We start from the raw sequence: 72089 nt of genomic DNA, 5'->3' as shown, positions 1-72089 counted from the left end.
GTTAGGGACGGAATTACTTTTACATTAGTTGTGATCAGCAAAGGAAAGGAATGTTTAAACCTATTTATTTTTTTATTTCCAGTTGATGGTTTTAATTTAAAAAAATATTTTTAAGACAATTTTGTATTTAAAAAATAAGAAATAAATTGAGTTTTATTTCGTTTTGGTGTATGGACAATGTAGGCGACAAGTCATTCAACCTAAAACTATGAACAACGGTAAAGTTGTGAACTTTATTTGCGATCCATTGCCCGACTAATGGGGACTGGGTTCGTATCCCAATAACGGCTCTTATCAAGAATGGGTTTAACGCGTTATGGGGTGGTCTATATAATTAGCCTTTCCACTTTCTTAACACCAGTGCAGAAACTGTTAATGTCTATGACATTGTTTTAGGGGTCAAGGAATTCATTTTGAACTACCCCCAGCTAATTAAGACATTACAACATTACATCATTTAAATCCAAGATGGCCGCCACTATAAACGTCAGAACAAGGACGTTGTAATTTGTAACATTTTACAACAGCTAGCGGCAAGATTATGATGTTAGTGATTGAGTTTTATGGGTCAAGAAATCCATTCATAACAGTCTCTTACCTAATGATATATTGCATCATCATTTAAATCCAAGATGGCCGTAGTAATGGTTGCCAATAGTGTTAGGTATTCGCTCTGAAAATCGTATTCGAATATTCGATGGAAATGACGAGCGAATATTCGAATACTAACTACGCAACAATTGACTAATCAAACTAACGGGGGTTTTTGTTGTTTGAATTCTGTAATGATGAACTTCTAGTAACCTCCATAAAGCAAGTTATGACAGAAAACAAATGAAAATCATAATGTAGTAGTGATTGGTAGCCAACCTAGCAGTATATTTTGACTTCCCGTCCGGTATTACTGAATTATTAATATCATATTGTGAAAACAACTAAAACAGTATGACCGAAAACAAATATGCGGTGAGAACTCATACAGGAAACCAACAGATCAGTTCACATGTTGTTGTTTTGTGAGGGGTTTTATTATTAATATTATTATTATTATTACTAATTTGTTTGTTTGGGGGGTGGGGGGGGGGGGTTGCCATAACATGTAGTATTTTGAGAGTTCAGTTTTCTTACACACCCGTTGTTGAGAACACCATGCATTATTTTTGATAACACACGGGTTGTTTACACACGTACGTATGTGTGTTAACAGTTTCATGACATACGACTGGCTGCTCCTATGTGATGACCAGGTAACCGGTGCCATGCAGCCAATGAAAAACAACACGGTGGAGATAGATTACACTGTGGTGTGTAGGTAACTTGACATTCATGGATTTGTAAACGATTTCGCCATAAAATGTAGCATTTTGTGAGTGTCTGGAGCTTTCTTGCACACCCGTTGGTGAGAACACCGTGCATTATTTTTGATAACACATGGGTTGTTAACACGTGTGTTAACAATTTAAACTATTTAAACGATTTCGAGACGCGCATCGAACTACGTATTCAACAACACCCAAACATCTTACAATATGTAACAAGAGGAAAATAAGATAAATGACAAGAACACCCACCAACATAAAATATCTATAGTTATCAATGTCAGTGTTATAAAACGTATATCCTGTTTTCTTTTGAAGTGTTAAACCATCCGCCTGTCTAGACCGGTAATCATAAATTTGACCTACATAATTTAGTTATCTAGTACCTATTCTGGTACGACAATCTAGTCAAATAGGTTTCGAGGTAAAATTTCGTTTTGAATTATGTATAAAATTGACCCCTAGAAAGGTTTGTAACATCAGGGGAAAAAACCTGTTGTATAAATTGATCGTTTTTGTTTTCGTTCTTGTTTATAGGATTTGAAATTGACATACTGAATAGTGTAGACGAACTCCATTTTCTTGTTATCGAAAATATATTTTTATGAGTTTCAGCCACCCGCATGATGCCACTACTAATACTATATTATGAAACTCAAGACATGCGGAGGGGATGGGGAGGGGTGTGTGGACGTAGCCCAGAGGTAAAGCGTTCGCTTAATGCGCGGTCGGTCTGGGATCAATCCCTGTCGATGGGCTATTTGTCGTTCCAGCCAGTGCTTCACAATTGCTGTAACAAAGGCCGTGGTATGTACTATCCTGCCTGTGGGATGGTGCATATAAAAGATCCCTTGCTGCTAATCGTAAAGAGTAGCCCATGAAGTTGCAACAGCGGGTTTCCTCTCTCAATAGCTGTGTGGTCCTTAACCTGGTCTGATGCCATATAACCGTAAATAAAATGTGTTGAGTGCGTCGTTAAATAAAACAATTCTTTCTTTCAGACCATTAAAAAAAATAATAATAAAAATAAAAAAATCGCCAGGGAGCTTGTCACGTCCATTCTATCTTCAAAGCTAGTATAAGACTCTCTTTTCATTGTCAACCATTTTGGGTATGGGACAGACGTGCATTATGTCCCCGACTCGATATATGTGAAAAGAAGAATGCAGGACCGGTCGTATAATTAACAGAAACCGCATTATCTATCTCATTGAGAGTTATTTTGCTCGTACGACCTAAAAAAAACTAACCCAGATATTCGAATACTTGAAAATAATCGAATATTTCGAATAGCGAATTAACGAGCCAATATTCGAATATGCGGACTGAACACTAGTTGTCAAGAGTATGAAGTGGCCTTATCTTACAATCTAGTTTCCTCCCAAAAATAATACTTCAAATATAGAGATTTTTAGGGGTAAGGAATGTATTTCAAGCATTTACTTTCTAATGCACAGCAATATTTTATATATTTTTTAAATATTTTAATATCATTTAGTAGGGCTCTCAAGAGTCGAAAATATTGGACTCGAGTACTTGTGCGTCAAACCCGATCCGGACCATAGTACCCGACACTTACACTAGATGATAATAAGACTAAGGAATAAATTAAAATAGCATTATACATCTTAATCCCAGCGCTGAACATGGATGCCAAATCATGTCATTGTATTGCATTCCACACATTCGACTTTAAATGTATTTTCCCTCCATGTTCCATAACCCTATGCAAACATATGGAAAAAATGGCGTAAAAAAAAAAAAAAAAAAAAAATGAGAGTGCTCTTTTTCTTCCACGGGTACTCGAGTCTTGCTAGACTCGGCCCGTGCTCGAGTACTCGTGGAGACCTTATCTACGAGTAAAGTTCTGTAAAACATCATCTAAAATAATCATTCTTAAGGGTGCAGCAGTCTACTTTTAGAATGATCTAGATGTAGGAAGTACTAGAAACCTTGTTGTGAGAAGTGGTCAAGATGCAACCAATTATTTGATGTTTTGACAAAGACTACTGAATCAGTTTTCATCATTGCCGATAAAAAAGTATTTTTTAAAAAGCAGAAGCTTCAGTAGTAAACATTAATAACATTTTTAGAAAAAAGAAGAAAATGTCATTACTTTTAAACCACCCGGATATTGTTAAAATGACAGCCTAAAGTTGCTATCTTAACAATATATATAACGAGCTACCTTAATAATCTTAATAATTATATATATATATATATATATATATATATATATATATATATATATATATATATATATATATATATATATATATATAACGAGCTACGAGGAATTACCAATTATCTGTCCTGAGTGAATGACAAATTTTATGAGGTTTTTAACGATTCACGTACTTCTGCTTTATGTGGCAAAACCTGTTATTATATTTTTAAAAGACGTAAATGTTTTAATATGGTTAATTCATGTGATATATATGTATACATTTCAACACTTTTATGTCTACTGTGTATTTTATTATAATATGTATTTATTTCAATAGTTTTTCCGTTTTAGTCTCTCGTAACTCTATAAGGAGTGGCCTCTTTATTATTTTATTAAGAATGTTTATGTCTTTATGTAATATTGTGAGTGAGACTCAAATAAAATATATGTCTGTCTGTCTGTCTGTCTGTCTGTAAACCCGAGCCTTTGCCAAATTATGTGAATCGATCTAGTTGCAATTGTACAAAATGAACTTAGACGTCAAGTAATACAAACTTTACGTTGGTTTCTTTATAATTATATAATTAAACATTATTAGGCCCATTAAGAATTATGTTATTAATGCTTCCTACATTATGAATAAAACGTTTTTAATCAATTTTGTATTTAATTATTGTTTTGTTTCTTTCCTTTGTTGTTGTTTCGTGGATTTTGTATTATTACTACTACTTTTTTCCTTTTTTTTAATTATTATTATATTATTAATAAACATTCATTACTGATAACAAATTATGATGGTAATAATAGTATTATTAAAATTTTACCATTTTATTAATTGCATTGTTTGTTGTTGGTTGTTTTTTGTTTTTTTATTAGTAATAATATTAAGTTTATAACAGATAAATATGTCTAGAACGTGTTTTAGGAATTACACCAAAGCTACATATCGGCCATCCGTGTCTTTGAAAAAGGTCGTCTTTTGAGACTGTTACTATGTTAACGTTACAGGTGATCAGTGACCGTAAACGAACGACACGGACAATTGGTCAGAGAAAACAGTCAAAAGTTAAACTTTGTTTTGTTCCGCAAGGAATGGCTTACGTACTTTTATGTTTACTTTGTTTTGTATATGTGTGATGTATATATTAATGGGACATTGCTGAGTTTGCTGCAATTTTTAAGATGTTATCGACTAACAGAGACTTTTTAACGATTGTAATTACATATCAAATATAGTTTTCTGCTTAAAATATTAGTGGCTGTATATTAAACGTGTTTCTGATCGTTCTAATATTTGTACTAGGTTAAATTTAATTTTATTTTCTAAAATATGTTTTTTTCGTACATAGGAAATTATTTGAATGTGATGTTAATAAATTATCTGTCGACACCACTAGAGCACACTGATTTATTACCCGCTATTTTTCCATTTAATAACAAGGGATCTTGTATGTGCATCATCCCACAGTCAGGATAGCACATACCACGGTCTTTGATATACCAGTCGTGGTTCACTGGCTGGAAGGAGAAATAAAAACGTTAAAGTTTGTTTTGTTTAACCACACCACTAGAGAACATTGAGTTAATAAATATCGGCTATTGGACGTCATACTTTTGGTAATTTTGATATACAGCCTTAGAGAGGAAACCCGTTACATTGTTCCTTTAGTAGCAAAGGATCTTTTATGTGCATCATCCCACGGACAGGAGAGCTTATACCACGGCCTTTGATATGCCAGTTGTGGGGTACTAGCTGGAACCTAAATTGCCCAATCGGCCCACAAACGTGGATCGATCGTAGACCGACCGCGCACCAGGCGAGCATTTTACCACTGGGCTACGTCCCGCCCCTTTCAGGGGAAATTATTATTATTGATTCGTAGCGTTACGTACGGTAACCCCACATTCGTAGCGTTACGTACGGTAACCCCACATTCGTAGCGTTACGTACGGTAACGCCACAGAACGCTTAATTTGAATTTGAACGAAGTGCATGGTTTTCGTGAAGTTATTGAAAAAAGGAAACATGAAGTTATTTTTTAAAATTCTCATTGGCTTAGCTAGGATTTTACATTGGGAGGCCAGTGGTGTACCCAGGATATATTTTAGGGAGGGGTGATTAATCGGACACGGGCGGATGGGCCAATTCGTCAAAAGGGCTTTCCTATGAAGACAAAAATTAAAAGAGGAAAAACATTGGAGGCCACCCATATTAGGGAGGGTTGGGGCGACACTTTTGTATACACTTGTTATGAGGCGACAGACAAATATAGGAAAAGGTAGTGTGTGTTGGGGAGGGTGGGGAGAGGCTTGACTGGAGCGGGTGCATGTTTCTTCCCCTCTGCCTACGCCAGTGTATTTGTTTGTTATTCTTTTCTTCTTTCTTTTTTTTTGTTGTGCATCGGCATTCTCCGGTACGCTCCGGCACGCTTCGGTACCCACAGGACAGGAATTCATCTCGGTTCGTAAAAGGTTCATCAAAGGTTCGTCAAGGTCTTTGTATTTTCCCATTCTTGTGAAACACAATGCCGCGACCCATGACGTCTACGTTCGCTCTGTCTCGCGCCAATGCATCACGCCCTCCGGTTGGCTGGAACACCCGGGACGGGTACATCTATTTTAGGAGGGTATATAAGGCCGGTGAAGCCTTTTCAAAGTGGTTATTTTGTTTTTCATCTACCTGGCCTCACGATGACTCCAGTCATGTTCAAGTTTTAAAATAGATCGAAAATATTTACCTAATGTAATCAACAATACATAGTACAGAACTAGGTGGGGTGAGGGATTTCCTGGGGTGTGGTTAACGGTTTCAGTGACTGAACATATTCAAAGAAGCGAAATCATCAAACGTATTATTTTAACATCTTCAGTTTCGTAACTTTTGCGTCAGCATTTCTTTTGTAAAGTTAAAATAACTGAATACATCGGAATGACTATAGTATTTATAAGATGTGGATACATGTCGGTCACGTTCGTGTGCTACAAACACATGAAAATAACTTGTTGTCATATATCTTACCTTGGACAGTAATTCATTCGATAATGGATGAGGAAAAATATAGGCCGATTATTAATACGTTTTGTGATATACCTGTATCCATGTCATTGTCAGTCCTGATCAAGGATATCTTTAAATGCGTCCGTTTGTGTGTGCGCGCGCGCACGAACGTGCGTATGAATGTATGTGTGTGTCTCTCTTTGTCTCTGTTCGTCTCTCTTTCTCCGTCTCTCTCTCCCCCTCTCTCCCTCCCCGTCTCTGTCTGTCTTTCTCTCTGTGTGTGTCTCTCTCTGTCTTTCTCTGTGTGTGTGTCTCTCTCTGTCTTTCTGTGTGTGTTTCTCTCTTTCTTTCTCTGTCTCTCTGTGTGTGTGTGTCTCTCTCGCGCTCTCTCTCTCTGTCTGTCTGTCTATCTCTCTCTCTCTCTCTCTCTCTCTCTCTCTCTCTCTCTCTCTCTCTCTCTCTCTCTCTCTCTCTCTCTCTCTCTCTCTCTCTCTCTCTCTCTCTCTCTCTCTCTCTCTCTCTCTCTCTCTCTGTATGTGTGTGTGTGTGTGTGTGTGTGTGTGTGTCTCTCTCGATATTTGTGTGTATGTGTTTTTATATGTATGTGTGTCTGCGTGCACGTGCGTGTCTGTCCATGTGTTGTAACCCAGGAGGTGTGTTTTAATTGTATTGTTTAATGCGACCATACGGCTAGAGTGGTGCCAATAGTCGATGATTAATATATCAATGTGCTATAGAGAGTGTTGTCGTTAAGGAAAAACAAACGTCTTAGTTATATAGAAAGAAATTGAAAAGTGGTACCAGGACCAAGGTAAACACATACAATTTGATAAACAGACCGTATTGTTTGGAATTTTCAACAGCAACAAAAGTATGATGGTATTTGCTAATTGGCTCATTATTAATGTTAAATATTATACATACAGAAGCAAAATGCAAAAAAAAGAAAGAAACCTTGGTTAATATTCCTGGAAACAAGACATAGCAATGTATTATTCTAGAGGTATTTATAACAATACAAAATTTAATATTTTCTATTTCAAAATCTTATCAAAACATTCATTCTTTCTTTCATTCTTTCCTTTCTTCTTTTTCCCCCCCTCTAAACCTTTCTTCTTTCTTTACTTCATTGTTAATCCCATACATTACATAATTATTGTATGTCTCCATGTTTCATTATACTGTTGTAATGTACCATATGTATTTTTGTTTTGTTTATATTAGCACGACTGTAAGGTAGTGATATCATGGCCCCCAACCCGAACACTACCATATATGTTTCTGGAGTTAAGAAACTATTAAAAAAAAAGAAACAAAAAAAGAAACAAACGTTATCCAGATAAATAACTACCCTACACTTCATGGGCTACTCTTTTCGATTAGCAGCAAGGGATCTTTTATATGCACCATCCCACAGACAGGGTAGCACATACCACGGCCTTTGATATACCAGTCGTGGTGCTCTAGCTGGAACGAGAAATAGCCCAATGGGTCAGACTATGGAGTCTGCATAGAATATAATACAAACATAATTATAAACATCTAACTACGCACAAACAGTGACACGTATATTTAGACATACTTTATAGACTTCTCATTTTCCCCTTATTTTAAAGGAATAGACCCTAGTTTAAACGCGTGAAAATTAACACTAGATTAGTTAATCTACAAACCTGTAACCCATTTGGATAAAGTTACAACTGAGTGAAACATGAGTCTGTGACTTTGAAATGGTGAAATACCCTCTAAAATAGACTAAAACTCGACTCCATAACTTCTCAGACGCACGTGCGTTTTAAAAAACATGAGAAATGCATTTTGTGATATTAAAAACACCAGGATGACCAAAAACACAATAAAGTATGATTTTAATCAAAAACAGCTATAATAGTCAATAATATGCGTTAGTGTTTAAAAACTAGGATATGTCCCTTTAAAGCAATTATATACAAATTGCATATCCAACTGAAAAATAGTAAATTAACTGATTATATACACTTGTTAAACGCTGAAGTTTTGAGACACTTCAGAATTCGAGGTGGGGGGGGGGGGGGGGGGGGGGGCGGTGCGCACCCACTCACTATACCCGCACCTGTCATAATACTTGTAATAGCGCGCATGGCTACCCGACATCCTGGTACATTAACATTAATTTTCTAGAAGCAATCTAAATGTGTGATTTAGCATATTTTGTAAATAGATCGCTTTAAGTGCATTATCAATACATTTACAGGTTCCAGCACGTCGAGCTCATGTGACGTCACAAACATAACTCCCTGATAATTGTCTAATGGGGCATCTTACTTATAATATCTATATTTATATTACTTGCATAATAGCCATTTCTGGGTCTCGTATATTGTCATCCGAGGAAACTCGCTAAACATTTTTTAATACAACAAGTGATCTTTCACATGCACTTTCGCACAGAAAGGAAAACACATACCACGACCTTTGACATCAGATAGCTGATGAGTAAGGGGGCGGGACGAAGCCCAGTTGTAAAGCGCTCGCCTGATGCGCGGTCGGTCTGGGGTCGATCCCCGTTGGTGGGCCCTTTGGGCTATGTCTCGCTCCAGCCAGTGCACCACGACTGGTTTATCAAATGCCGTGGTATGTGCCATCCTGTCCATGGGATGGCGTATATAAAAGATCCCTTGCTACTAATAGAAAAATGTCCTGGACGCAAGAACCGGTTGAGGCCGGTACTTGTGCCCAGGACAGGCGTGCGCTACAACACCTTGCTCTGAATGTGCACGTTAAACAATTTTCCATTCCATTCCAATGGAAAAATGTAGCGGGTTTCCTCTCTATGTCTGTGTCAAAATGACCATATATTTGACATCCAGTAGCCGATGATTAATAAATCAATGTGCTCCAGTGGTGTCGTTAAAAAAAAAAAAAAATTTAATTCGCACAAAATTAACCACGGAGACATGTTTATATGTTACATGAAGTGTGGCGACGATATCTCTTAATAGCGATAACACAAGAGTTTATTAAAACTGTAGTTGTGTTTGTATTTTGTATTAGTAAATGATGTTATAATATGGTTAGGTGAGATTGTGAGTTTATTAAAACTGTAGGTGTGTTTGTATTTTGTATTAGTAAATGATGTTATAATGTGGTGAGGCGAGATTGTAAGTTTATTAAAACTGTAGGTGTGTTTGTATTTTGTATTAGTTAATGATGTTATAATGTGGTGAGGCGAGATTGTGAATTTATTAAAACTGTAGGTGTGTTTGTATTTTGTATTAGTAAATGATGTTATAATGTGGTGAGGCGAGATTGTGAATTTATTAAAACTGTAGGTGTGTTTGTATTTTGTATTAGTAAATGATGTGATAATGTGGTGAGGCGAGATTGTGAATTTATTAAAACTGTAGGTGTGTTTGTATTTTGTATTAGTAAATGATGTGATAATGTGGTTAGGTGAGATTGTGAGTTTATTAAAACTGTAGTTTGTATTTTGTATTAGTAAATGATGTGATAATGTGGTGAGGCGAGATTGTGAGTTTATTAAAACTGTAGTTTGTATTTTGTATTAGTAAATGATGTTATAATATGGTTAGGTGAGATTGTGAGTTTATTAAAACTGTAGTTTGTATTTTGTATTAGTAAATGATGTGATAATGTGGTGAGGCGAGATTGTGAGTTTATTAAAACTGTAGGTGTGTTTGTATTTTGTATTAATAAATGATGTTATAATGTGGTGAGGCGAGATTGTAAGTTTATTAAAACTGTAGGTGTGTTTGTATTTTGTATTAGTTAATGATGTTATAATGTGGTGAGGCGAGATTGTGAATTTATTAAAACTGTAGGTGTGTTTGTATTTTGTATTAGTAAATGATGTTATAATGTGGTGAGGCGAGATTGTGAGTTTATTAAAACTGTAGGTGTGTTTGTATTTTGTATTAGTAAATGATGTTATAATGTGGTTAGGTGAGATTGTGACTTTATTAAAACTGTAGGTGTGTTTGCAGTTTCCATTAATAAATGATGTAGTAATATGGTAAGGCGATATTGTGACTTTATGTTTTTTCCAGCTGATGAAAACCGTAGGGCCTATATTACTTTGTGACACCCCTCTCCATCCCTCATCCCCCACCGCTGGGAAATGTAGACAAAAATGTCCGCCCCTCTCCCCCTCCCAATCCCCCCCCCCCCCCACAAAAGCACTAATAATGAAATAAAATTGAATAAAAAAAATATATATATATATATATATATATATATATAAAATATAAAATTAAAAAAAGAAGAAGTAATAAAACAAAATAAAAATAATAAAATAAATAAATAAATAAATATGAAAACGTCCAGATAATGCTATGCTCTGAATGTCTCCTATACCACGTAGTCAGGGCTTGAGGCGTGAACAATAACCACCTAAAAAAAGATAAATCTTCTTGGGAATCCTTTTTGGTGCACCTTGAAATGTACAAGGAAGTGGAGCCAGCCTCTCCATTAACATTGTATATACACTTTATACGTCATTATAATATGTTTTTCGAAGAAAAAAAAGCAAAAAAAAAAAAAAAAAAAACCTAAAATCCCACTCATACTAAAAGCTGTCATCACGTGCACTCGTCATTTGTTCGGTGAACTTTTACGATTGCGTGGATGCGTTATTTCTCGATTTGTTTGGTCTTTTATGTACATTTGTCCCTCTGTTGTTAAGATATGTATTGAAGGGAGGCTCAGACCGATCTCTCACGCCCCAGTGGTTCCTGAAACACTCCCATCTATTTTTAGGGGGTATATAAGCGAGCCAGGCATCTGGAAAATAATTCTTAGCTCAGCTTTACGTCTTAAAATTTATATCGATAAGGAAAAAGAGAAAATGTATATACTAAACTCAGTGTAAATTTTCTTCTTCTTTTTTTTCTTCAGTGTTTTTGGTTTTGGTTAATTTCGAAAGAATTTTCAAGTATTATAATATAAGAAAATATTCCTTAACAAATTACACAAGATGTTCATTTTAAGTTTTTAAAAGTGTATTCGTTTAATTTATGTTTAACATTAATTATGTACCTAGTGTGTTCTTTTTCTCTATCTGTATCTCACTTTCTCTCTCTGTCTGTCTCTTTCTCTCTCTGTCTGTCTGTCTGTCTCTCTTTGTGTGTCTCTCTCTCTCTTTCTTTCTCTCTCTCTCTCTCTCTCTCTCTCTCTCTCTCTCTCTCTCTCTCTCTCTCTCTCTCTCTCTCTCTCTCTCTCTCTCTCTCTCTCTCTCTCTCTCTTCCAAGCAAATATTAAAATTTCACGAATTCGCATATTTGGAAACTGCTTTTAAAAACAATTTTACGTCTTAATTTTACTTCAATTAATTTCGTAATAAACAATAAAACAGAAAGCATATTACACTATGCATAACGTATATTTTCCTATTGGTTTACCGTTTTAATATTCTCGAATCTATTCTCGAGTGTTTTCAAACTATGAAATTACATGTTCGGACAGTAGTTTGTATTATATAGAGAACATAATATTGTTTCTTAAATTTTGGTATTTTGGAAAACAGTTTTTAATTAACATTTACTTTTACATTATTTCGTGGTGCACGCAGTAGGGCCTATATATAATATGGTGAAAAGTTAATTTTCTAACAATTTTCGAAATTTCTTAAATTGTGCTATTTGACAAATGAAAAATTGACATTTACAATTATTTCATAATAAAAATAAAGTGGGTACGTTTTTCTGGGTTATGGGTTGTTGTTTGGGTTTTTTTATTGTTGCTGTTGTTGGATTGGGTTTTGTTGGTAGGGTTTTTTTTTGTGCTTTTGTTTCTTTTCTTTTTTTCCTTTTTTTTTTTGTAAAGAATTTATTAATTGTGTTATTTGGAAAGTAGTTCTCAGGTAAATTGCAATTAGTTTGTGCAGTTATTTCGGTTGTGCAAACGAAATGTGTAAATAGTGTGTGTTTTGAGGTTGTTGTCGTTGTTGTTGTTGTTATTTGTTGTGTCTGTTGTGGGTTTTTTTGTTGTTGTTTGTACGTGAGTGTATTTAATGGTTTATTTGTTTATAATTTATTTATTTAATTCTCAAAAAACAATGTTTAAAATTCCAGACTTTTTGTAATTATTCGTGTTTAATTTTGTTATGATGATTACAAGTTAATCGATGATCTAAAAAAATATCAGATACTTTGATTGCACTGAAAATGTAAGATATTACATATCTACCAACTCCACACACACGCACGCAGGCAGGCACGCGCACACCTTATGGAAATGCTAGCACTATTGACAACTATATATTATTTCGACCGTTTTCCGCGTAACAAGCTAACACCGCGCCAAAAACCACGCACAATGGAAGACTGAAATGAAATGAATTGAACTGAATTAAATTCAATCGAATCGAATCGACTGGAATAAATTGTAAAGGAAGTGTAAATTTAAATTGTATTTAGATAAAATATTGACTTAATTAAAATTAAAATTAAAATGTAGATTAACTCCCAGGAGGCACGGTGTTAAAAGTATTTTAAGATTCAGATACATACATTTGTCAAAAAAACATAGTTACGTTTGGTGCCCTCGGGTGGTACCAGTTTGTCACATTTGGGGTCTCAGCTCATGGATTAAATATTTTATTTTATATTATTATTTTATTTTTATTATTATTTTATTTATTATTAATACCTATCATATAACTATCCAAATGAATTCGTAGTACTAATATCTGTACTGTGATAAATTATCAGCTCGTCGTTATCTTTTGACTGCACACACCGACATACATGTAACGCGCAATTAACTTGTGCCTGGAAGTAAATTTTTGTAGGCCCCTAATTAGTAAATACCAAGTTGTCCCACTACGTAGAATTAATTTTAGGATAATTTTTCCAAGTTTATCTACTTCCCGGGCCATGTTTGAATCGTCAAAAAAAAAGAAAGAAAAAAAGAAGAAGTTTGTTTTGTTTAATGACACCACTAGAGCACATTGGTTTATTATGTATTGGCCTTTGGATGTCAAACGTACATTAGGTATTTTTTGAAACGTAGTCGAACAGGAATGCACTTTCCTTTAAAGGAACATTTCTGAGTTTGCTGCATTGTAAGATGTTTCCGACTAACAAAATAGTTCTACGATTAAACTTACAAATTAAATATATTTTCTTGTTTAAAATATTAGTGTTTGTATATTCAGTGTGTTTCTGGTCGTCTTAATATTTGTAAGAAGCCCAAACTGGATTTTGTCTTCAAATAATTTCATACGTACGAAAAATATATTTTAGGAAATAAAATGAAATTTAACTTAGTACTAATATTAAAACGATCAGATAAACGTTTAATATACATACACTAATATTTTATGCAGAAAAATATATTTGATATGTAATTACAAACGTTAAAAAGTCTCTGTTGGTCGATAACATCTTAAAAAATGCAGCAAAGTCGGGAATGTCCCTTTAAATTATCTAAGACTTGTAGCTTGTGAGAAGCGAAGCCGACTAGAAATGTTGGTGCCGTTGTGTGAGCGCAAATTAAATATAAATAAATAAATATTATAATAAATAAATAAATTTATTATATAACATTTAGTGAAATATTTTAAAATATCAGTGAAATAAAAGTGTCATCAGTCACTCAGTGACGATAATACATTTTAGAGTGAAAATTTCACTATTTCACTCTAAAATGTGTTATCGTCACTGTAGAAAGTGTTATATTTATTCACTGTAAGAAAGCCGGAACTATTTTGCTGCTGGCATTTTAAAAATAAAGATAAGTTGCCAAAAGTTATATAATAAATAGAAAAGTTCATGAGATATGAGATATGATTGCAAACTTCACTCAATGAGATATAAATCATATTTGACAAAAAACATAAAATATCCTCTATAAATTAATTAAATTAAAATAAGAAAGAAATTTTAAATAATAATAATAAAATAAATAAATAAAATACAAATAAATAAATAGCGGAAATAAATTTAATGAAAAAACAAAAAGAAAAATAAAGAAAAATAAATGAAACACAAATAAATAAATAAATAAATAAATAAATAAATAGATAAATAACATCTATATTATCTCACTGACTCCTTTAATACAAGATAAAAAAACAACCCTATAAGTATGTATGTATGTATGTATGTATGTATGTATGTATATATATATATATATATATATATATATATATATATATATATATATATATATGTATGTATATACCAGCTCGCTTTGAAAAAGTCGAGCGCATGAGATATCTAAAATTCATTCGTATTTCTCGCCTTTATTAGGAATATCCTGTTTCCAGAAATAGAAGCTAATCAAATACACAACACGCGCATATAACCAATGCGGATAGGTAATCTCGGTATGCTCGGGTTAGTTTTGTGGTTCCGTGTTTGTCTGTGCTGTAGTCGTTACGCCATCGATTTTAAGATGTCAGATTTTGGGTTCGAATCCCACTTCTGCCAGTCTCCAACCCCTTGTTGTTGTTGGTGGTGGTGGTGGTGGAGTTGTTTTTCTTTGGGGGGTTGTTTGGAGGGGTTTTTTGTTTTTTGTTTGGTTGGTTGGTTGGTTGGTTGGTTGGTTGGTTTTGTTTTGTTTTGTTTTGTTTTGTTTTGTTTTGTTTTGTTTTGTTTTGTTTTGTAATTGTTTTGTTTTTATTTTTGTTTTGTTTTTTGTTTTGTTTTGGTATTGTCGTGTGTGTGTGTGTGGGGGGGGGGGGGGTGTGCATATAAAAGATCCCTTGCTCCTAATGGAAATATGTAGTGGGTTTCCTACGAACACTACTACGTGTCAGAATGAACAATATTTCTAATAGCATATGTTTAATTAATTAATGTAAGTGATTGTCATTAACTTAACATAATTATCAACCCAGGTTGAGTTGTATGATCACTAAACCGATTTTGTTTTCTCTCAAAACGACTAACAACTAATTATTAACCCACTGTCATGGACAGATAACTCAAATAGAATAAGGAAGGAAATGTTTTATTTAACTGCGCACTCAACACATTTTATTTACGGTTATATGGCGTCGGACACATGGTTAAAGACCACACAGATATTGAGAGAGGAAACCCGTTGTCGCCACTTCATGGGCTACTCTTTTCGATTAGTAGCAAGGGATCTTTTATATGCATCATCCCACAGCAGGATAACACATACCACGGCCTTTGGTACACCAGTCATTGTGCACTGGCTGGAGCGAGAAATAATCCAATGGGCCCACCGACGGGTATAGATCCCAGACTGACCGCGCATCAAGCGAACGCTTTACCACTGGGCTACGTCCCCCCCGTCCCCCCCCCCCCCCAACAACTCAAATAGATGAGGTGTTTGTACCAAGAACACCATGTTTGGACTTAATAGTTGTCTCCCCTGACTCTCCTGGGAATACAAAAAGTTAAAGTTTGTTTTGTTTAACGACACCACTAGAGCATAGTGATTTATTAATCATCGTGCATTGGATGTCAAACATTTGGTAATTTTGACATATAGTCGTAGAGAGTAAACCCGCTACATTTTTCCGTTAGTCGCAAAGATCTTTCATATGTATCATCCCACAGATAGGATAGCACATACCACGACCTTTGCTATACCAGGCATAGTGCACTGGGTGGAGCGAGAAATAGCCCGATGGGCCCACCGATTGGGATCGATCCTAGACCGACTACGTGTCATGATTACCAAAACCAGCCAGTGCACCACGACTGGTATATCAAAGGCCGTGGTATGTACTACCCTGCCTATGGGATGGTGCGGGTTTCCTATCTCAATATCTGTGGTCCTTAACCATATGTCTGACGCCATATAACCGTAAATACAATGTGTTGAGTGCGTCGTTAAATAAAACATTTCTTTCTGATTTCCAAAACCAACTAATAATATATCAATGTGCTCTAGTGGTGTCGTATAACAAAACAAACTTTTGGAAGATCTTATGTGAGATTAGTTAGATTGGCCTTTTGCTGCTCGCCAAATGGTACATTCATTGGAATCGTCCGTTTTTTGCAGAACAGTAAACAAGAACTAAGATTGTCATTTGCTTCTAACGAGTTACTAAGTAGGATTAATAAATCCTCCATAAAGCTTACATGTAGTTCATACAAATAAATTTAAGGAACATTTCTCTAATGAAAACTATATATAGGGGGGAGGGGCACAATTTTGAGTGAAAGGGGAAGTGTCTAGTGGGGGAGCACAAGCCAGATTTGTTTAATTATTATTTAGAGTAGGACAAAAAAACGGGGTGAGCTCGATGACGAAAATTAACGGTTTTTTGTCCAACTCTATAAAAATAAATGTGGGGACACAGACCCCCCTTCCCCCCAACCCCCTGTCTATTCATAGGAAGCAGGAAGACCGTATCTAACTTAAGAATGAGCGCACACCAGCTGAATATAAAAACTGGCAGAAAAACCAGACCTATGACTTTAAGAAACGATCGTTCCAGCCAGTGCACCACAATTGGTATATCAAAGGTCGTGGCATGCGCTGTCCTGCCGGTGGGATGGTGTATATAATAGATTCCTTGCTACAAATGGAAATATGTAGCGGGTTACCTCTTTTAGACTATATGTCAAAATTACCAAATATTTGACATCCAATAGCCGATGATTAATAAATCAATGTGCTCTAGTGGTGTCGTTAAACAAAACAAACAAACTTTAAGGAACGAAATATATTGTTTATTCTGTAAAAAAACAAAAAAACAAAAAAACAAAAAAACACGAATATTTGCTATAGAGAATGAATTGCAATTTATGCTATCCTGTCCGATGTATAACTCTTTGAGATCGGTTTTATTGGATATCGTAAATCATGATCTAAAGCCTTTAATTCGCTCTTTGATAATAAAAACGTTATATTTTTTGATGACTAGTGAAAATGTAATTGCAATAGCTCTTGTCAAATTACACTTCTATTTAGCTCTTGAAGTTGAAAATCCCATCTTACTTATAACTGTTGACAGTGCGACAACCTTAACTATTAGTTAATCGTTAATCTACTTGTATCTATCTATCTATCTATCTTTATCTCTCTCTCTCTCTCTCTCTCTCTCTCTCTCTCTCTCTCTCTCTCTCTCTCTCTCTCTCTCTCTCTCTCTCTCTCTCTCTCTCTCTCTCTCTCTCTCTCTCTCTCTCTCGGTCGGTCGGTCGGTCGGTCGGTCTGTCTGTATATCTATTATAAATATAAAATACCAGCTCGCTTTGAAGAAGTCGTGCGCATGAGACACCTAAAATTCATTTGTATTTTTCGCCTTTATTAGGAATATCCTGTTTCCAGAAATAGAACCTAATCAAATACACATAACAGGCGCATATGCTCAAGTTAGTCTTGTGGTTCCGTGTTTGTCTACACCAAGCCTGTGCTGTAGTGGTTACGTCATTGATTTTAAGGATGTAAGATTTTGGGTTCGTATCCCACTCCCGCCAGTCTCCAACCCCTTGTTGTTGTTGTTGGGATTTTTTTTTATTATTATTATTATTATTATTTATTTTTATTTATATTTTGGGGGGGGGGTGTGTTTTTTGGGGGGGGGGTTTGTCGTGGAGTTTTTTATGCTGTGTTTTGTTTGGGGTTTTTTTGGAGGGGTAGGGTGCGGAATTTAGCTCAGTCGGTTAAAAGCTCATCTGAGGTGCTTGAGACGCAGGATCAAACCTCGACAGACTCAGTTTCGTTGGGTCGTTTTCTTTAACAACCAGTGCTATCAAAGGATTTGGTATGCGTTGTCGTGTGTGGGGGGAGGAGTACATATAAAAGATCCCTTGCTCCTAATGGAAAAATGTAGTGGGTTTTCTATGAAACACTACTCTGAAGGCAAGAGAGCTAGACGGACATTCGGGCTACAAGACTACGTGTTAGAATGAACAAAATTTCTAATAACATGTTTAATTAAAGGGACATACCCTAGTTTTTAAACACTAAGGCATATTTTGTTTTACTATTATAGCCGTTTTTGATAACTGAAATCATACTTTACTTAGATTTTATGGTTTAGGTTATCAATTTCCGTGCATTCGAAGTGTGTTTCGTCATCCTGGTGTTTTTAATATCACAAAATTTATCATACTTTTAAAAACGCACGTGCGCCTGAGAAGTAACAGTTATGGAGTCGAGTTTTAGTCTATTTTTAAGAGGGTATTTCACAATTTCAAAGTCACAGACTCGTGTTTCACTCAGTTGTAACTTTATCCAAATGTGTTGCAGGTTTGTAGATTAAATAAACTTAGTGTTAATTTTCACGGGTTGAAACTAGGGTCTGTCTCTTTAATCAATGTAAGTGATTGCCATTATATTAACACAATTTCCAACCCTGGATGAGTTGTATGATCACTAAACCGAATTTTTTCTCTCTCAAAACGACTAACAACTAATTATTTACCCACTGTCATGGACAGACAACTCAAATAGATGAGGTGTTTGTACCAAGAACACCATGTTTGGACTTAATAGTTGTCTCCTCAACTCTCCTGGGAATACAAACAGTTAAAGTTTGCTTCTTTTAATGACATCGCTAGAGCACATTGATTTTATTTTAATCATCTTGCATTGGATGTCAAACATTCAACTTTAACATATAGTCTTAAAAAGGAAACCCGCTACATGTGTTCCATCAGTAGCAAGGGATCTTTCGTATGAACCATTCCACAGACAGGACAGCACATACCACGGCATTTGATATACCAGTTATGGTGCACTGGCTGGAATAAGAAATCGCAGCCCGGTACCGGCTCCCACCCAGACCGAGTTTCAACGACTCAATGGATAGGTGTAAGACCACTACACAATCTTTTTTCTCACTAACCACTAAAAACTAACCACTAACAACTAACCCACTATCCTGGAGAGACAGCCCAGATAGCTGAGGTGTGTGCCCAGGACAGCGTGCTTGAACCTTAATTGGATATAAGCACGATAATAAGTTGAAATAAAATAAGTAAATAAATAGATACAAGAACTAAGCTTGTCATTTGTTTTGAACGAGTTACTAAGTAGGATTAATAACTACTCCGTAAAGCTTAGTTCATACAAACAAATTTAAGAAACATTTCTCTAATGAAAACTATATGGAGGGGGCACAATTTCGAGTGAAAGGGGAAGTGTCTAGTGGGGGGGGGGGGGGGGGAGCACAAGTCAGATTTGTTTAATTATTATTTTGAGTAGGGAAAAAAAAAAACCCCGTACATTTTCATCCTCGATTGTGTGTGTGGGGTAGAGGTGGGGTGAGCTCGATGACGAAAATGAACTTTTTTTGTCCTACTGTTTAAAAATAAATGTGGGGGCACAGACCCTCCCCCAACCCCCTGGTTATTCGTAGGAAGCAGGAAGACCGTATGAGAATGAGCGCACAACAGCTGAATATCAAAAGTGGCATAAAAACCAGACCTATGCTTTAAGAAACGAAATACAGTCAAACCTGCCTTCGCGGCCACCTCCATATGGCGGCCACCTGTCCATGGCGGCCACCCTGAGGTCCCCCCAATGAATTTTACTATATATTTTATCTCTATATGGCAACCACCTGCTCAACGCGGCCAGCGGCCACACTTTTGTCATAAAAAAGCGAAAATGAACCTGCTGTCGCGGCCACAATTGTTTTTTAGTGCAAGTTAGAAAGAAATGTCGGCAATCGTAAAAAAGAACGTAAGATGTTTTTGTTGATGTAACCAATTGGCTTGATAAACAGCGGTCCTTTAAAGGTCGTCGGTCGCTTAGCTGTGTTCGTTAATTAACAAGTGTTTTTAATCTGGATTAACGGTGCGATGTACTAGTCATCGGCGGGGGTCATTAAACGCAGTTGATAAGAGGGTATCTAGCCTAAAACAACTTGAGTTAAACGTGTCAACTCTAGAAGGAATTAAATACTGCTGCAGTTTATTTCTGATATTTATTTTCAAAATGCCACCTAAATAGTTCTATTGCAACATACGTGTAATTGTTTTTAAAAATTCGGACTTATATATGACCTGCATACGGCGGCCACCTCTCTATGGCGGCCACTTTTGTCATTTCCCACGAATGGCCGCCATAGACAGGTTCGACTGTATATTGTTTATTCCGTAAAAAAAAACCCAAAAACATACAAATATTTGCTATTGATAATGAATTGCAATTTATGCTATCCTGTTCGATGTATAATTCTTTGAGATGGGTTTATTGAATATCGTAAACTCATACTCTAAAGTCTTTAATTCGCTCTTTGATAATAAAAACGTTATATTTTTTGATGACTAGTGAAAATGTAATTGCAATAGCTCTTGTCAAATTACACTTCTATTTAGCTCTTGAAGTTGAAAATCCCATCTTAGTTACAACTGTTGACAGTGCGACAACATTAACTATTAGTTAATCGTTTATTCTCTCTCTCTCTCTCTCTCTCTCTCTCTCTCTCTCTCTCTCTCTCTCTCTCTCTCTCTCTCTCTCTCTCTCTCTCTCTCTCTCTCTCTCTCTCTCTCTCTCTCTGTCTGTCTGTCTGCCTCTATCTCTCTATCTATTTATCTATCTATCTATCTATCTATCTATCTATCTATCTATCTATCTATCTATCTATATATTTATCTGCCTACCTACCTACCTACCTACCTACCTACCTACCTACCTCTCTCTCTCTCTCTCTCTCTCTCTCTCTCTCTATATATATATATATATATGTCTGTCTGTCTGTCTGTCTGTCTGCCTATCAAATCCATCTATTTATCTATCTATCGATCAATCTCCGTCCGTCCGTCCGTCCATCCGTCCATCCATCCATCCATCCGTCTGTCTGTCTGTCTGTGTATTTATTTATTTATTTGTTGTGTTTTTGTTGTTTTGTTTTGTTTTGTTTTTGTCTCGTTTTTAGGGTGTTGTTTTGTGGGAGAGTTGGGGAGGGTGGGGGTGTATTTATCCCATTGCTACTTTCAAGAAGGTATAGAGTAGTCAGCCGTTTTGTGAGTTTTTATTGTATATAACAATTAACACCAAACAAAACCCAGAAAAAGAGTCCCAACGTATTACACATTCTTTACTCTCCTGTAAACTGTACGTGTTTTGACAAGTATGACCAAGTGCTATTCGAAAGAGAGCACAAAAGCCTGATATCGTCAAGAGTTCTTGCTTTTGTGGGATAATTATACCTCATTATACACGAAGAAACTGCACCCATAAAAAAAATTAAAAAGAAAAAAAGAAATAGAAAAAGAAACTTGCGTAGTAAGGCGGACAGCTACAACGATGAAGACGAGAACTTGATGGCAATTTAAAAACAAAACAAAACAAAACAATAAAATTTAATTAATTAATTAATTAATTAATTAATAATTAATTAATTAAAAATAAATAAAGAAATAAAGAAATAAAGAAATAAAGAAATAAAACTATATATTTAAAAACAATATGTTGAGTTATTTAAGTGTATATACATATAATACTAAATTGAGACTACCAACTGCCACAATAAACTTGGCCAACTTTCTGCTGTCACGACTTCTACGACTGGCCAGATTCTCGTATTATGACCCATTAGTTGTTAATCTGATTGCACCTGTCGTAAGACAAATAGATAGTTGTCTAATGAAAGCAAGCCAAAAGTGTCCCATACCCAAATATGGTTGACAAATGAAAAGAGAGTCTTATACTAACTTTGGAGATAGAATGGACGTGACAAGCTCCCTGGCGATTTTTTTTTTTTTTTTTTTTTTTTTTTAATGGTCTGAAAGAAAGAATTGTTTTATTTCACGACGCACTCAACACATTTTATTTACGGTTATATGGCGTCAGACATATGATTAAGGACCACACAGATATTGAGAGAGGAAAACCCGCTGTCGCCACTTCATGGGCTACTCTTTTTTCGATTAGCAGCAAGAGAACTTTTATATGCACCATCCCACAGACATGATAGTACATACCGCGGCCTTTGTTACACCAGTTGTGGAGCACTGCCTGGAACGAGAAATAGCCCAATGGGCCCATCGACGGGGATCTATCCTAGACCGACCGCGCATCGAGTGAGCGCTTTAACACTGGGTTACGTCCCGCCCCCTTGGTGGTTTGAAATGCTGCTTCCTAGGATTAGAAAACAGATTAGTAATGTTCGAGATGATTTTTTAAAGTTGTTTTAAAGGATAATTGTGTTTGATTATATACACAGAAAGTTAAAGTTTGTTTTGTTGTATTAATCATTGGCCGTTGGATGTCAAACATTTGGTAATTTGACATACAGACTTAGAGGAAACCCGCTTCCTTTTTCATTATTAGCAATTAGGGATCTTTTTATATGCACCATCCCACAGACAGGATAGCACATACCACGACCTTTGATATACCAGTCGTGGTGCACTGAATGGAACGAGAAATAACTCAATGGGGCCACCGATGGGGATCGACCCTAGACTAGCAGCACACCAAGCGAGCGCTTTACTACTGGGCTACATCCCGCCTTATATACACAGAAGGACAAAAAGATAACAAAAAAGAGAAATTCCTGAGGTCCTCAGATGATGCTGGGTGGGGGGGGGGGGGGGTATCCTACAGGTGTGTTACTATAGTACTGTCGGAAATAGAATAAAAATTATTTTCGTCGATTATTTCTTACATACTAAACTGACAAGTAAATATTGTGTAAATACCCATTCAATGATACTTTACCTAATTTAGCATTTACTTGTTTGGGCTCTCACTGATGTACAAGGTGGTGTTTACTCTTGAAATTAAACTAAATATGTCAGTAAACAGGTGATTTGTGACCTTTATTGGAACAGACTATAACACATTTTGATCGATGTGTGTCAATTTCATTTACCCTTAAACAAACTTTTAATTTAAAACTGCAAGTTAACTGATTATTTTGAATTGCAGCATAAATTATTAATTTTGACAAGCATATTTACTGAATATAAATTCAATATAAGTACATTAGAAATTTACACAATCTTGCAACAGTTTAAAGGTGCTATATAATGCGAGCTGTGATAAAGATTCTCCAATAAAAAAGTATTTTCTACCAGTAGATAAAATTATTTCCTATAATCATTTATGGGCATATTGTTAAAGATGTCTTCTTTAAATGTTAAATCAAAAGTTTATTCAAAAAAAAAAAAAAAAAATTGTTTATTTGCAATAGCTGTCATTGGGTAACATTGAGATAGCACCTTTAATGCCGGTATAATGGATCGTTATAATGTAGTGTTTATTTGATCATGAATGACAAGTCAGAAACACAAAAAAAAAAAAAAAAAACTTCAATAACTATTATAATATAGGTTCAGAATATTAGTATCTGTTTTCAGAATAATAGTCCACTTGAATTTACGTTTAATTGTCTAAGTGGTGAAAAATTAATTTGTACTTAAAGCGGAATCTAGCCCAGCTCGCTTTGTTTATAGGATGATATAGGACTTTTTCTCTTTGGAGTTTTTCCCTGTCCCAGCATGTGTCCTACGACAAAAGTCATATGTGTTGTCCCGTCTGTGCGAAAATGTAATAAAAAGATCATTTGCTACGTATGGTTCTGGAGGAGTAATAAACTAGTGGGTTTATTATTATTATTATTATTATTATTATTATTATTATTATTATTATTATTCATTAAGTTAACAGTGTCTGAGGCGTTGCCAGAGAGGAAAAAACGCCGAGGCAAACCCAGACCTGTAACATAAATATCAGTGCCATGGGAAAAAAAATAAAATATGGGGAAATTCCAGACGAGGCAAGCCATAGAGAGTGACTGGCAGTCGGTCACATATCCTCTGTGTTTTATACAGACATGTCTAATCTAGTAATTAATTAAATTTGGTCTTATCCACTTTGTTTGAAAATAAATAAATTAATAATAATATTATTATTATTATTATTATTATTATTATTATTATTATAATAATAATAATAATAATAATAATAATAATAATAATAATAATAATAATGAAAATAAATAAATAAATAAATAAATAGAACCTCCCTTCTTCTAATATTCTTTCTCATTTTATGCGGCCTTATTTGTTATGAAAAACGCCGGAATGATACGCGGTCGGTCTAGGAACGATCCCTGTTTGTTGACCTATTATAGCTATTTCTCGTTCCAGCCTGTGTATCACTACTTGTATATCAAAGGCTGAGATATGTGCTATCCTGTTTGTGGGATGGTACAAATGAAATATCCTTTGCTACTGATGGGTTTCCAAGGCTATATGTCAGAATTACCAAATGTTTCACATCCAGTAGCCGATGTTTAATAAATCAATGTGCTCTAGTGTATAAAATAAAATTTAACTTATGTAAAGATTGTGCTATTTGTTCACCAATGCTCTCTGTTTCGTTGGTGGAAAATATAACAGAAGAACATACTTCCTGTTTACTAATTTTGACTGACAGAGTGGAAGCAATGTTGTTCTGTAAACGTAAATGCTAGTTTTATCTCAGTATGTGTAGTGTCATTAAGCAGATTGTTTTGAATGTGCAAATTCAAGGCTCGAACTCTGTAGCGTTGTCAGTTATGTAGTTATATCATGTTGCCTTCAGACTCAAACCTGGTGAGGGTGTGGGAACAGCCAGTCCAGTTAAAAGTTGCAATGTCATTACAGTCATAGTTGCAAATGACAAATATCTTGGCATGAGTTCGACTCGTACCGCCCCCCCCCCCCCCTGGTGGTTAAAGGTAGGGTCAACTCAAACAAGAGCCTTATGTGTTGGAAAAATGCATACCCGGACCACCAACACATACTGACACTTTAGCAAATGAAAAACGCGTAATTTTAGAGTTAATAAAAAAACCATGATTATTCTTGCTAACTGGGGGCAGCCATTTTGTTTCGTTTTTGTGACGTCCGGTGTGATGGCTTGGGGCGAAGTGACGTTGGCTCCTGACCAACTCCTGTATGCACAGTGTAAACAAAAGTAGTAATTTTCGACAAGGCGCTTCTCTTTGAAGTTTGATTAACCTGACTTGTAAAACAGATAAATGACGTAATATTATAATAAACTATTTAACTAAATATATTTCAAGTTGTATTAACGGAACAAAATGGGGTTATAGTATTTTTCTCTGTTAAATAATCCAAAGGAAAAATGTACAATTTTATAGGCCTATTGATATGCTACGTTGGAGCAAAAACGACAACCCACGATACCCAAGTGATAATTTTCTTTTCTTTGGGACTACGTAATTGGTCAGTTCTGTGGTTTTAGATGGAAAAGTCTACTTAATCAATAGTTTTACAGAACTATTTACAGTAATAAACCATGTCCATTACAATTTTAGGGGCGACAGGTAATATTCCACAATACCAGTATGTATTTTTGTGTCTAGACAGCGTCAATTAATTGGCTCGTCTGGTTACCAATCAAATACACACCTGCCAATCAGGAATCACAGGTAGAAGCAACTAACAGCATAGACCAATTAACTAAGAAAACACTCCGTGTATCATTTCAGTACGTAGGTTAATGCATGGGCAAAACATTGTTAATTGTTTCGACTTGTTGTGTAGCCACTTTGACAATGGTATTTTATTTTTTATTGAAAACTAATATATATAGTGCTGGATATACTTATTGCCGGCTTACTGGGATGTGTATTATTACAGAGCATTGCAATGTATGACTATTTATCATCCCGCAAAAACCAGGTAGATCGTGTTTCTCTAGTTCTAAGGCTCATTCCTGATGTTAAGTATTACGTAACCACCAGCTCACCAGAGGGCGTACTCACTGAGATGGTACAAAATGGCTGCACCCGTTATATATAATAGTCGTCACATTTAACCGTTTTATTAATTAACTATACGATTATACGTGTTGATATTAAGCAATAATGTGCATTATATATCGTTGAATATGCATACCAGGCCAAATGCCTTAATTGTCCTCTCCTTTAAGGTAGTTTTAGGGATAGGGTTAGGGTAGTTTTAGAGATGGGGTTAGGATTAGTCTTTAGAGCCTTTGATATAGAGAGGTACGGGTCGAACTCTTTCCGATAAGGGTGGCACTTATCAGGCATTGGGGTGGGATTTAGCTCAGTCGGTTGAAGGAAGGAAATGTTTTATTTTACGACGCACTCAACACATTTTATTTACGGTTATATAGCGTCGGACATATGGTTACGGACCACAAAGATATTGAGGGAGGAAACCCGCTGTCACCACTTCATGGGCTACTCTTTTTGATTAGCAGCAAGTGATCTTTTATATGCACCATCCCACAGACAGGATAACACATACCATGGCCTTTGATATACCAGTTGTGAAGCACTGGCTAAATTGTAAGGTCGGTATTTAGCTCGCTTGAGGTGCTTGTGTCGTAGGATTGAACTACCTTGATGGATCCATTCAATTGATTGAATTTTTCTTGTTCCATCCAATGCACCACAACTGATCAAAGGTGGTGGTATGTGCTTTCCTGTTTGTGTAATAGTGCATACAAAAGATCCCTTGCTGCATTAGGAAAAATGTAGCGGGTTTCCTCTGATAACTAAGCGTCAGAATTATGAAATGTTTAACGTCCAATAGGCTATAGCCAATGATTAATTAATCAATGTCCTCTAATGGTGTTGTTAAACAAAACAATTTCTATTTCTTATCAGGCATGTGTGCACGAATTTATGCAGTGGGGGTTTAGACTGTCCCTGTGGTATGCAAAGTTTATAGGGGGCTTGAATCATTCTCCAGAAAATATATTGGAAAAAAAGAAGAAACTTTGCTTGGTGGGGATGGGGGAAGGTGTCAACCCACTAAATCTGCCCTGCACACATGCTTGGTTACAGTATTCCAAAGTACACTAAAATGCATAATACATAGCCTACGAGTTTACAGACAGCAAGGGAAGATCCAAGGGAAGACACCATGGGGACCTGTCTACCCAACCCCCCAAAAACCTTGATCCCCACCCTAAAATATTTCCTGGGTTCACAATTAAACATGCAGTTATGTTTTCCTGGCGATGTATAACCTAATATAAGTGGGGAGGTGTGTGTGTGTGTGTGTGTGTGTGTAATTAAAGAGCACTTTTTGCTTCATCCTGATTATTTAACCAGTCAAGGGCAGAATGTAGCCCAGTGGTAAAGTGCTCGCTTGGTGCACAGTCGGTCTAGGATCGATCCCTGTTGGTGCACCCATTGGGATACTTCTCATTCCAGCCAGAGCACCACAACTGGTATACTAAAGGCTGTGATATGTGCTACCCTGTCTGTGGGATCGTGCATATAAAAGATCCCTTGCTACTACTGGAAAAATGTAACAGGTTTCCTCTCTAAGACTATATGTGAAAATTACCAAATGTTTGACATTCAATAGCTGATGATTAATAAATCAATGTGCTCTAGTGGTGTCGTTAAACAAAACAAACAAACTTTAAGAAACTTTTTTCAGTGTCAATTTTTGTGTTTAATTATATCAACATTAGAGTTTCGTGTTTAGCTAAATTTCTGACAAACCTATATCGATAAAACTTGGTTTATATTTACATATATGAATGTTCGTTACAAAGCAAGTAAAACAACTTTCAAATTTATTGAATTAAAATTTTAATTGAATTTATTTTGTTTAAAGTTTAATTTAACATGCATTGTGATGAACATTTGTGGATATAACTATCATCGACGTTGAACAAGTTTATAATAGGCAAGACATTTAATTTTACAGAATTCATGTTTTGTGATTTTTACTGTGACAGTTTGACTGTCATTTCTCACTAAGTATGGCTCTGAACTTGTGGGTTTCTTTTCTTCTTTTTTCAGAACTTGCATCGTGTATTATCTGATGAAGAGAATGAAGCAAGATATTCTGTAGATATCTGATGAATCAGATTGGTGGATTTCTCACGAAACCCTTTGGACAGTGTTTGACAAACTGTGGCCATTATCAACTGCGCGGCACCATTTTAAAAACCTGCTGCAGAATGTCCACTCTGGAGACTTTAAACTTTGACAACCTAGCACTACGGAGCCTTCCGATTGACCCCGTCGAAGAAAACCACGTCCGTCAAGTGAGCGGGGCGTGTTTCTCGAGGGTAAAACCGATGCCAGTCAACAATCCTCAGCTGGTTGTGGTTTCTCAATCGGCCATTGAGTTGCTCAGTATATCGACGTCGGAAATACGACGACCGGAGTTTGTTGATTATTTCAGTGGAAACCGAGCATTGCCGGGGTCGCAGACTGCGGCTCATTGTTACTGCGGGCACCAGTTCGGGACGTTCGCGGGGCAGCTGGGAGATGGAGCTGCAATGTAAGTTAGGGTCAATCCATAGGAACTCAACCAGAGGTGTCATGGTCACTGACTCAGATTTCGCTAAAACAATTTATGAGAATACTTATATATATATATGTAATGAACACATACAACATTTTAGGCTTTTACTCCTAAAGGTTTCTGAGATATGGCTCTCCCAAAATATGGGGTCACATGTACTTTTTGGATCCAAAACATTTTATGAGAATACCTCTGTGTGTGTGTGTGTGTCTCTCTCTCTCTCTCTCTCTCTCTCTCTCTCTCTCTCTCTCTCTCTCTCTATGTATGTATGTGTGTGTGTGTGTGTGTGTGTGTGTGTGTGTATATATATATATATATATATATAGTGAACACAAACAAAATTTTAGGCTTCAACACCTAAGGTTTCTGAGATATGGCTTTCCAAAAACATGGGGTCACGTGCACTTTTTTTTTATCCAAATTAAATCTGCGTAGCAGTTTTTGATCCAGAACTATTGATTCATTTCCAAGATAATGGCCTCCAAAACACCTATTTAAATGAATGTTCATGATTTGCGAATGCTTAGTTTAAAATAGCCAGGAGAAAAATAAAATAAAAACAAAAAGTAGGGTCACCGCATGGTCAGAATGACAATACAGTGAAACTCCTCTAAACTGGACACCCTCAGGACCAAGTAACAAGTCTGGTTTTAAGAGGTATTCGGATTACAGAGGTTCTCTTCTGCACAGATATTTAAAAAGGGATTATGAAAAATGTCCAGTTTTGAGGGAATTCCAGTTTACAGAGGGTCCGGTTTTGAGAGGTTCCACTGTACTATACATGTTGCAAACACACTAACCCATTCATCTCACAATATATATGTGACTGATATATTTAGGTGTTGGTTGTTTTGAGAGGTTCCACTGTACTATACATGTTGCAAACACACTAACCCATTCATCTCACTATATATGTGTGACTGATATATTTAGGTGTTAGTTGATTTGTTTTTTTAAATCTCTGTTTAATGAAGGGGACATAACTCATTTCTAAAGGATTGTGTGGAAGGTGCATTGCCAATCTGTAAAAAATTAATACTGGTACTTACCGTACCTCAATCTGTAGAAGATTAATCCCGGTACTTACATCAATGTGTAGAAAATTAATCCCGGTACTTACATCAATGTGTAGAAAATTAATCCCAGTACTTACATCAATCTGTAGAAAATTAATCCCGGTACTTACATCAATCTGTAGAAAATTAATCCCGGTACTTACATCAATCTGTAGAAAATTAATCCCGGTACTTACATCAATCTGTAGAAAATTAATCCCGGTACTTACATCAATCTGTAGAAAATTAATCCCAGTACTTACATCAATCTGTAGAAAATTAATCCCGGTACTTACATCAATCTGTAGAAAATTAATCCCGGTACTTACATCAATCTGTAGAAAATTAATCCCGGTACTTACATCAATCTGTAGAAAATTAATCCCAGTACTTACATCAATCTGTAGAAAATTAATACTGGTACTTACCGTACCTCAATCTGTAGAAAATTAATCCCAGTACTTACATCAATCTGTAGAAAATTAATACTGGTACTTACCGTACCTCAATCTGTAGAAAATTAATCCCGGTACTTACATTAATCTGTAGAAAATTAATACTGGTATTTACCGTACCTCAATCTGTAGAAAATTAATCCCGGTACTTACATTAATCTGTAGAAAATTAATCCCAGTACTTACCTCAATCAGGTAACCATGCAAATCGGAAACTGGCCTCAACAGTAATTTGCTTCAGCTGAAATATGCTTAATTTCAGCAGTTTAAAAAAACAAAAAGCTCTATGGTTAAAAATGTGTTTTGTTTAACAACACCACTAGAGCACATTGATTTCTTAAGCTTTGTCTATTGGATGTCAAACATTTGGTAATTTTGATATACAGTCTTAAGAGAGAAAACCCGCTACGTTTTATTTATTAGTAGAAAGGGATCTTTTATATGCACATACCACAGCCTTTAATATACCAGTCGTGGTTCACTAGCTGGAATGGGAAATAGCCCAATGGGCCCACTGACAGGGATTGATCCCAGACCGACCGCGGATTAAGAAAGCACTTTACCACTGATCTACGTCCCGCCTCACATCTCCTATCATATTCAGCACACACAATTGTAAATATTCAATTTCATAGCGCCATACACAAAAATATTTTTCTGGCAAAAACACTGCTTGCTACTGATGGAAAAATGTAGCAGATTTCCTCTCTCATACTATATATATGGAAAAATTACCAAATGTTTGACATCCAATAATTGATAATTAATGTGCTCTAGTGGTGTTAAAGAAAACTTTCCTTTCCCGCTATTTGTTGTAGGTATCTGGGCGAGATTGTCAACGAGAAGAACGAGAGATGGGAATTGCAGCTCAAAGGAAGTGGGTTAACTCCGTTTTCACGCACCGCGGATGGGAGGAAGGTGCTCCGCAGTAGCATACGAGAATTCCTCTGTAGTGAAGTATGTTTGTGTATAGCTGTGTTGGTATAAAGTGCAACTGCTGGATGTAGCTAGTGTCAAGGAACTACTTTTCGATCAACTAAGTCAAAGCAACCAATGAACTCCATTTTCAATTTTGATGAACCGTTATGAATTATGCATCAAAACTACCTTCAAGAAATTACGCAACATTTTCTACTTGGCTTTAAATCCTACGGGGCATTTGCAAATTCAATAGCACCAAAACCAACCTTCACCCGCTACCAACCCTGGCACCAAAACGAACCCTCACCTGTTACTGACCCTGGCACCAAAACCAACCCTCACCCGCTACTGACCCTGGCACCAAAATCAACCCTTACCCGCTACCAACCCTGGCACCAAAACCAACCTTCACCCGTTACCGACCCTGGTCGGGCTGCTTGTTCTTCTGTGCACTTGCCAGCGTGGCGACCCCTCCTCCCACCCACCCCAATCGTTTGTTCTGGACGGAGGAGCCATCGAAAGTTGATACCTGCGCCCATGACAGCAGACCATAGGATTTCAAATTTCATGGGGAAACACTTTTTCGGTTCTGTGTCTCGTGATCATGGGAACACTGTTTTTAGGTTCTGTGAAGACAACTGATGGGAACCCATTTTTAATACCACTGATTTAAAGTATTACAAATATCCGTGCAAAGAGACTCGTTTTCAAACTCAATATAAAGTTGATTTTTGATACGCTCTCTTCATTATATGCATGCTGTTGTGATTTTAACAGCTAAATAAAAATAATAGTTTAGGCCTACGTCATTTCCTTCTATAAGGAACGGTCCAGGAAACCACAGGAAATAGTGGGGCCTGTTCAATTGCCACCTTCAGTACTCAAGCACATGCATGACGTTGACTTTTGTCAACTCCAGTCAAAGTATTCAGGAGGTTAAATATTTTTTACAAAATTATATTTGAATTTAAATACTTGTTCTTGACCCCTATTTAAGAGATACACTACAAATAATTAATGCCAGTGATTTGGGTTCAAATGTGTAACGCGTTTGAACCAGAAAACTGAAAAGTTTGGTTAACACAACAATCCAATTGGGTCTCATGATTGTGTCAAACACACTCTTTAGTAGTGTGATATCAGAAAATTATATATTATTTTCGTTGAATAGTCGTACTCGATGTAATAATCATGGGAAATGAAATTTCGGTTCCGTGATTTTAGCGACATGCTACCGACACGGTACCGCAAACGATCATTTCCATGAAATCCAAAAGCCCACAGCAGGCGTGCATTACAGCAGTTTGTTCTGAATGTGCATGTTAAAACCTGTGCCCACGACAGGCTTGCACTACAACAGCTTGTTCTGAAGGTGCACGTTAAAACCTGCACCCATGACAGTAGCTTCTCGCTTGATGCGTGGTCGGACTGGTATCGATCCCTGTCGGTGGGCCCACTGGGTTATTTCTCGCTCCAGCCAGTGCATCACGACTGGTATATCAAAGGCCATGGTATGTACTATCCTGTCTGTGGGATGATACATATAAAAGATCCCTTGCTGCTAATTGAAAAGAATAGCCCATGAAGTGACGAACGGGTTTTCTCTCTCAATACCTGTGTGGTCCTTAACCATATGTCTGACGTCATATAACCGTAAATAAAATGTGTTGAGTATGTCATTAAATAAAACAATTCTTTCTTTCAGACTATTAAAAACAAAAAAACAAAAAAACAAAAAAATCGCCAGCGAGCTTGTCACGTCCATTTTTTTTTCTTACATCTGGGAGGATGTAGGAGGAGAGTTACTATATAATTGGTGTGCCTTATAATTATTGTTTTTCTAGTTGTAGATTTACATGTACATGCAAAATAAGGCTTGCAATATTTTATACACTTGGTTGCTTGTCGTGTGTGTTCTGCAGGCGATGCACTTCCTGGGGATTCCAACCACAAGAGCCAGCAGCTGCGTCACGTCAGACTCCACGGTCATCCGAGACATCTTCTACAATGGCCAGGCTAAACCAGAGAGGTGTACGATCATTTCGAGAATCGCTCCCACTTTCCTCAGGTACTCTCTCAGAGCTCGAAATTAACGAATTGTTTTATATGGCAAAAAACATGACCTCTGTGGTGTCATGGATAAACCATCGGTCATAAGGCTGGTATGTAGAGCAGGGCTTCTAGATTATGGTAGCCCCACTCCCATGGCTAGTGATATTCAGTGTTGGGCTAGTAAATAACTACTATTGCCATGGCAGACAGGGCTTCTAGATTATGGTAGCCCCACTCTCATGGCTAGTGATATTCAGTGTTGGGCTAGTAAATAACTACTATTGTCATGCCTGACAGGGCTTCTAGATTATTGTAGCCCCACTCTCATGGCTAGTGATATTCAGTGTTGGGCTAGTAAATAACTACTATTGCCATGCCAGACAGGGCTTCTAGATTATGGTAGCCCCACTCCCATGGCTAGTGATATTCAGTGTTGGGCTAGTAAATAACTACTATTGCCATGCCAGACAGGGCTTCTAGATTATGGTAGCCCCACTGCCATGGCTAGTGATTTTCAGTGTTGGGCTAGTAAATAACTACTATTGCCATGCCAGACAGGGCTTCTAGATTATGGTAGCCCCACTCCCATGGCTAGTGATATTCAGTGTTGGGCTAGTAAATAACTACTATTGCCATGCCAGACAGGGCTTCTAGATTATGGTAGCCCCACTCCCATGGCTAGTGATATTCAGTGTTGGGCTAGTAAATAACTACTATTGCCATGCCAGATAGGGCTTCTAGATTATGGTAGCCTCACTCCCATGGCTAGTAATATTCAGTGTTGGGCTAGTAAATAACTACTATTGCCATGCCTAACGGCTAGTGAAATGTTTTGGTAAAATGTTGCTGTGAAGTCTATTTTATAAATATGAATATTCTGACCCCAACCCCCCCCCCCCCCCCCCCATGTTAGTATTTTTTAAGCTCTATCTCCCTCTTTAAGTGACATATCCAATTATTACTGTTATTAAGTAAAATTATATTAACTTAAGTAAAGTAGGGCTAGTGAATTTTTAATCGTGGCTAGTAAATTTCTAAAATTACTGATCCCATGGCTAGTGGATTTAATACAAATTCTAGAAGTCCTAGGTAGAGGGTTCACAGCCTGGTACCGGCTCCCACCCAGAGCGAGTTTTAACGACTCAGTGGGTATGTGTACAGGGTTGAAAATTAACATGAAAACCATGGTCACCAGCAGGGCCAGTTGAAGAAAAATCTTACTGGCCCTTCTCAAATTTAACTAGCTAGCCCTCCAGTTATTACATTGAAATTTAACTATGCAGCCAAACTCAAAACTAGAATGTCCTCTGTTGAATAATAACCATGTGCTCACCATATATAGTCTTTTTGCTTCAAAAGGAAACCAATGAATTGGCATATAACTCGATAATGAATAAAGTTAAAATTCATAATAAAAACATGTTCTTAAGTTTTAAATCCATACCAACTCAAATAAATGTTTTGAAAAAAAAAAAAAAAATCTAAACTTCAATATAAATAAAAATGTTTCTTTACAAATTACCATTAAATTATACAGATTAAATACATTTTTAATACAGGGGTGAAGACAAAATGCAAGAACCGCTAAGGTATGCAGTTTGACTTGTATTATCTCTGAAGTAGAAAAAATGCAGTACAAAGAAAATAAATATAGAACTATGCTTGTTGTAGTATATAAATTAGTCTAGGGTGGCAGTCCTCTTTGTGGCAGTGTAAGAGGGATGAAATAAACTGAAGCGATGCAAGAGGGGGTAAAATATCCAGGAAAGGTTTTCCTTGGAAGTGGCTGTTCTATAGATGAAGCACGCACATGTGTGTGTTTAATTTTGATATCGTAAATGCTACAGTAGTAGGCAACTAATATAAAAAGAAAAATAAATCTGTGAAGAAAACAACAAAAAACAACACATTTTACCAGAATTTAAGAAGAAATAGGCTTCATAAATTCGGCATAATATGTTTGACATCCAGTAGCCGATGATTAATTATCAATGTGCTGTAGTGGTGTCGTTAAACAAAACAAACTTTATTTATATGTCAAAATGAACAAGTGTTTGACATCCAATAGCCAATGATTAATAAATCAGTGTGCTCTAGTGGTGTCGTTAAACAAAACAATCTTTATTTATATATCAAAATGACCAAGTGTTTGACATCCAATAGCCAATGATTAATAAATCAGTGTGCTCTAGTGGTGTCGTTAAACAAAACAATCTTTATTTATATGTCAAAATGAACAAGTGTTTGACATCCAATAGCCAATGATTAATAAATCAGTGTGCTCTAGTGGTGTCGTTAAACAAAACCTTTATTTATATATCAAAATGAACAAGTGTTTGACATCCAATAGCCAATGATTAATAAATTAGTGTGCTCCAGTGGTGTCGTTAAACAAAACAATCTTTATTTATATGTCAAAATGAACAAGTGTTTGACATCCAATAGCCAATGATTAATAAATCAGTGTGCTCTAGTGGTGTCGTTAAACAAAACAATCTTTATTTATATATCAAAATGACCAAGTGTTTGACATCCAATAGCCAATGATTAATAAATCAGTGTGCTCTAGTGGTGTCGTTAAACAAAACAATCTTTATTTATATGTCAAAATGAACAAGTGTTTGACATCCAATAGCCAATGATTAATAAATCCGTGTGCTCTAGTGGTGTCGTTAAACAAAACCTTTATTTATATATCAAAATGAACAAGTGTTTGACATCCAATAGCCAATGATTAATAAATTAGTGTGCTCCAGTGGTGTCGTTAAACAAAACAATCTTTATTTATATATCAAAATGACCAAGTGTTTGACATCCAATAGCCAATGATCAATAAATCAGTGTGCTCTAGTGGTGTCATTAAACAAAACAAACTTTATTTATATATCAAAATGACCAAGTGTTTGACATCCAATAGCCAATGATCAATAAATCAGTGTGCTCTAGTGGTGTCGTTAAACAAAACAAACTTTATTTATATATCAAAATGACCAAGTGTTTGACATCCAATAGCCAATGATCAATAAATCAGTGTGCTCTAGTGGTGTCGTTAAACAAAACAATCTTTATTTATATATCCGAGCCTAGGTTATGGAGAGTCAAAATTAACAAGTGTTTGACATCCAATAGCCAATGATTAATAAATCAGTGTGCTCTAGTGGTGTCCTTAAACAAGATAAACTTTAATCATGAATGGTTCTTGTTTCTACAGGTTTGGATCGTTTGAGATTTTCAAGCCGACTGACCCAGATTCTGGTCGGAAAGGTCCGAGCGAGGGAAACACGGCTCTCCTCCGTCAGCTACTGGACTACACCGTCAAGACGTTTTACCCTCAGGTAACGAGAAACACTGTGGGGAATCATTTAAAATTGTTCTCCTGACTTAGATTATGAGGAGTCATTTCTCAGGTAACCTCGACAAACACTGTGGGAAATCATTTAAAATTGTTCTCCTGACTTAGATTATGGGGAGTCATTTCTCAGGTAACCTCGACAAACACTGGGGAATCATTTAAAATTGTTCTCCTGACTTAAATTATGGAGAGTCATTTCTCAGGTAACCTCGACAAACACTGTGGGGAATCATTTAAAATTGTTCTTCTGACTTAGATTATGGAGAGTCATTTCTCAGGTAACCTCAACAAACACTGTGGGGAATCATTTAAAATTGTTCTCCTGACTTAGATTATGGGGAGTCATTTCTCAGGTAACCAGAAACCTTGACATACACTGAAGGAAATCATTTCAAATTGTTCTCCTGACTTAGATTATGGGGAGTCATTTCTCAGGTAACCTCGACAAACACTGGGGAATCATTTAAAATTGTTCTCCTGACTTAGATTATGGAGAGTCATTTCTCAGGTAACCTCGACAAACACTGTGGGGAATCATTTAAAATTGTTCTCCTGACTTAGATTATGGAGAGTCATTTCTCAGGTAACCTCGACAAACACTGTGGGGAATCATTTAAAATTGTTCTCCTGACTTAGATTATGGGGAGTCATTTCTCAGGTAACCAGAAACCTTGACATACACTGAGGGGAATCATTTAAAATTGTTCTCCTGACTTAGATTATGGGGAAACAATGTTTAGAAGTGGGCTGTGATCAAAGCTTGCCAAAATAATAAGACATAGAATTACTACCAAAGTCTACTGGACGGTAATTTGTTGTGTTGAGGATACAAACGTTTTTTATATCTTACCTCCATTATATCGATAGTCCCTGGGGAAGGGAGCGGGATGTAGCCTAGTGGTAAAGTGCTCGCTTGATGCACGGTCGGTCTGGGATCGATCCCTGTCGGAGATGGCCCATGGGGCTATTTCACGTTCCAGCCAGTGCACCACAACTGGTATATCAAAGGTCGTGGTATGTACTATTCTGTCTGTGGGATGGTGCATATAAAAGATCCCTTGCTACTAATATAAAAATGTAGCCGGTTTCCTCTTTAAGACGATGATTAATAAATCAATGTGCTGCAGTGATGTTGTTAAACAATGAATGAATGAATGTTTACTGACTCCCCAGCACAAAAACAATACATCAGCTATTGAGTGTCAAACTATAGTAAAGGCAAACCTTAGTGATGTTGTTAAACAATGAATGAATGAATGTTTACTGACTCCCCAGCACAAAAACAATACATCAGCTATTGAGTGTCAAACTATATAGTAAAGGCAAACCTTAGTGATGTTGTTAAACAATGAATGAATGAATGTTTAATGACTCCCCAGCACAAAAACAATACATCAGCTATTGAGTGTCAAACTATATAGTAAAGGCAAACCTTAGTGATGTTGTTAAACAATGAATGAATGAATGTTTAATGACTCCCCAGCACAAAAACAATACATCAGCTATTGAGTGTCAAACTATAGTAAAGGCAAACCTTAGTGATGTTGTTAAACAATGAATGAATGAATGTTTAATGACTCCCCAGCACAAAAACAATACATCAGCTATTGAGTGTCAAACTATATAGTAAAGGCAAACCTTAGTGATGTTGTTAAACAATGAATGAATGAATGTTTAATGACTCCCCAGCACAAAAACAATACATCAGCTATTGAGTGTCAAACTATATTGAGTAGTAAAGGCAAACCTTAGTGATGTTGTTAAACAATGAATGAATGAATGTTTAATGACTCCCCAGCACAAAAACAATACATCAGCTATTGAGTGTCAAACTATAGTAAAGGCAAACCTTAGTGATGTTGTTAAACAATGAATGAATGAATGTTTAATGACTCCCCAGCACAAAAACAATACATCAGCTATTGAGTGTCAAACTATAGTAAAGGCAAACCTTAGTGATGTTGTTAAACAATGAATGAATGAATGTTTAATGACTCCCCAGCACAAAAACAATACATCAGCTATTGAGTGTCAAACTATATAGTAAAGGCAAACCTTAGTGATGTTGTTAAACAATGAATGAATGAATGTTTAATGACTCCCCAGCACAAAAACAATACATCAGCTATTGAGTGTCAAACTATAGTAAAGGCAAACCTTAGTGATGTTGTTAAACAAAACCAACTCTTTTTTTTTTTTTTTTTTTAGATTATGGGCAAACAAGTCAGCTGTGATCAAAGCTAGCTAAAATAACAAGACACTAACATAGAATTACTCAAAAAAAGTCTACTGACCGGTAATTTATCTCCACCTCTGTTATCTTGTTAGACTAGGATGTCTCAAGATGGAAAAATGGGTCCTTTCAGGCCACGAACTTAAGAATTTGTCTCCCACGGCAAAAAAAAATACCATGGATGAAATAGCCAATCAACCTAAATTTTGAGCCTGCTTTGAGCAAGACAAAAAATGGCAAAAACATTTTGAGCAACTTTTGCAGCAAATAAACATGACTGAAAGGTTATTTTACTGCGTAGACATATTTCAAATATACACATGTTAAATACTGGCAGATAATGTTTTGCCGTTGTTGAGGAGCTTTCCCTATCAGTGATGCAATTGGTATCTCAACAATGGCAATGGCTGTCGATAAGTTCGAGCCCTGCATTTGGTGCCTGTAACTTGGAGATGACGATGTTTGATTTTATGTTTTTGTGTTGTTCAGATATGGGCTAACACCAGTGATGACGCCCAGAGCAAACAGACGGTGTATCTGGAGTTCTTCAAGGAGGTCGTCAGAAGAACGGCACGGCTGGTAGCTCAGTGGCAGGCCATTGGCTGGTGTCATGGGTGAGACTAAAGCTGATTGGTTCATAATTTTAATTTACATTACTGTAAATCATGAAAATATTGTGACATGATATTATTGTGTTGGGACAGGCCAGGGCTTCTATGTTTTATAAAATCCACTAGCCATGGGATCGGTGCTTTCAAAAATATACTAGCGACGTTAAAACATTCACTAGCCCTACATAAGTTTAAGTTAATACAATTTTACTAAATAATGGTAAGAATCAAATATGTCACCAAAAGAGTTAGATGGATCTTGAAAACACAAACAATGAGTGGTGGTAGTAGGGGAAGGATATTCATATTTACAAAATGGACACAACTGCAATATTGGACCTAAAAACAATTTCACTAGCCATTGGGCATGGCAATAGTAGTTATTAACTAGCCCAACATTGAATACCACTAGCCATGGGAGTGGGGTTACCATAATCTAGAAGCCATGTCTGGCATGGCAATAGTAGTTATTAACTAGCCCAACATTGAATACCACTAGCCATGGGAGGAGGGTTACCATAATCTAGAAGCCATGTCTGGCATGGCAATAGTAGTTATTAACTAGCCCAACATGGAATACCACTAGCCATGGGAGTGGGGCTACCATAATCTAGAAGCCCTGGACAGGTACACACTAGAATGTGTGTTTTTATCAATACATCTGACAAATACAACTTTTAAGGATCACAAAAAATTATTAGTTGTTTTTATAGAATTTACTATAGTTTTAGCTGACATCAATTAAACAATAGCAGTTGGCATTTGTTTTGACAGTCAAACCAGTGGAAGCTAGCTATTTAAATGAAAGTGCCAGAATCTGGATAACAACATTTATTCATTTTAGCAAACAACTGTCATGGCTAGCTCTGCCATTCGCCAATTGCGAATTTTAAACTCAACTGACAAATTTTATTTTAATTTGGCAAAATAATTTCATGTAGCGATTTTTTTTTTTTTTTTTAAATAATGGTGGGATTCTGTAATTTTTTAAGTTAAATAAATAAATTGGCCACATTTTCTGCTAGCCCTGGCTGTATAGGGTTGCAAACGAATCACTACACGTTTTTACATGTAATACAACTGATATTGGGGTAAATTGATGGTAATTAATACATGGTGAGAAGGTTTGAGGCCAGCTCATTTTGCCAACATAATGCTATAATTTTTACCCAAATTTGAGGATGTACTGCAGCACTAGGGGACAGTTGCCCTACCCACCCTCTTGTCTCATATGCTTACACATGTACATGTATACGGTTTAAGCTGAATTAGAATTATTTTTTAAAAATAGCTACACATATACAAACAATACACAGTTTTCATGTTAAAGGGACATTCCCGAGTTTGCTGCATTGTAAGATGTTTCCGACTAATAAAATATTTGTATGATTAAACTAACATATTGAATATATTTTCTTGTTTAGAATATCAGTGTCTGTATATTCAATGTGTTTCGGGTCGTCTTAATATTTGTAAGAAGCCCAAACTGGATTTTGTCTTCCAAGTACAAAAAAATTATATTTTAGGAAATAAAATGAAATTGAACAAATTTTAGAACGATCAGAAACATGTTTAATATACAGCCACTAATATTTTATGCAGAAAAATATAGTTGATATGTAATTACAATCATTAAAAAGTCTCTTTCAGTCGATAACATCTTTAAAACTTAACATAGAATTTGGTGATTTGGCGAACCACAGTTTAAATCCTGCTTATACCTGTGGGTGTCGTGTGTCAAATTGTCAAAAGGACACATTGTCACTTTAAACATCGGTGACCCCATTGGGCCATTTCTCATTCCAGCCAGTGCTCCAAAACTGGTGTAACAAAGGACATGGTATGTACTATCCTGTCTGTGGGTTGGTGCATATAATAGATCCCTTGCTGCTAATCGAAAACAGTAACCCATGAAGTGGCAATAGGGGATATCCTCTCTCAGTAACTGTGTGGTCCTTAACTATATGTTTGACGCCATATAATCGTAAAATACTATGTGTTGAGTGCGTCATTAAACAAAACATTTCCTTTCTTGCAATGTTTTCTTTGTTGCAGTGTTTTAAACACAGACAACATGAGCATCGTTGGCCTCACTATTGACTACGGACCTTACGGCTTCCTCGATAGATACGATCCAGATTTCATCTGCAATGGGTCAGGTAACAATAATCTTAACAGACTGTGCCGTGGATTAATAGTATTGACTACAGATTTCATCTGCAAATGGGTCAGGTAACAATAATCTTAACAGACTGTGCCATGGATTAATAGAATCTATCACTATTGTAATATAGCAATTCCAACCACAGTTTGGAATTGCCATTTCTCCCATCCTCAGGTATATAGGACAGAGCTATCCCATGAAAAAAAGCTATGTATGATATTTATATCTAATGCTCCTCGTATATGGAATAGAGCTGTCCCATAAAAAAGAGCTATGTAAGAAATTTCTATCCTACATGGGATATCACACGCTTGCATTTAACATGACATCGTTGGTAATATATGAGGTCATATTAATGTGAGATGGTGACGTGAGGTCATTAGACACCGTTTTAAATTAATATTTTGTTATTAAAACCTTCATTATAAGAGCTATCTTGTTAATTTGTAGAGTTAAATTTTATTTAACACATGAAACAAACACGGTAAATATGGTAGTGCACCACAACTGCTTTATCAAAGATTTGGTAAGTACTGTCCTGTCTATTGGATGGTGCATATAAAAGATCCCTTGCTGCTAATGGAACAACATAGACACCTAACAATTTCACTATAAAGTTGAAAATATTAATTGGTTAAATTTAATATTTCTCGATGAACCTAAAAATTGTATTGTCGGAAAATGTCATACCTGATGACATCATTTTATATTGGTGCTTTGTCTTTTTTAACGTTATTATTTCCGAACAAAAACAAATTAAATATAAACTTTAATATTATTGTTTTAACTTTAATTATAACGATTATCTGTTCACACAGTTTGCAGATGGGTTTTTTTTCTTACCTCGATGATAAATATAACAGACAATTCTTAATTAAAACATGAAATTACAACAATTTTTTTTTTTTTTTTGTTAGATGAAGGAGGAAGATACATGTACAGAAAGCAGCCTGAGATTTGCAAGTGGAACTGTTTGAAGTTTGCTGAGGCTATACAAAAAGCTCTACCTCTGACGGAGACGAAACCAGTACTCGACATATTCGATGAGGAGTATGCTACCGTCTACAAACACAAAATGAGGAGAAAAGTTAGTTTAATGATTTTCTTTGTTAAGTATGCCTTGCGTGTACATTTAGATTAATTCTCCATCCATGTACCCCGGGCTCGGGTGATACCGAGACTGTTCAACTGACAGCAAGCGTGGAGCATGGCCCTGTCATGTAGTCCCATACCGAAATGGAAATACTGCAGATTCACTAGTCATTTTATTATCTTCCATATTTGTCATGTCAAACACAAAACATTTCTTTGTCTCTGTGTTAAATGTTTGTGGCAGTTTTTAAATAAAAAAAAATTCTAATTAAAAAAATATATATATGTATTAAAGGGACATTTCTGAGTTTGCTGCACTTTTTAAGATGTTATCGACTAACAGAGACTTTTTAACGATTGTAATTACATATCAAATATATTTTTCTGCAAAAAATATTAGTGGTTGTATATTAAACAAGTTTCTGATCGTTGTAATATTTGTACTAGGTTAAATTTAATTTAATTTTCTAAAATATGTTTTTTTCGTACATAGGAAATTATTTGAAGTCAAAATCCAGTTTGGGCTTCTTACAAATATTAAGACGACCAGAAACACATTGAATACACAGACACTGATATTCTAAACAAGAAAATATATTTAATTTGTAAGTTTAATCGTACAAGTATTTTATTAGTTGTAGACATCTTACAATGCAACAAACTCGGGAATGTCCCTTTAATGCTCTAATTCTTTGATTGGAAAGGATACAAATGTAGCCAGGACCTGACATATTTGATGAGGTGTACTCTACAGGACCTACAAACATAAAATTGCCGTAGCTGTAATATGATTTGTTTTATACTGATTGGGACGGGCCATGACGTGACATATTTGATGAGGTGTCCACTATATGACCTACAAACACAAAATTGCCATAGCTGTAATATGATTTGTCATAAGGCAGGGGTTTTATACTGATGGTGGGGCAGGACATAGCCAAGTGGTAAAGCATTTGCCTGATGCGTGGTTGGTTTAAGATCAATCTCCATCGGTTGCCCATTAGGCTATTTCTCCAGCCAGTGGTATCAGTCAGGTATGTGCTATCCTGTCTATGGGATGATGCATATAAAAGATCACTTGCTACTAAACAAAACAAACAAACTTATACCGATGGCATATGTGTATTTCTTCTGTAGGATACATTATTGCGTCGTTGCAGGCCATCGGTCTACAGGCTGCTAGAGTAGTGGGTTCACAGATCCCAGTCTAGGCATATATATTATAGTAACCAGATACCGACTCCAACCCTGAATGAGTGAGTGCTCCGCAAGGCTCAATGGGTCCCGTGATTTAAACCACTTGCACCTCTACCAGTGATTCTAAACTGAATAATTCTGGTTAGTGTAAACAAAGGCGATCAAACCAATACCAATCAATGGTTTGTGCGCGCATGCTCGAGATCGCTGTGCTGCATGTACAGGTACCGCTCAGCAGGCAAGATTAGCAACTTGACAAAAAAAATTAAAAGGATCCCTTTGGTATGGCTAAACTTCGTAAGAGATTGTGTTGTATGTTAAAGCGGAGTTCGGGTTTGGGTTAGATGTCAATTAATCTGTGTGGGTCTTAAATAATCACATATGTCATGATTTGCTTCAAAGATTGACCGTAGGGAATTTAATTTGTGTTGAATGTGTTGGGTCGTTAAAATAAAGAGTAAGCAAAAGTATATTTGGCTTTGCGTAGTCTAGATCCGTAGTGTAAACATTTTCATTGCCAACTGTTGGCAGTCCAGATAATTTGTTGTTTGGATGATAAACTCAAATGTTTGAGATAGTCACCAGCCTTCACAGAAAAAGCTTTGGCTAAAAAAACAAGTGCCCTATAAAAGAATATAGTGGGAACACACGTTGATAATATTCCACTAGCCCAGACCAAAAATGTACTAGTTGGGTCTGAGGGCCAGTGGATTTGTCGCACCCTGGATCATTTTTGCTTTTTAAGTTATGGTAATTTGTTGTGAATGTTACTGATTTAAAATTGCCATAAACAGCCTCTGGCAAAATTAGTTTTAAATTGTTGTAGATGACGAATCCTTATGATTATTAAGCCTTGCACTTATAAGTTCAGTTCTATCCTGAACCTTTTGTTAAAATTTCGTCTTGATACTGAATTTGTATTCTAAATTTTAATTTTACCTATCTGTGATATTTGTGTTTTTTGCTAAGTTCTTTCAGGGTTTTATCACCTATGTTTCTAGACTCCGATAATCGGCACCATTTCTTTTGTATATAATACATTTCCTTCCACTGGTTATCCTTGAATGTAGCCTATACATGTAGTTTATATTTACAGCTATTAGGTCGCCAAGTATATTGTATGAATATAGAAGAGGGCCTCGTAAGTTGTCAAACTTGTGCCCAATTATTTTGTCCTTTGTACAATAAAATATGTTTGCAATCAAATCATTCCCCACCATTCTTCAAAAGCTATGTCATTTTTTATTCCCAATTTTGGAGTAAAAAATTCCCAATCAGTGTAAATAATTATCATTTTTTATCGTTAAACATTCATTCATTCATTCATTGTCAGCATATATGTAAAATATTTCTATGATTTGTTCTTGTTTTGATCTACAGGGCTCATACTGCAACAAATTTTTATTCGGACAATTTTCAGAGATTTAGAGTATTTCTTTTGAAAATTTAAATAATAAAAGAAATATTATAAAGGTTAAATGTTTGTAGTCACTTTGTAATTGGCTAATATAGCAGTGGACAGGGTGAGTCCTGATCTAAAGGTCACCTTCAGTGAGTAGTCGCTGCAAGATGAAGGAGGAAAATCTGACATACATTTTGTTTTATACTGATGTGGGTGGGGCAGATTTAGAGGTCACCTTCAGTGAGTAGTCACTGCAAGATGGAGAAGGAAAATCTGACATACATTTTGTTTTCAGCTCGGATTGATTCAGAAAGAGCTGCCGGAAGACGGGTAAGTACTCATTTAATAAATTTTTCTACAACCGTATCATGCATCTCATTCATCCCTCTGTCTTTTGTTTCTTCCCTCCCTCCCTCCTTTGTTCCGTCCTTGCTTCATTCCTCCCTCCCTCCTTTCTTCCATCCCATCTTCATTCTTTTCCTCCCTCCCACCTTCATTTCTTCCCTCCCTTCTTCATTGCTTCCCTTCCTCCCCCATTCATTCCTTCCTTCCCTCCATCATTCCTCCCTACCTCCTACATTCCTTCCCTTGACTTTGTTCGTTCCCTTTATTTGTCCCTTCCCTCCATCTTTAATTCATTGGGATGCAATGTAACTCAGTGGAATTTGTAGAACTGCTATTCAGTTTGTAACACTTGCTCCCAGATTAAATTGAAGAAGCTAAGAATACGTCCCACTGAAGAAAATGATGTGGTAGTCAGTAGTAGGTTTCATTTCTACTATTCTGCCTAATGTGCGGTCGGTCTAGGATCGATCCTGTCGGTAGACCCATTGGGCTATTTCTCATTCCAGCCAGTGCTCCATGACTGGTATATCAAAGGCCGTGGTATGTGCTATCCTTTCTGTGGGATGATGCACTTAAAAGATTCTTGCTGCTGATTGGTTGGTTCTCACTTGGTGACTATTAATCTTGTGCCAGATGGTCTGCGACCGCACACCGTTTAATCTGTAATTAAATTAATTAATTATACTTCCTTCTTTCAGAGACCTGTTAGAGTCTTTTCTCGATTCGATGAATAAAACAGGATGTGACTTCACAAATGGATTTCGTTGTCTGAGTCGCCTCCCCTTTCCCTCGAGTGACAAGTTCAAAGCGGCTCTGGTGGAGGTTACGGAATATCTGCTCAGACAGACGTCCACGCTGGAGGAAACTAAGAAGTACTACAAACCCAAGATGGATCCAAGGTACTCGGTGACACTTCAATGCCATCTAGGTTCTCTTAACAAGCTACTCTCGGCTTACTAATTTTCCAAAACTATACGTAGCTCCCTTCTTTATTTTTTGGTGGACCTTTCAAAATTGCGCCTAATTTCCTTCTCAAAAATGTGCACCATTTCTCTTTGGCTTTATCCTTCGAGACTCAAAATTCCATAGCACCAAACCACCCTCCGCCTGTTACTGACCCAGGTCGGGCTGCCAGTGCTCTCTTTCACCTGCCAGTGCAGGCGGTCCCCCCCCCCCCCCCCCATCCACCCCACCCCTTTCCTTTCCTGGATGACCAAAAACACTTTGAATGTACGGAAATAGATAATCTAATCAATAAAATATAAGTAAAGTATGATTTCAGTTATCAAAAATGGCTCTAATAGTAAAAAATATGCCTTAGTGTTTAAAAACTAGGATATGCCCCTTTAATTTACATGTGGTTGTTTGCAGACAGATTCAGATGTTCCTTGCCCTGATGCAGACCAACCCGGACATTCTGCCGTTGCTCGGTCGTACGTTTGACGGATTCAAGAACGACTTGCAGCGTTTGGAGAAACAGGAAGAATTGAAGGTTTCATACTGCTATTATTTAAAATTGAAGGTTTCATACTGCTATTATTTAGAATTGAAGGTTTCATACTGCTATTATTTAGAATTGAAGGTTTCATACTGCTATTATTTAGAATTGAAGGTTTCATACTGCTATTATTTAGAATTGAAGGTTTCATACTGCTATTATTTAAAATTGAAGGTTTCATACTGCTATTATTTAAAATTGAAGGTTTCATACTGCTATTATTTAAAATTGAAAACATCCAAACCTGAACCCAGGACAGGATCTATAGCTCAGTCGATAGATTTAAATTTAAATTGAAAATTTGAAAATCTATCTTCGCCTGGTGTTTTAATCGGATAGTTCTGAAACTTAGTATTATGATTCAGTGGGGCAGTCTTCGTAAACTAATACAGTCAAACCTGTCTTAAGCAGTCACACAAAGGAGTAGATAAAAGTGGTTACTAAAGACATGTGGCCGCAGGTTGCCACATATAGTCTTTAAAACGTTGTTGTTTCTTGTTTTACCGCCTGTACTGCTAATCAACGGATGCGTGCTTCACAGTTGACTATAAATCAATTTTTGACATGTAGTCTCCTTCAAAAATAATGCAAATAAACAATTTTCTTTTCTTTTTCTATTTAATTATTTATTTCCTACTTCATGCGGTGTATCTTCATAGTAAGTGAATCTACAAATGTCAAGCGTAGCCTGCCCAGAGGCAATTAGATGCATTGCAGAGTCATCCTTTCTTAATTGATACACAGTAGAGATGTCGGGACTGAATGGGTACTAGTATTCCTGAAGGTGTGAAGATCAGTTAGTTAGATTGATCGGTTATTTACTGCACCTTATCGCTGTTGTTAAAATATCCCTTTTATATAATAGTAAACATTTACTGTGGCCGCTTAGTACAGGTATTTTAGCAATTTGACAGGTGACCGCTTATTACAGGGGCATTTACATTATAAATCATTTGGGAGGAAAAAAAGCAGCCGCTTTAGGCAGGTGATTGCTGAATACAGGTGGCTGGTAGGACAGATTTGACTGTATAAAAATATTTTTTTATATGTGAATTGTTATTAAATTTAAACATTTTAAACAGAAATTGAAAATTGAAAAGTTTTATCTTCTCCTAGAGTTTTGATTGAATGGTTCTGAAGCTTGGCTCTAATAGAGAGAGATTTTCAAATTTGTATTACATTTTTAAGATTTAAATAAACATTTAACATTAGGTGGTCTTTACAAATGAATTAATTATCTACTAAGTACTGACAAAATTGAACATTAAATAGCCTCTCGTTTGTGAAATAGAAACAGTCTTTATTAGAATTGAACACATACAAAGGTCATCCCATTGGGCTATTTCTCATTCCAGCCAGTGCACCATGACTGGTATATCAAAGGCTGTGGTATGCACTACCCTGTCTGTGGGATGGTGCATATAAAAGATCCATTGCTGCTAATCGAAAAGAGTAGCTCATGAAGTGGCAACAGCGGGTTTCCTTTCTTAATATCTGTGTGGTCCTTAACCATATGTCTGATGCAATATAACCGTAAACAAAATGTGTTGAGTGCGTCGTTAAATAAAGCATTTTCTTTCTTTTGGCTTGACAAAACATATTTTGGTCTTGTTTTTTTTTTTCTCATCAGGATCTAACTGAAGCCAAGAAATCGGAGAACGACAGACAGATCTGGGTTGCGTGGTTGGAGAAATACAAGGAACGACTGAAGAAAGAAGAGGACGCTGCGACGGATGTTGCTAAAGCAAGCACAGAGCGAGTGGACTGTATGAACGGTGCCAATCCCAGGTTTGTGTGTTCATCGTGGCAATGGCTTTGAAAGTTAAGTTTGTTTTATTTAACGACGCCACTGGAGCACATTGATTTTTTATCTTATCATCGGCTATTGGACGTCAAACATATGGTCATTCTGACACTGTGTTTTAGAGGAAACCTGCTGTCGCCACATAGGCTACTCTTTTTACGACAGGCAGCAAGGGATCTTTTATTTGCGCTTCCCACAGACAGGATAGCACAAACCATACCTTTGTTGAACCAGTTATGGATCACTGGTCGGTGCAAGTGGTTTACACCTACCCAATGAGCCTTGCGAAACACTCACTCAGGGTTTGGAGTCGGTATCTGGATTAAAAATCCCATGCCTCGACTGGGATCCAAACACAGTACCTACCAGCCTGTAGACCGATGGCCTGCCACGACGCCACCGAGGCCGGTTTATGGCTTTGAAAGATCCCTGAAAACAAAATTGAAAGGAGTCGTTAATTGGTCAGCTAACTTAGATTATGTGGAGCCAGATTTCACTGTTAAACCTTCTGGATACTGCAGGTGAGATATCTCGCCCGACGTCACACAAATCGACATATTTTTTTATTGTTTAACGATACCACTAGAGCACATTGATTTATTATTGTAACCTGATGGCGAGTGTGTTCTGTATTGTGATTGGTCAATTACATTCTTTTTTCCGGGATCAAATGAAAATAACACCCAGAAAGCTAATGACGTCGTTAGAAAGTGACGTCATTAGCAATTGGAACAGGCCAAGTTGACAGTTCAAGGGTCTACAGTTAGATTGTAGCCAGGTATTTTTTTTCAAGAAATACCAAATGTACAGTTTGTTTCATAGAAAAACGATTCAGTTTACAATGGACAAAAATGACATTTGCAGGATCAAATAGACAATAACACCTACAAATCTCCATATGGTTATCTCCTAATTAATCATCGGCTGTTGGATGTCAAACATGTCCTAATTTTGACATATGGGCCCGTGCTTATAAAACTTAAAGTCTAGACTTTAACATAATGCTATTTGAATGGTGTTGCCATGACGTTAAAGTCTGGACTTTATTAAAGTCTAGACTTTAAGGTTTATAAGCACGGGGCCTGGTCCTAGAGAGGAAATCCGCTACATTTTTCCATTGTAAATCCCAGTCCGCATAAGTAAGTGCGATTTTATTGATTTTTCATTTTTCCATTGTAAATCCCAGTTCCGCATAAGTAAGTGCGATTTTATTGATTTTTTAAATATTTTTAAACCAAATTAACTTATCTAAAATATAAAAATTTGAAAAACTACAAAAATAGTAGTTACCTTTTAACTTATGAACATTATTTTATGTATGTATAAAACAATTCAAATGAAAGTATAGGAGTAAAAGTTATTGGTTTTTATAAATGCATAAAATAAAGTTTATATTTGTATTGGTAAGGAAGGACATGTTTTATTTAACGACGCACTCAACACATTTTATTTACGGTTTGCGTATTTGCGTCGGAAGTATTATTTTCTTGGGTTTTTCAAATTTTTATTACATTTTAGATCAGTTAAAGGGACATTCCCGAGTTTGCTGCATTGTAAGATGTTTCCGACTAATAAAATATATCTACGATTAAACTTACATATTAAATATATTTTCTTATTTAGAATATCAGTGTCTGTATATTCAATGTGTTTCTGGTCGTCTTAATATTTGTAAGAAGCCCAAACTGGATTTTGTCTTCAAATAATTTCGTACGTACGAAAAATTCGTTGTTAGAAAATAAAATTAAATTTAACCTACATGTAATACAAATATTAGACCGATCAGAAACACGTTTAATATACAGCCACTAATATTTTATGCAAAAAATATATATTTGATGTGTAATTACAGTCGTCAAAAAGTCTATTAGTCTATAACATCTTAAAAATTGCAGCAAACACAGGAATGTCCCTTTAACTTTAATTAAAATTAGGCAAAAAAATTAAAAAAGATGAGTTTACTTATAGGCAATTATGGCTAGACGTCCAGTACATGTGTGTATTTATTCCCAATAACTCTGTGTTTCTTACCATAATATTTTATGGAAATAAACTATGTTTCATATCCCAATATATTGTGATTTTTGTTGTTGATAAAACACAGTCAAATTTATTATCAAATTAGCTGTCACAATCAGCTATCGATACCTGAAAATGACCGCGATATGCCACCATTGTTTTGTCAAGTGAAAATATTTTCCAAAAACCATGTATTAATCTATTTTATGTTCTATTTCATTCATTCAACATTTTCGTGCTTATATCCAATTAAAGCTCAAGCACGCTGTCCTGGGCACACACCTCAGCTATCTGGGATGTCTGTCCACACAAGTGGGTTAGTTATTAATTGTTTGTGGTTAGTGAGAGAGAAGAGGGTTTAGTGGTCTTACACCTACCTACTGAGTCATTAAAACTTGCTCTGAGTGGGAGTTGGTACCGGGCTGTGAACCCTGTACCTACCAGCCTTATGTCCGATGGCTCAACCACGACGCCACTGAGGCCGGTCTGTTCTGTTATTATTTCCGGTGAGTGCCATGTATAAAACAGCTTGTCAACTTGCGTGATGTCGGGCAAGATATCTCCAGAAGGTTTAAACGGCTCTCCATAATCTAACTTAGAAGAACTAATAATATTAAAAGTTTAATACTTTCAATATACAAAAAATCTGTTAAATTGTCTTATTGTTGTTTGATTCTTTGTTTTAAGTCTTCATTTGGCTCTATCGATCACTGTCGGTGGGCCCATTGGGCTATTTCTCATTCCAGCCAGCCACGACTGGTATATCAAAGGCTGTGGTATGTACTATCCTTTCTGTGGGATGGTGTATATAAAAGATCCCTTGATGCTAATCAAAAAGAGTAGCCCATGAAGTAGCGACAGCGGGTTTACTCTCTCAATATCCATGTGGTTCTTAACCACATATCTGACACCATATAACTGTAAATAAAATGTGTTGAGTGCGTCATTAAATAAAAATATTTCTTTCTTTCTTTCTTTCATTTGACTACAGGTTTATTCTGCGAAACTACATTGCTCAGAATGCCATTTCTGCTGCCGAGAAGGGAGACTACTCTGAGGTGGAGCGTGTTCTGAGGCTGCTGGAGGCACCGTACAGTGACATTGTTCAGGTTGAAGACTCAGCAAGGACAACAGATCGTGACGGTAAGCGGTTCTCACATTCTGTACATCATGAAAGTAATACACACAATTTGGGGCGGGACGTAGCTCTGTGTGCTTAATGTGTGGTCGGTTTGGAATAGATCCCCGTTGTAGAGCCCATTGGGCTATTTCTCATTCCAACCAATGCACCACGACTGGAATATCAAAGGCCGTGGTATGTGCTATCCTGTCTGTGGGATGGTGCATATAAAAGATCCCTTGCTGTTTATCAAAAAGAGTAGCCCATGAAGTGGCAAAAGTGGGTTTCCTCTTTCAATATCTGTGTGGTCCTTAACCACATGTCTGACACCATAAATAAAATGTGTTGAGTGCGTCATTAAATAAAACATTTCCTTCCTGTCAGTGAGCCCATTGGGCTATTTCTCGTTCCAGCCAATGCACCACGACTAGAATATCAAAGGCCGTGGTATGTGCTATCCTGTCTGTGAGATGGTGCATATAAAAGATCCCTTGCTACTAATAGAAAAATGTTGTTTAACAACACCATTAAAGCACATTGATTTATTTATTGGATGTCTAACATTTGGTAATTTTGACATATAGTCTCAGAGAGGAAACCTGCTACATTTTGTTCCATTAGTAGCAAGGGATCTTTTATATGCACCATCCCACAGACAGGATAGCACATACCACGGCCTTGTTACACGAGTGAAGGTGCACTGGTTCTAATTTTATGTGCAATTTGTGAAAACATTGGACACTATATAAATAAGACAGCAATACTCACCCATAGTGAAGAAAGTTGTCTGCTCATGCAGTTTGAAATTATATTTTCTTGATTAGTTTATCCTTCTAAATTCTGTATTTGATTGTTCTTTTGTTGGTCTGTCTCACCTAGTTGGAGGCCCATGTTGTATGTAGGTTTGATAAACAAATGAAGAAATAATTAATCCTCCATTAGCAGATAACATTTTTCCCTTTGTCCAAGTTTTACTGTTATATTTACATCTTGACCAGTGTTTTCGACATGAGAATAGAACATTTTTGTACTTCAGTGGCCCGTTCCACGAAGCGATCTTAGCACTAAGATCACCTTAGTGCATAAGGTAGCTATGCACTTATGGTGATCTTAGGGCTAAGATTGCTTTGTGGAACGGGACCCAGACCACTTATCCATTTTTTGGTATATCAAACTAAACTGGAATTTTTTACCAAAAATATATTTGTACTTCAAAACAATTAAAACATTAAGAGCTTATTTCATTTGCTTTACACACATGTGGCTTGAGTATAACTTTGTAACATTGTTAATTTCTACAAACCTTTAATTATGCAATTAAAAAGTAGCAACTAAACATTTGTTGAGGATATTAGTAAATAGCCGTTATATCAGAAAAAAAGGGGAGGGTTTCTATGTCGTTTTTTTCTATTTTTGTAATAACCAAAGAGTAAATACACTGGAACAAATTTTGGTTTAATCAATTTTTCAGAAATGTTGAGTATTTCCTTGAAAATCATTAAAATGTGGTTAATTTGAGGAATATTTTATTAGCCAAAGTCTAAATTTGGTAGCCATTTTGTATAAAAATTAGCAATTGGCTAATTTGGCAATATACAAGTTGAGCCCTGAAATATATAAAAACCTATAAGGTCAATTTAATATAATAATCGTTATTATAATTGTAAAATATTCCATGTATCTGTGAAGCGGCCTTAATTTTCTGAGTAAATGTATTTGTCGATGTTTCTGTAAAATTGATTCTATTAACAACTGCATCAAAATTGGGCTTCACTTTTGAAAATTTGCAGTGATATTTATTATGTCTTTGAAATTATTACAAGTAAATGATCAAGTAGCAGACTTTAATTTGAATTACCAAGTAAAACTAACATGCTTATATTTATTGTACTTGTGAAGAGTTTCATCACAAAATGCGATAAACACCACTATACACACCCAATCCTAATTTTTTTTTATTCCAAACCACCATGAACACTACGCCAGTTTCTCTGCAATCTGCGATATATCCTCAGACAATCGTATCGCATTTTGTTGAAAACTTAATTTGAACTTGTGTTTGTCTACGTGTGAACAGTGTCTGAATGGTGTTTGCACACTGGTTTTTAATATGGCGTTTATCGCGTTTTACGATGAAACTCTTCATGTATTTATAAAGCTGTCTATGATATTTTGGTTCTCTTGTGTAGGTTCATCTTCAGTTGACAAGAATTCAGAATCAGTCGAGTCAGACACCCGAACTCACGCATGCCTAGCATACGACGAGAAGCCTCCTGATTGGGCGACGAGTCTGACAGTCACGTGATCCTCGTAATGACTTTGAGATTCAACACCTGCTGCAGTTCTTCAGTCGTTTCCTGTTTCCAGTTTACAACAATTATAGTAGCTGAGAGAGAATTCTCAAATTTCTTCATTTATTAATACAAACGATTTTAAACCCTGAAGAAAATAGCTAAAATTATCTATTTTACTAACACGCCGTGGCACTAAGTTCAATAATTATTAGTTTTGGGCGAAACTATCTGGAAAATAATTATAACTACAAACTCCTTCACTTGTATTATTGAGGTGAAATGTTTTTAAGTCGGCATGTATGTATTTAATTTGGACGTGATCAGTGGTGTAGCATCAGTGAAGCCGTTGCCCCAGGTGCAAAATTCGGGACTGGTGGAGGAGAGTGCTACGGGTCCACTGGTTAGGGGGCGCAATACTTGCCTTGCCCCAGGCACTGGCAACCCACACTACACCACTGGGAGTGATTAATATTGGCATACGATTTTTTGGGCCCTGCATATAATCTTCCTGTTGACATGTTTTTACAGGTTTTGACAATCAGGAAATGGAAACTGGAATATTTGAAGAGCAGCACACTGCAACCTCAAGGTTATTACACGTCACTAAATTAGTCAAAGACTGGATTGAAGTCTGGGTTTGTCTACAGTTCCATATTGCACATTACACTGAAAAGAATGTTTAAACCTACATGGGTGTAGCTATTTCTCGCTCCAGCCAGTGCACCACGACTGGTATATCAAAGGCCGTGGTATGTACTGTCCTGTCTGTGGGATGGTGCATATAAAAGATCCCTTGCTGCTAATCGAAAAGAGTAGCCCATGAAATGGCGACAGCGGGTTTCCCGTCAATATCTGTGTGGTCCTTAACCATATGTCTGACGCCATATAACCGTAAATAAAATGTGTTGAGTGCGTCGTTAAAGAAAACATTTCTTTCTTCTTCTTTTTCTACATGGGTGTACAGAAAGGAAAAAAAGAGCTGGATATATATTTAGTGTTTAAAATGGAGTTAGTATAGCAGGTGGACCAGAAAAAAAAGTTACCCGACTGAATATGGAAATGTATATTAAAACAAAGTAACCTTGATATTTCACACCCTTCACTATATGGATGTTCGCCACATTCAGCGAAACCTTTAGGCCCATAAGTCAGATATTGTTACTATAGCAACAGATTCAAAGTTTTAAAGTAAAAACAAAGTGCCTCAGATTGCCCTGCTGTCTGGCGTCAAATGTTACATGTACACTCGGTACACTGGGATCGATCCCCGTCGGTGGGCCCATTGGGATATTTCTCTTTCCGGCCATTGTACCACGAGTGGTATATTAAAGGCTGTGGTATGTGCTGTCCTGTCTGGGATAGTGCATATAAAAACATACCTTGATACTATTGAAAATATTTAGCAGGTTTCCAATATATATTAAAAATTATCAAATGTTTTGACATCCAATAGCCGATGATTAATAAAATCAATGTGCTCTAGTGGTGTCATTAAACAAACCAAGCTTTAACTTTAACCAATAACCGATGATTAATAAATCGATGTGTTCTAGAGGTGTTCAACAATAAGAAACTTTTATAAAAACATTCCTTTCTATTGATGAAAAGATTTAGCAGGTTTCCAATATATATTTTTTATAAAATCAAATGTTTAACATTACATAGCCGATGATTAATAAAATCAGTATGCTCTAGTGGTGTCCCTAATTAAACTTTAACATGTACGGTACTTTTCTTAGAAATTCCATATTCAGTAGTGTGATCAGGGTTTTTTTCAGGCCACCTGATGTATTCAAAATTGGGGCTTTAATGACACCTCAGCACATTGTGTATTCTGTGGTTGTTCAGTACTGGAGGTATATCATGAGTCAATATAACTATATGTTATGTCAGACAGTCAATGGCTGCAGTCTAAAATGTGCTGGGGTGTCGTAAAACAAACATTCTTTTCTTTTCGTGTGAACTAACCATAGTTCGGAATACGTGTTAAAGCAATCTCAGCTTCTGTATGAAGACTGTTGGTTAAACTCCACAGACGAGGAGCCGCAGTCGGATAAAACACCAGTCTTTGGCTCTGTGTCGTACTGATTTTATGAACAGAGTGTCAGGATTTTTGTATTGCCCGAGCGAGAGTGAGAATAATACATGAATCCCGACACGAGTTTCATAAAATCAGTACAACACACACACACATGTAATCATTTTTTTATTATCCACATTATTATTGTTATTTTTTTATGAATAATAAGGACCGTCTCAAAATGTTTCAACCACAACTAGGAGGAGACGACGAAATGACGTCATATTTCATATGCAAAGTCTGAACTAGGACTGGAGAGAACAACATGATGTTGTGATGCCGTTTGCCAAATTTACGTCATCACTCTTATTATTACAGGTGTGCTTCATATTATTATTATTAACTCAGTTAAGATGAACCACATGGATAATAAATCCAATTACGGTTTAAGCACGCTGTCCTGGGCACACATCTCAGCTATCTGGGCTGTCTGTCCAGGACAGTGGTTAGTTTGTTTATTTCTGTATCGGTATTGTAAAATATTTACATGTCCCAGTTCAGTGGCCATTTTGATGTACCCGGTACATTTTAATTTTGAAATGTTTTAACAACTTTAAATGTGATTATCTGGATTAATGTATGAAGCTGGATTTAGATTTACAGGACAATGTACATTTTGTTTCTGGAAATGTTTTAATCACTTTATTGGTGATAATCTGGATCCATGTACGAGACTACAGGGCTCAAACTTAAGAATTTGTCTTCCACAGCAATTTTTAAAAGAATTGTCATAGGTGAAACAGCCCACCAATGGCAGTTTTGAGCCTTCCTATGGCAATTTTTAAAAGAATTGTCATAGGTGAAACAGTCCACCAATGGCAGTTTTGAGCCTTCCTATGGCAATTTTTTTTTAAGTGACATTTGCAGCAAATAAACATGACTGAAAGGTTATTTAGTTGTATGTAGACATTTCAGAAGTTGAGATGTTAAATATTGGCAGATAATGTACACCAGGGCCCATGGTTATGAAACTTAAAAGAGTCCAGACTCAATCTCTAATGTTACACGCATACAATTTGTATGGCGTTGCTATGACATTATTGTCTCAGACTCTATTAGTCTCGAGTCTAGACTCTAAACATTTTATTAGCACCAGGCCAGGTGTATACATTTTGCCATTGTTGAGGAGATTCATCTGATGGTACAAAAGTGCTGTCGGTGATGCTGTCTACATACAGCAATATATATGTCAACGACAACAATTGCTATCATTAAGTTCGAACCCTGAAACTGTTTTTAGATTTATATTTTTATTGTATTAAACGCACAATGTTTTAACTCATCTCAGGTGTTATGTATCAATGTATATGTCCTACTAATCAGGGATATTTTTGTAAATATGAATTCTTACAAATCTGATGGTGAGAACATCATTCATTATTTTTGTTAACACGTATAGTGTCAACACACATACATGCATTAACATTTTAAAGACATACGATTAACTGCTCCTAGGTGATGACCACGTCACCAAAGCCATACCATTCAATAAAAAAGCACGGTCGAATCGATCACTATGTGACGCACAAGTTAACTATATAAGCACTAGGGCCGTACATAGGTTTTTGTTGGAAAAGGTGTTTAAATTTATTTTAAAACTGTTTCCTAAAGATATGTAAGAAATAGAATACTAGATACCATTTATTTAAGATAAACAGTACAGCTGTTCATGTAGTATTCTCTCTCTATCCATCCAAATTGAACCCAAAGATAGTACAATCTGTACACAAATTCATCACCTTATCAGAGTGAAGCATGTATGTTCTACTATGTTATTACAATATTGGTCTGGTGCACTATTGCACATTTGGTTTCTAAATTAAAATTATGTATTGTTTTATATATGTAGCACATGTGTGCGGGTCCTTGGCTTGGTCCAAATAATATGTGTACTGTATGTTTTATACACAACTCAGTATTTTTAGTTTGCGTGTGATTGCTGAAATTATACTTTTGTACTGTAATGTTTTATGTTTATTATTCATTTCAGTTTGTGCTACACTGGTAATTAACATCATCTTTTGGAGAGACGTTTATATAGGTCTGCCGCCACTTGTTTATTTGAATAAATAGTGTTAACAAACAATTTATCTAATATACATTTTATAAAGGTTAAACAAACAAGATAATTTTCAAGATTAATATTAATCACAGAAGGTTGTGGGCCATGTTAACCTTTATGTGGGAGCCTGTGTGTGTCCGTGTGTGTGCCTGCGTGCATAATCAGGGGTTATGTTGGACCACACAAATTATGTGGGAGCCTGTGTGTGCCTGCGTGCATAATCAGGGGTTATGTTGGACCACACAAATTATGTGGGAGCCTGTGTGTGCCTGCGTGCATAATCAGGGGTTATGTTAGACCACACAAATCATTAGCAAGTTGGCAAATTTCCACAGAAAATCTTTTCTCAAATTCAAATTGTCAAACAGTCAAATGGGTTACAAACTGCAGCCGATTTTCCATATAACATACAATATGGGGGGGGGGATGACTTCCAAGTTTAGATTATATTGGGCGAATTACAGCTTAACCATGTATATGTGTACGTGTGTGCATTCACAAATGTGTGTGCGTGTGTGTGTGTGTGCGTGTGTGCGTTTGTATGCATGCACCGTATTTATTAAATAGGTTTATAAATATTGGTACGGTAGTGGATGCTCGAATTTTAAACGGACTTCTTTAAAACTTTAAATTGAGGATGTAGTTCCATTAATGTTTACCTCGATATATGTAATTATAAATTACATTTCCTTTTGACATCCGCAGGCTGTCCAGCTCACCCTTATAAAAAAGTAGGACAAAAGTAGGATTAATATAGAAAAAGTAGGACAAAAGTAGGAATGAAAATATAGAAAAAGTAGGACAAAAGTAGGAAAACAACAGAAACAGAACATACCAATTAACATTATTCATACTCGTACTGGGAAAATGAATGTGTTAAATAAAAACCTAAAAAACATTTACAGTGTAACCTCTCTAAACCGGACACCCTTGGGACCAAGTAAAAAATCTGGTTTTAAGAGGTATCCGGTTTAGAGAGGTTCTCTTCCGTACAGATATTTAAAAAGGGACCATGAAAAACGTCCAGTTTTGAAGGAATTCCGGTTTACCGAGCATTCCGTTTTGACTGTATGTGGGTCTCTGTTTCTACCTGTATTTTTTTGTGTCTATCTAAAATAATATGAATCTTATTTAACAGTCACGTTATACAGTTATTTTTAATTATTGTACACTGTATTAATTAATATGTAGCTACATAATTTATATTATACACTGCAGAGATTAATATTAAAATATGTTTCACTTTTTGATAAACATTTGTTTTTTAGTTATTTATTATATCTTGTTTATTTTGTATAAGTGTACACGACGCCCATTATGTACTCCAGAAAGCATCTGAAAGCAACTGGATTTTCAAAAGGATTTAAAGGTATATACCCTAGTTTTTAAACACTCAGGCATATTTTTTACTATTAGTCATTTTTGATAACTGAAATCATACTTTACTTACATTTTATGGTTTAGATTATCAGTTTCTGTACATTCGAAGTGTTTTTGGTCATCCTGGCGTTTTAATATCACAAAATGCATTTCTCATATTTTTAAAAATGCATGTGCGTCTGAGAAGTAACAGTTATGGAGTCGAGTGTTAGTCTGTTTTTAGAGGATATTTTACCATTTTAAAGTCGCACACTCATGTTTTCCTCAATTGTAATGTTATCCAAATGTGTTACAGGTTTGTAGATTAACTAAACTTAGTGTTAATTTTCACAGGTTGAAACTAGGATCCGTCCCTTTAAGAGGGAGCATACCCCTGCACTCCACTTGTTATTTCGGCCATTATGGGGCTCAGTTTATATCAAACTAATTATTCTGCGGGAAACACTTAGTATGTACAGGTATGTTAAATGTATTGTCGCCCAGATCTGGTAATAAAACTTATTAATACATAAACATGTTTTTCGTTTCTTTTATACATTGTTACATAGCTTTCTTACACTCGTTGGTGAGAACACCATGCGTTGTTTACACATGTACGTGTGTTAACAATTTCAAGACATGCTCCAAGGTGATGACCAGGTCACTAATGCCATACATCCAATGACAAACTGCAGAATGGAAATCAATTACATTGTGACATATAGTTAACCTGACAATCATGGGTCTGAGACACGCAAGTTAGCTACAATAACTTTTAGTCGAAAAAGATGTTAAAATGTGCTTAAAACCTGGTTTTTGAGGATATGTAAGAAATAGAATAATACATTCGTGTCCGTTAGATACCATTGATCCCACAACTCATTTAAAAACGTATCAAACTCGCTTTCGCTCGTTAGATACATTTTAAAAACCTTGTGAGACATGGTATCCAACGGTCACTCGTGTATTATTCTCTATATATAATGGGTCAGGATTTAGCTCAGTCGGTTGATTGCTCGCTTCAGATGCTTGCGTCGCAGGATCGAACCACTTTGGTGGATCCACTCTGCTGATTGGGTTTTTTCTCGTTCCAACCAGTGCACCACAACTGGACAGAGGCCGTGGTATGTGCTTTTCTGTCTGAAAGTGCATATAAAAGATCCCATGCTGCATTAGAAAACATGTAACGGGTTTCCTCTAATGACGAGTCAGAGTTACCAAATGTTTGACATCCTATAGCCGATGATTAATTAATCAATGTGTTCCATTGGTGTCGTTAACAAAACAAACTATATATAATGTGAAGTTAAAACAACAGAACATAGTTTTTGTTCCACCTTTACAAAGTAAAAAGGGGACGAGATACAGGTTTTATTTGTCCAAAAGAAAGAAATATTTTATTTAACGACGCACTCAACACATTGTATTTACGGTTATATGGCGTCAGACATATGGTTAAGGACCACACAAATATTGAGAGGAAACCGCTGTCGCCACTTCATAGGCTACTCTTTTCATTAGCAGCAAGGAATCTTTTATATGCACCATCCCACAGACAGGATAGTACATACCACAGCCTTTGTTTCAATGGGTCCACCGACGGGGATCGATGTTGGACCGACAGCGCATCAAGCAAGTGCTGTACCACTGGGCTACGCCTCACCCCACTTTTCTAATGGGGGCGATTTTTGCATTAAAGCTTCGTGTTTACATCAGTTTCTTATGAACTACAAGTTCTAGGTCAGTGAAACTTGGTTTATAGTTGCACCTATGGATGTTCATTACTGTGCGTCGAAAACGTTTACGGTAAGCGAGACATTTAATTCCATGAAATTCTTTGTTTTAACTATATGTAGTAACCATTATGAAATTGTGAACATCTCAAATTTGTTTAGCGTAGTAGTGTGGTGCATAATTACAGACATATTTATGATTCAAAAGGTAAACAAGCCTTTTATAACGTTATTTTGGGAGCATACACATTCTAAAAATATCGGGCGTCTATTTTAGTGGCCGCAGTACAGCAAACCATACCAATACGTATGGAGTGGGTTATCAGTCTTCAATTTTACATTAAAAATTATTTATTTATTTATAAAAAAAAACTAACTAAATCAGTCTTCAGTTTTACATTACAAATTATTTATTTTATAAAATAAAACATGTTTTAAGGCATTCGTAATTCACACGAAACATGTCGTATACCCTCAGGATAATTCGGAATGTTTTCAAATTATTTTTAAATCACTGGCAGGATTCTGCAAGTAAGGTTTTGATTGGTGGACATGAGCTCCAACTGGCTGGTGTTAGATCCACATGTAATAGTGGAGCTAATTTTAATTAGATCGAGTCTCCGTTGAAATTGTTTTATAACTAACATGAGCGAAATGACCCATCGAAGGCATGCGATTTTTAATCCAGATACCGACTCCAAACCCAGAATGAATGCTCCGCAAGGCTCAATGGGTAGGTGTAAACCACTTGCACCGACCAGTGATCCATAACTGGTTCAACAAAGGCCACGTTTTGTGCTATCCTGCCTGTGGGAAGCGCAAATAAAAGATCCCTTGCTGCCTGTCGTAAAAGAGTAGCCCGTGTGGCGACAGCGGGTTTTCTCTATAAAAAAAAAACCTGTTAGAATGACCATATGTTTGATGTCCAATAGCCGATAAGATAAGATAAAAAATCAATGTGTTCTAGTGGCGTTGTTAAATAAAACAAACTATTTTAAACGTTATTCACTAGCAGATAATGTACACCTACAAGTTTACGTTTTGCCATTGTTGAGATTTACCGGATGCTAGTGTGTGCTGTCCCCAACCTACAGCAATTGTTATCTCAACGATGGCCAATTCCCGTCTGTACCATTAAGTTCGAACCCTGAAATGCCCATCCTCATTATAGGGCTTAAGACATGGAAGGGTAACAAAAGTCGAATGCGTGGAATGCAATACAATGGCATGATTTGGCATTCATGTCCAGTGCTTGAATAAAGATGCATATTATTTTACTTTATTCCTTAGTTTCATTATAATCTAGGAAAAGTGTTGGGTACTCTGGAGCCTAATTCACTAAACTCTCGCAATTTCGCAGTGCAATGCTAAAAGACTTGCAAAGAGTATGCTTTGTCGTCAAACAGATCCTAAGAGACCTTTGTGAAACAAAGAGTTGTGGCCCTTAATTTAGAACAAAATGTGTGGCACTCAAGAGTGTGAACCTTTTTGGAATATGGGCACATTAATAAAGTTAAAAGTGTTTAACATCACCACTAGAGCACATTGATTTATTAATCAGACTATTGGATGTCAAACACTTGGCAATTCCGACATCAAGTCATCAGACAAAACCCACAACTGGTTTCCATTAGTAGCAAAGGATCTTTTATATCCATCATCCCAGAGGAGCCAATGGTTGGAACGACAAATAGGCCAATGGACCCACAGATGGGGATCAATCCTAGACCAATCACACTTCAGGCTCTTTCACTGGTTTAATTAGAATTGGTCATCGCTTTGGATAATTTTGTTTATACCTGTATCTGCCTCTAAAAACAAATGGGATGACCCAAAATTAATGACATTCACGAGATAAACCATCGAAAAACCTTCACCTATATGAAACATCTGCAAGTAGGGTAGATTTTTTTTCCAGCCACAATCAACTGGTTTATCCATGTGACATCCCACACAATTTGGTTGAAATTGGTCTTCTGGTTTTGGAGTATAAAGTTTGTTTTGTTTAACAACACAACTAGAGCACATTGATTAATTAATCACCGGCTACTGAAGTCAAATATTTGTCAGGGGTGGGAATTTGTGAACTGTAAAAAAGATAAAATCTAGAGGGGTCCCGGAATACTTGAAATCCTAGGTTAAAATCTGTGCCATCAGATACATTTTGGAGGAAAGGACGATTAAATGCAAGAAAACGCAATGTTCCACGAGAAGAAAAACAGCCGATCCAAGGAGAATGCCCACCCGATTTGTTAATAACGACTCATAGTCATCGAGGAAAACCTGGGCTTCTAGATTATGGTAGCCCCAATCCCATGACTAGTGATATTCAATGTTGGGCTAGTATAGAACTACCACCACCATGCCAGACGGCTAGTAAAATATTTTGGTCAAATGTTGCAGTCTATTTTGTAAATATGAATATCCTGCCCCCACCCCATCTCCCATTTTAGTAACCCACTACATTTTTTTCCCATCTGTGCCATTCGACACATTTTGGAGGTTAAAATGCGAGGAAACAATGTTTCATAAAAGAGGAAAAACAGCTGATCCGAGAATTCCCACCCCTGATTTGTTAACGACTTGTAGTCATCAAGGGAAACCCACTACAATTTTCCCCCCACCCCCCCAATGCCACAAAGTATATTTTTATATGCACTTCCCCAGACAGGAAAGCACATACACAGCCTTTGTCCAGTTGTGGTTCACTGGTTGGAACAAAAAACCCAGTCAGTTTAATGGATCCGAGGTGGTTCGATCGTGCGACAGTGTCACCTCAAGAGAGCACTCAACCGACAGAGCTAAAAACACTACAACGAGATCTTTGAAATGTACCATTACACACAGGACGGGACATACCACAGCCTTTGATACAGCAGTCGTGGTACACTGACCCAATAGCGGGGATCAAACCTAGACCAACCACACATCAGGTGAAAGAAAGAAGTTTTATTTAATGACGCATTCAACACATTTTATATATGGTTATATGGCATCATACATGGTTAAGGACCACACAGATATTGAGAGAAGAAACCCGCTGTCGCCACTTCATGGGCTACTCTTTTTGATTAGCAGCAAGGGATCTTTTATATGTACCATCCCATAGACAGGGTAGTACATACCACGGCCTTTGATATACCAGTCGTGATGCACTGGCTTGAGCGAGAAATAGCCCAATGGACCTACCTACGGGGATTGATCCCAGATTGACCGTGCATCGAGTGAGCGCTCTACCACTGGGCTACGTCCCGCCCCTGTACATCAGGAGAGTGTTTTACCACTGGGTGTTGTCCCGCACCTCAAATTGATCAGACCTAAAACATCAATCTTAATATTGCTGTAATAAGACACAGAAGACGCAGTTTGTCTTTACAACCCCTTTATTGCCACCCATTTATATTGTCTTTATGAGATAGAGCTAGCATTGGACGCAATACGGGGCCACAAGTCTGCGCACTCCTTGGCAACGGGGCCGGTAATAGCTGAACCTGTAAAACAAAATACAACATTTTGTTATTGTGATATATTAAGAAAATATGATTGCAATAAAGAGAATATAAACTAATGAAAATAACAAACAATGGCACACCAACTGGTCTACCATTATACATCATAGGAACGTTCAACACCACCTCAGCTAGGGATATTTGGTGTCGAACAGTTATTTCAACATTCAAAAGTTAAGTTGTTTTGTTTAACGACACCACTGGAGCACACTGATTTATTAATCACAGGCTATTGGATGTCAAGGAAACCTGCTTCCTTTTCCCCATTAGCAGCTATGGATCTTTTGTATGTACTTTGCCTACATAAAAAGAAGCATTCTGAGAGTACTGCTAAATTAATGCATGTCCTCCAGCTCCTAAATTCAAGGGCCATAACTCTATGGAAAATGGGCAAATTGTCATGAAAGTTATACTTGATCTGTAACGGAACATGATAAAGATATACATAAAATCGCAATTCAATATGTCGAAGTATTGCAAAAAAATATATAAATATAAAATGCGTAAATCGCCATGAAAGTCAAAACTTGATCTGGAACTACATGATTGAAAGAAATGTTTTATTTAACGACGCACTCAACACATTTTATTTAGGGTTATATGGCGTCAGACATATGGTTAAGGACTACACAAATATTGAGAGAGGAAACCCGCTGTTGCCACTACATGGGCTACTCTTTCCGATTAGCAGCAAGGGATCTTTTATTTGCGCTAAACACAGGCAGGATAGCACAAACCATGTCCTTTGTTGAACCAGTTATGGATCACTGGTCGGTGCAAGTGGTTTACACCTACCCATTGAGCCTTGCGGAACACTCACTCAGGGTTTGGAGTCGGTATCTGGATTAAAAATCCCATGCCTCGACTGGGATCCGAACCCAGTACCTACCAGCCTGTAGACCGATGGCCTAACCACGACACCGGTCCTACATGATTGAGGTATACACAAAATTTTAGCTCAGTATCTCGAGGCACTGTGGAAAAAAAATATTTGGATAACCATAAGTGAGACAGACATTCCGACCTGTAAACTGCTAGTCATAGAATTTTGACAGGGGTCAAGGTTAGTAGACCAGTCTTTAGTTTACTGTGGTGAAGGCATTTTAATAATACAGCTAATTATGAATTTGAACAACATCAGTATTCCAATGATACCACTTTGCATCTCCTGGCAATAACAACAAACTGGATAAATGGTATTTTCGTTTTAAGAACGCTATAAAAATTCCAATGCAAAACTGCTCTTGAATTTTTTTGTTTGAACAATGTAACTAATGCACCTGAATGTGTTTGAAGAAATCGTCAACCTTAACTATGCTAACCTTTCATTTCTCCCTTTGGGTTCACAATGACACCAGCGTTGTCTTCAAAATATATAAACACTCCGTTCTTCCTTCGGAATGGTTTCCGTTGACGGATAACAACTGCAGGCATTACTGGAAAAATAAACACACAAAACATGAATTAACATCACTTCCACTCGGTCAAAGTGTTCAATTTATTTAACACATGAAACAGATGTGGTAAATATGATAGTGTAGTTTATTTATGATAAAATGGTCAAATAAAGTTACTTTTTCAGCCATCTTTCTTTGTGCTTGCTGCTAAGTTTATTTATTGAATGGATGGGAGAAAAAGACTCCATCAAATACAGCCATATGGGATAGAAAAGAAAGGAAATATTTTATTTAACGACACACTCAACACATTTTATTTACGGTTATATGGCATCGGACATATGGTTAAGGACCACACAGATATTGAGGGAGGAAACCCACTGTCACCAGCAAAGGATCTTTTATATGCACCATCCCATAAGACAAGATAGCACATACCACGACCTTTTATGTACCAGCGAATAATAGCCCAATGGGCCCACCGACAGGGATCAATCCCAAACCGACCGCCCACCAAGCGAATGCTTTCCTACTGGGCTATGTCTTGCCCCTGTGGGATAGAAAAAGTACATTCTCTGTGGGGGAAATTGCAAGCCTCGTCTGTGGTCGAAATTTCCATCACCTCAGGTGTACTTTTTCTATCCCACATGACCACATATGATGGAGTCTACTAATGAACAAGAACAACAGTCATGACTGTACATACCTTTCTTTCTCAGTTCGGGTTTTCCTTTCTTGCATGTTGCTACGAACATGTCCCCCGAACCTGCAGCTGGTAATCTGTTGAGTCGACCTTTGATGCCCTTCACGGCTATCACAAATAAATTCTTACCTCCTGAAATAAGATATTTTATTTTACACTTTGAGAACGCAAATCATCAACATTTTTAAAACATCAGGGCTCGAAACAGCAGCCATCAAAAAAAAAAAGAAAAAAAAAGTTGATTATTTTTAGCCCTACATAAAATTTTCATCTGTGATACCCAATAGCCGATGTGCATTTTATGTGCAGGGATGTCGTTAAACATTCATTCATTCCCTAGCAGGTAAAACAGAAATTGATTTTTCCAAACCTATGAATGTATGAATTGATTATCTCATGACCAGGGGTGCACTAAGTACTCGCCCACTCGCCAAACGAGTAAAAATTCTGACTTAATTTATTAAAAAATGTAACTACCAGTCCTGCAAACGTTCTTGGGGTTTTTTTTAATTTATTTACTGTATTATTTTATTATTTTGTATTGAATCTGCGACTCTGCGTCAGCCATGCCAGAATTCCAAACAATTCAAACAAACAGTTCAGAATGACGACGAAATACACAATGATACACGTACCATTCTGCCAATAGACTACTTCATAGTTCCGAATTGCACAAGAGCGATATTCCGGAAATGAGTTATAGTGAAAACGGAACTTAGCCAAAACTGCCCCAAACGAAGAGAGAACCAAATTGGACAAAACGGAACATAGTGTTGGCTCAAACTGCAATAAAATCTATGGCTATATCCATATAGCCTTAAACGGAAGCACAAAATTAAATGTATGTTCGCATTATTCAACATTTAATAATGGATGTTCGGACAAAACAGTCTCAGGTTTTTAACACCCCAACACAGTTTTGGCTAATTGATACCTCGAAATTCCGTTAAAGCTGAAAACAACAACAAAAACACAAGTGGTTTTGATAATAATTTCAATTTAGCTTCATTCCTCGCAAACGGAGCCAACCAAAGGTCAATAGTTCCTACAAATTATTTATGTTGAAAATATGTTACTGATGTTTTGTTAAAGGGACATTCCTGAGTTTGCTGCAATTTTTAAGATGCTATCGACCAACAGACTTTTTGACTACTGTAATTACATATCAAATATATTTTTCTGCATAAAATATTAGTGGCTGTATAGTAAACGCATTTCTGATCAATAAAACTGTGTGTAAAAATTCTGGGGTGGGTAGGTGGTTGTGGTATGCTATTATAAAGATATTGTTAAAAAATTATAATTAATATATAGTTCTATAGGCTGGCACCCCAGCATATCATTTAGCTCATACGTCGGTTATATTTTAATGCAGTAATTAATGCTCTAGAGTAATCTCAGAGGTTCTCATTTCCAGGTCATAGTTTCTCTACGCAGTCCTCATGGCCAGACGTTTGAAAAATATATATCACACAAATCTATCAGTCTGCAAACTGGACATCAAAGTAAACAAACTGATTCTACAGAAATGCAACTGACGAAAAACTACACAGTAGCTTATGCCAATTACTGTAATGTAATTTGACAGTAGTTTTAAGAGCCTCTAATGTGTCCCGTACCAGTATCCGTTTATGTTCGATACACACAAAATTTATATTTTATTTGAGCAATGAAAATATTCAATTTTTATTGTGTTATCTTCGACCTAAAAAAGCTGTCATTTGGAGCCAAATTTGTCAAGTGTTCAGAAGAGTTATTTTGTCATTTGTGTCCACAGACTCTTGTCCGACGAACACTTCAGTTACCGTTGTGTAATGAACGTAATTGCAAATATAATTGGTTGTAACTAATGATTTTTATTTACTAACATTTGTTTAAATTCAGCAATTCCTAATAAACTATTAAAAATCACTGCTTATAAAAACGGAAGTGGTAGTGTTCGACATTAAAATTGTTTTATCTCGGGTGTCAAATAATGTATATACAGCCTTTACAAAAACTAAACTACTGTTATCAGCCGGTAATATCAAAGCCATTGATTCATTCAAAGACGATGGAAATAAAAAGAGAACAAATATTTTTATCCCACATTAGTGAATCACTTTAAAAAATAAAAATAAAAAATTCAGACATCTTTAAATTTTTATTAAAATAATATTACAACTTTGATCGGTTTAGCAAAACGAATGCTTGTGAATGTCAGACTGATTTTATCTCCGGTTCAATTAATGGCACCACCTTTTTTGTACCAGATAATCAGGGCCAAAATAAGGAGCCGTAGGTCTTTCCACAAAGTCGACCAACACAACGATATTACAGTAACAAATTTCTTTTAAAAAAATTCTTTTCTAGCTTCCCCCCTTCCACCGAGGAGCGGGGGATGAGGAAGTGCATCCACTCCTTAAATTTTCAGCCAGCGATAACACCGCAATGAAGGATGCATACAACATGAGCCATATGGGAAGGACACTGTGGAAAACCAGGCAGACCACCACATTTTTCTGCTGCTGGACACGGGACAATTAATCAAATTAACTTACCTGTGTTGTCAGCACAGTTAATAACTGCCCCCACGGGAAGACCAAGGGAAATACGAAATTTCCCTCCTGCCGAACCTCCTCTTCCTGAAATTAAAAAAATACAAATGTAGTCGGTGAAGTGAAAGTTCATAAATACTACTCAAGTTCGGTTGATTATAAAAACAAAAAGAATTGTGCATTTTGGGTGATCAAACATGTAGGAATCATCTCGTTGATACGATAAAATGTGCATTTTACATCTGATGAAGTTTTTAAACATAGATAGATCTACTAAATCTGTTAGTTTTATGCTATGGCCCATGTTGTCGTGTAAATACGATGTGACCACTTTTTGCACTAAGTAATGATTTATTAAGTAATTGCTTTTGCAATTCATGACTAGAATCTTAACATTTAAAAAAATACACCTTAACGTTTAACTAAAACATTGTTGAAATGGAGTGCGGCACGAGTTCCTTATTTTCCCCATAACGATTTTAAAGAAATATTTGTTAGAATTAGTTTAAGGTTAGGGTTAGCGATAGTTATATACAATATCTTTTAAAACAATACGTCGTTTGTAGTGTTTAATGCAATACCCTGTTGATATGGCTAATTCAATACCCCAATAGTGGAAAAAATAAGGAACTCTTTCCGATCAATGCAATCGTATTTAACATTAGAATTTATAGTAGATAAAATACACCTTTACGTTTAACTAAAACATTGTTGAAATGGAGTGCGGCACGAGTTCCTTATTTTCCCCATAACGATTTTAAAGAAATATTTGTTAGAATTAGTTTAAGGTTAGGGTTAGCGATAGTTATATACAATATCTTTTAAAACAATACGTCGTTTGTAGTGTTTAATGCAATACCCTGTTGATATGGCTAATTCAATACCCCAATAGTGGGGAAAATAAGGAACTCTTTCCGATCAATGCAATCGTATTTAACATTAGAATTTATAGTAGATAAAATACACCTTTACGTTTAACTAAAACATTGTTGAAATGGAGTGCGGCACGAGTTCCTTATTTTCCCCATAACGATTTTAAAGAAATATTTGTTAGAATTAGTTTAAGGTTAGGGTTAGCGATAGTTATATACAACATCTTTTAAAACAATACGTCGTTTGTAGTGTTTAATGCAATACCCTGTTGATATGGCTAATTCAATACCCCAATAGTGGGGAAAATAAGGAACTCTTTCCAATCAATGCAATCGTATTTAACATTAGAATTTATAGTAGATAGCTGTAGTTTAAAAGTTGGTTTTGTTTTACACAACCACTGGAGCACATTAATTTATTAATCATCAGCTATTGGGATGTCAAATATTTGGTAATTCTGATGTATATGTTTAGTAAACCACTACATTTTTCCATTAGTAGCAAAGTATCTTTTATATGCACCATTCTACAGACAGGATAGCACATGCCAAGTCCTTCGATATACAAGACTTGGGTGTACCAACTGGAACGAGAAATAGCTCAAAGTGAGACCACCGACGGGAATCGATCCTTGACCGACAACACACCAGGTGAGGACTTAACCACTGGGCTACATACCGCCCGTGAGTGGTTATCTTTTCAAAATCATGACGTAGGCAAAAATTCCACGTATTTGTTCTCTTTCAGACAGCAGAGCATGATTATAACTACAAAAATATCCATCTACCTCTTCAATGACAGACGTCTCACTATTTTACTCCCGAACTATTTTCAAAAAACGTCCTGACCGTATGTTTATTCCGGAACCTACATTCATTATAGTAGGCACTCTTTGTGCGTAGGTGATTAAAGCTTATAAAATATTTACAATGCTGTCATCACACACAACTATACTAGTTACACAGACATATCAAAATATCACTAAAGTCTTTAATATTGAAATGAGTAATTTTGTTATCAACAAAATGCATTTTTCACATTCAAATAAAATTGAACAAAAAACCGTTTATAACATCATAACCAGTATAAAAACATTTTTTATTTATTAAAATAAGTATTTCCCTGTACTACATTAAACGTGTTACATTGATTTTATCACGATGAATTAGATTTTTTGCGATTGTCAACTTGATTATTTTTATCTCTACCTCTTTTCGACATGTTTGGTTGTTAGAGGAAGTTAAAAGAGCGCATGTACAGGAAATAAGACTTCGGGTAAACGAAAAGTACACTGTGGAGACTTTACCGAATAAGGATCTACAAAATTAGTTTGCAACTACCGTTTTAACCCTAAAAAGAACAATTGAAAAAAAGAAGAAGAAGAAGAAGAAGAAACAAAAAGAGAAGAAAACAGTGACTATGTCATATGTCATACATATTCAGTCTACATGTAAAATATAGACAAAGGGGTCCGCTAGGTTCATGTTTCACCTTCCTGCCCTGGAAGGTTCATAGATGTGCAGCCGGTGGATGGGGTGGTTAAAAGTCGGG

At 36.3% G+C, this 72089-nt stretch overlaps 2 protein-coding genes across 2 annotated transcripts; one reads left to right on the top strand and one right to left on the bottom strand.

Moving 5' to 3' along the window:
• Positions 1-24785: 24785 nt before the first annotated feature.
• On the top strand, positions 24786-55108 carry LOC121385429 (protein adenylyltransferase SelO, mitochondrial-like). Its single transcript, XM_041516106.1, has 14 exons — positions 24786-24828; positions 28161-28647; positions 31000-31138; positions 33025-33170; positions 36366-36489; positions 39229-39353; positions 41406-41509; positions 42432-42601; positions 45501-45535; positions 46249-46449; positions 46922-47042; positions 48679-48836; positions 51863-52014; positions 54181-55108. Exons 2-14 carry the CDS (start codon positions 28220-28222, stop codon positions 54294-54296), a joined length of 2019 nt encoding a protein of 672 aa, XP_041372040.1. The 5' UTR covers positions 24786-24828; positions 28161-28219; the 3' UTR covers positions 54297-55108.
• Positions 55109-64884: 9776 nt separating this feature from the next.
• On the bottom strand, positions 64885-71818 carry LOC121385631 (60S ribosomal protein L23). The gene is made up of 5 exons (XM_041516385.1): positions 71747-71818; positions 69669-69752; positions 67132-67260; positions 66351-66464; positions 64885-65010 (listed from the first exon to the last, which is right to left on the bottom strand). The coding sequence occupies exons 1-5, from the start codon at positions 71757-71759 to the stop codon at positions 64928-64930; spliced, it is 423 nt and encodes a 140-aa protein (XP_041372319.1). The 5' UTR covers positions 71760-71818; the 3' UTR covers positions 64885-64927.
• Positions 71819-72089: the final 271 nt, after the last annotated feature.

This window comes from Gigantopelta aegis, chromosome 11, assembly GCF_016097555.1.
Source record: "Gigantopelta aegis isolate Gae_Host chromosome 11, Gae_host_genome, whole genome shotgun sequence".
In the NCBI taxonomy this organism is placed as follows: Eukaryota; Metazoa; Mollusca; class Gastropoda; order Neomphalida; family Peltospiridae; genus Gigantopelta; species Gigantopelta aegis.
Note: the sequence above shows the minus strand (reverse complement) of the source record. Positions and strands in the feature narration are given on the sequence as shown.

What these genes read in the sequence shown, in the direction of transcription:
- LOC121385429 (XM_041516106.1), top strand. Translation starts at nt 28,220, where the DNA reads ATGAATCAGATTGGTGGATTTCTCACGAAACCCTTTGGACAGTGTTTG. An exon ending in TTTCATCTGCAATGGGTCAG is followed by an intron (nt 41,510 to 42,431) that starts GTAACAATAATC and finishes TTTTTTTGTTAG; the next exon opens with ATGAAGGAGGAAGATACATG. An exon ending in AGAAACAGGAAGAATTGAAG is followed by an intron (nt 47,043 to 48,678) that starts GTTTCATACTGC and finishes TTTTCTCATCAG; the next exon opens with GATCTAACTGAAGCCAAGAA.
- LOC121385631 (XM_041516385.1), bottom strand. An exon ending in TAACTGTGCTGACAACACAG is followed by an intron (nt 67,261 to 69,668) that starts GTAAGTTAATTT and finishes ATCTTATTTCAG; the next exon opens with GAGGTAAGAATTTATTTGTG. An exon ending in CCCAAAGGGAGAAATGAAAG is followed by an intron (nt 65,011 to 66,350) that starts GTTAGCATAGTT and finishes TTTGTTTTACAG; the next exon opens with GTTCAGCTATTACCGGCCCC.